General features: G+C 41.7%; 2 protein-coding genes and 1 pseudogene across 5 annotated transcripts in view; 2 read left to right on the forward strand and 1 right to left on the reverse strand.

Moving 5' to 3' along the window:
• Window positions 1-4,324: 4,324 nt before the first annotated feature.
• LOC142954381 (ribosyldihydronicotinamide dehydrogenase [quinone]-like) lies at window positions 4,325-12,501 on the forward strand (annotated as a pseudogene).
• A 1,770-nt stretch (window positions 12,502-14,271) lies between these two features.
• LOC142954350 (E3 ubiquitin-protein ligase Itchy-like) lies at window positions 14,272-39,360 on the reverse strand. 4 transcript variants are annotated; one of them, XM_076095299.1, is made up of 25 exons: window positions 39,214-39,360; window positions 36,364-36,455; window positions 35,322-35,463; window positions 33,483-33,607; window positions 31,968-32,102; window positions 31,715-31,760; window positions 31,445-31,617; window positions 31,131-31,316; window positions 30,913-31,045; window positions 28,220-28,315; window positions 25,740-25,914; window positions 25,254-25,323; window positions 24,405-24,489; window positions 24,139-24,267; window positions 22,452-22,524; window positions 21,844-21,915; window positions 21,099-21,187; window positions 20,582-20,741; window positions 20,331-20,464; window positions 19,360-19,500; window positions 19,063-19,183; window positions 18,801-18,905; window positions 17,976-18,072; window positions 17,563-17,635; window positions 14,272-17,216 (listed from the first exon to the last, which is right to left on the reverse strand). In XM_076095299.1, exons 2-25 carry the CDS (start codon window positions 36,431-36,433, stop codon window positions 17,117-17,119), a joined length of 2,730 nt encoding a protein of 909 aa, XP_075951414.1. In that variant the 5' UTR covers window positions 36,434-36,455; window positions 39,214-39,360; the 3' UTR covers window positions 14,272-17,116. The 4 variants fall into 4 exon arrangements, with proteins under 4 accessions (XP_075951414.1, XP_075951411.1, XP_075951412.1 ...); XM_076095296.1 differs by lacking the exon at window positions 30,913-31,045 and having other exon boundaries at window positions 31,046-31,316; XM_076095297.1 differs by lacking the exons at window positions 30,913-31,045; window positions 35,322-35,463; window positions 36,364-36,455; window positions 39,214-39,360 and adding an exon at window positions 32,273-32,471 and having other exon boundaries at window positions 31,046-31,316; window positions 33,483-33,605.
• Window positions 39,361-56,653: 17,293 nt separating this feature from the next.
• calcrl2 (calcitonin receptor-like 2) overlaps window positions 56,654-62,417 on the forward strand; it is a 10,796-nt gene continuing 5,032 nt past the window's right edge. Inside the window, exons 1-7 of the mRNA XM_076095461.1 lie at window positions 56,654-56,707; window positions 57,012-57,183; window positions 59,143-59,250; window positions 59,539-59,651; window positions 60,670-60,761; window positions 61,132-61,261; window positions 61,455-61,608. Of these exons, the coding sequence (XP_075951576.1) occupies window positions 56,654-56,707; window positions 57,012-57,183; window positions 59,143-59,250; window positions 59,539-59,651; window positions 60,670-60,761; window positions 61,132-61,261; window positions 61,455-61,608 (823 nt within the window). The remainder of the gene's footprint in view (window positions 56,708-57,011; window positions 57,184-59,142; window positions 59,251-59,538; window positions 59,652-60,669; window positions 60,762-61,131; window positions 61,262-61,454; window positions 61,609-62,417) is intronic.

A 62,417-nucleotide genomic window follows, 5' to 3' on the forward strand; every position in this document is an offset into this window, starting at 1 on the left:
ATTCAAGCCAGATTCAGGAAACCCTACTTGGCTGACAAAATATAGTAAGCGGCTTATTATCCCGATAAGGACAGAAGAGAAGAAAATTATAATTAAAATTATAATAATTTTTTGACTGTATAGTAGCTAGCATACCGTATATTAAAGGCCAAATGTTGCCCTTAAAAAAAAAAACTACAATGGCTGGGAGCATATAAAAAGACCAATTACTAAGAGGGCTCAGTCATGTCAATATGTGATTCTTTATTTTAAGTTTGCTTTTGGTGCAGAATAGGTGAATCTCATTATTTTAAGACCATCTGTTGCCAGGAAACTCACAGCCACAGGTGTCTGCTATAGCAGACCGTATGGCCCCATTATAACTGAACTGGGGAAATGTATTGGTCCTATAGAGATAGAGATATATATAGATAGAGATATATATAGCCAGGAATGCTATTAATAAAAAATAAGAATAATCCATCTTGAGATCTGTACGCTATGCCTGATGTTGCATAACTTGTTTTGTACAAGCAGGTTCAGATGTTTTCAATACATTAGGAACCAAAAAATAAAGAGGCCTCTTATTACTTTCTGTTCTCTTTAGTCAGAAGATGAAATAGTTCAAGGAGGATGAATCAGCCCACTTCTAATGTGATGTTAAAGCAATCTACAATTAAAAGTTGCAAATGATTAGATACATGCAGTGTTATTATGATCCATAAAAGTGACACACACTTGCTTGTGAGCACTTTTAGTCACCAGTTTCACATTTCACTGTCTCACACAAAACTTGAAACAAAATGTAGACGAAGTACAAATTACTCAAATTCAGTTTATCCGTGTAGTTAACCTCAACGTTTGTAACGTTACCGGACTTAAAGTGGTATTTCAGGTTCACAACCGGTCTACCTGAGCTCCTGTTGGTCTGTTTATGGACATAATATGAAGTATAAATCATCTGTAAAATCGTCACAATCTCAGTAAGATATTAGTCAACCTCTGAGGTTTGAAAGTGAAGGCATTCAAAGTTAGTTTCCAAGGCTAACTACGGTCGGATGCAGGCAGACGAGCTGCCGCTAACGTTAGCTAGCTTGTCAGCTAACGTTAGCGGTAGCTCTTAGCTAGCTTGTCAGCTAACGTTAGCGGTAGCTCTTAGCTAGCTTGTCAGCTACGACTACTATTAACAAACATGTGATGTTTAAGCTCCCGGTTACGTTAGCTAGCTTGTCAGCTACGAACGTCACGTAACCGATCATTTTTACAAACGTGATGTTATAATGTACTATATATATATAGAGTATATAGTACATATATATAGTTGTATTCATTCAAGGCACAAACATTTTTGATTTAATTTATTAAGGTGACAATTTCTATATTACACATCTTTCATGTACATCAGCAATTAAACAGGAAAAAGAAAATATAGCATTACCATAAACCTCTTAAACTTTTCTTTTAGAAAAGAAAAACTTGTTATTGACACCATTTACAAGTTGTTTTCATATACAGGTGAGTGACAGTGGTTTAGTTGCACATGGAGGATTCTGGGAAACAACATAAAAGCAGTGAATTATGATATTCACACGTTTGCCAACTTCTATATCCCTGGGATTTTAATTTGTGATCGACCCAGAACAAGATTAAAACAATACTCTGCAAAAATGTAAATAGGCAACTTCACCAATTAACTTTTAATCATGATACATTCGTTATATTTCACTGATTTTGTCTCAGTAGTTGTTAAGCTGAAGTCACAATTAGCCATCGAAAAAGGCCGTGTGTCATCAGCTCAAGTCTTTTAGCTTTTCCACGCCGGTGCAGTTTCTTCAAAAGAACCAAGAGCTGGCAGGACCTTGGCTATTAAACCTCCACTGTACCACACAGAGACCCATAAGGCAGACTACACTTACACACAAGAGTAAACTCATTCACACAGAAAGAGAAGGGACAAGAATTGGGAGAAGATTAAGCAGTTTCAGACAACACACAACAACAACTGGCTTTGTATCTCTGATCAGCGACATCTGGATGAAGCACAGACAGGAAACAATGATGCCTGAGTTATTTTGCAAGATGTTAATGAGTTGATGCAGTTTGGGATATTAGCATGTTTTCAATGCATAGTTTAGAAATATTTGAATCTATTTTTTAAAGTTTTTTTACAGTTATCAAACGGTTGCATGATTTTTTTGAACATGCCGACATGATATGAGATTTTAGCACGTTTCAATGCACGGATTAAAGGAACAGTGTGTCACATTTAGGGGGATTTATTGGCAAACTAAGACTCCTTGTGTTTTCATTAGCTTAGCTCATACTCATCAACTCAAAAGTTGACACTGTAAGGCCCATTCTCCATCCATTGTGTGCGGTCCCTTTAAGAATTAGGATTTGGGAGTGACTCGGATATGAAAGCTAGTTTATCCGTCTTTCCTTTACAAGCAGGACAATTATTTCTCTCTCTCTTTATTTGAGAAAAGTTCATATTTGTGTTGTCAAATTTCACTATGACCCTGAAATTCTGTCTCTTGTGTTATTATATACTGAATGCAAGCAAAACTACAGAGCAAAATCACACTCTTTCTGATTGAACCAATCTATGAACTGTCTGAAACAATGGATATCCAAGGCCGAAAAAAATTGCCCGCTATATATATATAATCTCTTTCTCCAGCAGAGACGGGTTGTGTAATGTTTACAACTCATAGCTGTACTGAATGGTAATAGAGCACTGAAAGATAAAATAAAAATAACTCTAGTATAATTCAAATTAAAATATATTATATTTAAGAGAAAATAATTCAAATTTCTCTCTTTCTGTCTCGACCAATCACACGCACGCACTCACGCACCCGCACGTCCCTAAATGCCATGGAAACGGACCGGCCTTAGCCTTTCAGAACTTCTGATCTTCACTCTGCACTTGGACTTGAACACGAGCGGAACACTTCTTGAGCGGAACACCTCATGAGCTGAACACCTCTTGGACATCCATACCGTGGAGAGCCGACTCTTTGAGTTTTTAAACTTCTGGAGAAAAGCTACTTGATACGAATCTTTTGGAGAACTAAACTACTGGATCACTACTATCGTGGACAACAGGGGAGCCGGGAAAAGACCCTCGGTCGCCTGCCGTTCGAGGAGGGTCGCCTGCCGAGGAGAGCACCTGCCGAGGAGAGCACCTGCCGAGGAGAGCGGGCTGTGACTTGGACGATAAGCGTGCAGGTAAGACAACTTTTAGATTTATTTTAGGATTTTTCAGTTTGATACATCCCCTTAAATCCTTAAAAGTGTTCTCAGTTTAGAAATCAGTGAAACCTTTTGAGTTTAAAGGTGAACAGTTCACACTACGTATATTATCAGGACTGTTGGGAAAAAATAAATACCGGCCGGCGTTAACGAAACACCGGCCGGCGTTAAAACAAGCTGTGCTGGAAGCAGAGCTGTGCAATGAAAAAATAAGATAAAGGGAAAAAATATATTAAATGATAAAATAGCTATAACTTTGTGATTCTGTTTACCACCACTGGTAAAATGATTATTTGAGTGGCAGAATGTCTTAAATGTGGCAGGATGTCTGTGAAATGTGTTCACAATGTGGTTTGAAGGCATGGAATCTTCCTATTCCAAAATAGAACTTTTTCATAAAATCCTAAATATAGGCTTAAGTTGTGCACGTGGGTTTGTTTTGATTGTTGAAACTTGAGTTATTGTAGAAAAAACATCTGCTCCTTTTACTTTATAATATTACATCAACTATTTCTTTAACATTGAGATGCGCTTTGCTCGTTGTTGTGGTATTTTGTTTACGAGGGACAAGCGAGCGATCTGTTAAGCAACTGTCCGAGACTGCATGTGCGCGTGCACCATCTCCTCCACGCGCTGTGACATGCAACTCATAAACTGGGAGAATAATGAGTTATAAACTAAAGAGGGTACTGTGGTCATGTTGGATTAATGTAGCCATGTTTCACTGTGCGTCATGACGCACGTAGCTCAATGCATATTAAACACGTTCACGGTGTTTACTGCAAACCATTGATCGTTTTGTCCACACAAACATTGAAGTCCTTACAATTGTTTGGTGCAGAATAACTAACTAATGTTAGTTATTATAACGAACTAATGTTCGAACTAACAGAGGCAGAGCTGCACTATGTTTGATATTATTGTTAAAATATTAAAAGGCACAGCCTCTTGTGTGTTGGTGACACGTGTAGTGCGCTCTTCATTTTTTCAAATTTAATCTTTGATTATTCAATGTAATCCAGAAATATTTCATGTTATGAGAAATCCTTACAGTTTTAATTTTTCCCTCTCAGCTGGTGTGAACTACATCATGGAACGTCCTGCACAAGAGGGCTACAGGATCCTCCCGTACTCCTCTGACGACGGAGCAGGTGAAGTATGTGTTGAATATGTTTATTATGTAAACGGTGAGTATGAGGTCAGGCTTGATGTTTTGGTCCCAGCTAAGGAGGAGGAAGAGGACGTGGAGGAAGACGTCGAGGACGAGGAGGAAGACGTCGAGGACGAGGAAGAAGAGGGGGAAGAAGAAGAAGAAGAGGAGGAAGAAGAAGATGATGAAGATGACCCTCTCACCCAGCGGTTACCACCTAGGAGTTTCTGGAAGGGGTTCTACCGCGTGCAGACTCCTCCTCCCTTTCCCGCTGGCCATCCGCTCTCCCTCCCTTTTGGTGTGGAACGTCCTGAAGAGGCTCCGCCCCTGGTCCCCCAGAGGTCAGAAGAGTCCACCAAGAGGAGCAGGGAAGAGGACCGCACGGAGCAGGTAAGTGTGAAGAGGCAGAGGACCGGTGACGTTTTGGTCCCAGCTGACCAGGAGGAGGAAGAGGACGAGGAGGAAGATGTCGGATCCGACTGGGAATACTTAGATTCCTGGTATGACTCCATGTTCGAGGATACAGAGGACGAAGAAGAGGAAGAGGAGGAGGAAGAAGAAGAGGGGGAAGAGGAGGAGGAGGAGGAGGAGGAAGAAGAGGAAGATGAAGATGACCCTCTCACCCAGCGGTTACCACCTAGGAGTTTCTGGGAGGGGTTCTACCGCGTGCCGACTCCTCCTCCCTTTCCCGCTGGCCATCCACTCTCCCTCCCTTTTGGTGTGGAACGTCCTGAAGAGGCTCCGCCCCTGGTCCCCCAGAGGTCAGAAGAGTCCACCAAGAGGAGCAGGGAAGAGGACCGCACGGAGCAGGTAAGTGTGAAGAGGCAGAGGACCGGTGAGGACGACCACGAGGACACAGCGTCCTCCACTTCAGGCCTCTGATCCTCCAAGAGGAGGACCAGAGGAGAGGACTACAGATGGTCTCCACCCTCCACTTCAGGCCTCAGCTTCCCCACACACACAGAGGATACTGGCAGTCGGCTGAAGACAGCGACTCGGACTGGTATAGGACTGATAAAGCACCAGACAGCCTTCCCTCGCGTCTGGCGGGGTTGACGATAGGTAGCATCCTACAGCAGAGCTTTTAAATATCGCTTCTTTATACATCAAGATTGCTCTGCGGACGGCTGCCTCGACGTGTTGGTGCGCATTGTTTTGTTTTTGTCGTTAATTCGGTTTTATGCTGCGATACCCAGAGCTCTTTCACCAGAGATGAGCTCATAAACATCAGGGGAACAACTCCAGCGGACTTACTTCCAACTTTTCAGTTAACTTCTGTGGAATTCCTGGACATTCTCGTCTAAGGTGCTCTCACCGTAACTCATGCAGTGAAGCGCCGTAGGAGAGGCCAACGGGCTGGCGCGCTCGTGCGTCTTCGCACACGTGGATTTCGCACACCGCTGCCGGGCATATTTCTCTCTAACATCCGCTCACTGAGCAACAAACTGGACGAACCTCAGCTACTGGTGGGGAAAGACAGATACTTCTTCATCCTCCGTTTTGTGCTTCACTGAGACCTGGCTCTGTGGAACGATACCGGACTCTGTGCGCCAGCTGACTGGCTTCCAGCTGTTCAGAGCGGATCGCGACACGGAGCTCTCCGGCAAATCGAAGGGTGGAGGAATCTGTTTCTACTCCAACAGTGGCTGGTGTAACGATGTGACAGTGGTTCTGCAGCACTGTTCTCCTGATCTGGAATCTTTTACTCCTTTTACTCCCCCCGTGAGTTCGCTTCATTCATACTGGTCGGTGTTTACATTCCACCGCAGGGCAACGTGCAGGAAGCACAGCGCGCGCTCGACGACCAGATACTGTGTGTGGAGTGGACCAACCCGGACTCTTTAGTTATTGTCCTTGGTGACTTTAACAAAGGAAACCTCAGCCACGAACTCCCCAAATACAGACAGTCTATTAAATGCCCTACCAGAGAGGAGAACATTCTGGACCACTGTTACACCACAATCAGCGGGGCCTAGCACCCCGTCCCTCGTGCTGCACTGGGACACTCTGACCACGTCACGGTCCATCTGATTCTTGCATACAGGCAGAAATTAAAGCCCTGTAAACCTGTGGTGAGGAAATTCAAGCAGTGGACCAGTTAAGCTATGGAGGATCTTCGGGCGTGACCCCCTTCCCCAGTGACGACTCTCTCTATTCTGGAGAATCATCCCCGTCCCCGTGGTACGCTGCAGCCAAGGACAAGGGCAGGTTGCAGCGCGTCATTCGCTCTGCCGAGAGGGTGATTGGCTACAATCTGCCGTCCCTCCAGGACTTGTTCGCTTCAAGGACCCTGAAGCAAGCAAGAAAGATTGTAGCCAGCCCCTCTCATCATCATCATTTCCCTTTTATGCCTCTTGGCATGTAGGGCAGCAACAAAAGTCTTCCACTCCTGTCTGTCCTGGGCGAGTCGCTGGATGGTGCCCCATGAGTGGTTTAGGCTCTGCATCTCCTTCTCCACAGTTCTTCTCCGTGTGTTTCTTGGTCGGCCTCTTTTTCTTTTCCCTTCTGGTGTCCAATGTAAGGCTGTTCTTGTAATATCAGCAAGATCTTTTCTCAACACATGTCCTATCCATCCCCATCTTCTTCTCATTAGGATGGTCTCCATGCATTTTTGTTGGCATTTGTCATACAGTTCTTTATTTGAAATGGTGTTTGGCCAGAAAATGTGCAGTATTCATCTTAAACTCTTGGTGTGGAAGGTTGATAGTCTGTTGAGGTCTTCTTGTGCCGGCCCCTCTCACCCTGGACAAAAACTGTTCGTGCCCTTTCCATCTGGCAGGAGGCTGCGGTCCATCAGGACCAAGACCTCACGACACATGAACAGGTTCTTCCCATCCGCAGTCGGGTTCATCAACAACACTTCTACACTACACTTACATCTCACTTGTTTATAGTCCTGTTATCTGTTCATTTGTGCACTTTATTTTATATTTCACTTTATTTTATATTTTTCTGTAAATCTTAATATGTTTCTACTCTGCACTGTGTTGATTGTATGCACCTCCCCTCATGTCAAATTCCTTGGCATGGCAATAAATGGTTCTGATTCTGACTCTGACTCTGATTTATGGATTTTCCTTTTGAGTAATAATTGATGCTAGCTGCTGAAACCAGAGTAAGTATCAGTGAATGGTTGTTTTTCTGTTGTGTATTTTTCTTTATAAAGTCTAGGTGTCTTTACCAGACAAAGGTAAACTAATAATTACTAATGTTAAGAAAAAGTCTCCAAGTCTCTTTTACTCAGGTATCGATGGCTGTAACACAGGAAGCAACATCCAGGATCTCCCAGACAACAGAGAGGATGTGTTCACTCTGGACCAGATGAGAAGGATGGAGGACTACAGGACCAGATGAGAAGGATGGAGGACCAGATGAGAAGGATGGAGGACCACAGGACCAGATGAGAAGGATGGAGGACCACAGGACCAGATGAGAAGGATGGAGGACTACAGGACCAGATGAAGAGCGGCAGTCTCCTTTCTTTCAGTGGGCTGAGTAAGTAATCCCTCACTAAGACTACAGAAGTATCAGTACTAAGATTCCATCATTGGAGGCCAGATTCAACACAACAATGTAAAGGTCGTATAGTTGAGTTTAAAGTATTCATCTCTTGTGTTTGTGTCTCACAGGGCAGGACTCCTCTGTGCTTTTGGCTCACTCGTGGGGCAGCTGAGAGTGGACGTCATCTAACCCTTCATCCCAGGAAGACCCAGACCCACCACAGACCACTGAACCACTCTCAGCACCCCAGAGAGTCAGAGACCCAGTGAGTACGGTGACGTCCTCCCCCGACACCACCCGCTCCACCCACCAGCCGAGAGGACGAGGAGCATCCCGTCCCCACCGGCACAGAAGACGTAGTTTGTCTCCGTCTGCTTCTTCTGTGTTGGTGGGTTTGGGAACACAGCATGTTCATGTAAACTGTATGTATACTGTTTATTTACAGAGTAGCGCAATAAAAATCAATGTATGACAAACTTTCTAAATATGTCTTTTTATCGAAACAATATCAAAATATTTCTGATAATCTGACTATGTATGACAATTAATATACAATAAATATTGTGCCAATTATAATTTAATATCTTTTTGATTTTCATTTGACTCAAAGGCATTACTGTTAAGTATCGATAATCATAATATTACATGTTGATATAAATAAAATGGGGAAAGCTTTAGATTACGGCCCCAAGGTGCAGCAAAATTCTTCCCAATTTCATTCAAACTAAATCATAAATAATTGAAATCTTTACTGATTGTTAACCAGTACAGAACGTAATGATACATACATGTAGGTGCAAGGGAACAAGATGTGACGTTAATGAATAATTAATTAATTATTATCATTATCATTTTTTTATAACACTGCTGTAGTTTATTTCAAAATGATCATATAGAACTTACCAACACTGGAGAGGCACAGATGATAAAATAAGGAACTACATAGAAAATAACTTCAAGGTACATTTGTGTTTTTACTTTGCAACAAACCAAAGTAGAGGTAGAAGAGTACTGTCAGGTATACTGTTGGCCTAAATAGGTCATTGAAAAATTTGAGTCATTGCACAATATCAAAATGAAATTATGATATGACGAGGTCATCTTGTCGTATCACAGTTACTGATAGGTCTGTCGTTCAAATGTTTAAGCAGCCAAAAGAACACATTCCCCATTGCTCAAATTCTGAGAGAGCTCAGTGACAAAATTGATAACCTGCAAGTTCAACGTCAATCGTTCTGCTGTCCTCGATGGAGCAATAACGGGGTTTCAGATGGCTCTCCTAGGACCCAAATAAAAAGATGTCCATAACATTTTCAGTCGAATTAAATATTCCTAATGAGGTTGTGGTGACTAGTCTTCAATGGGTTCCAATGAAATGATCTGCTCATGTATTTCTTTACTTCAAGGCGGTTTGGCCTCTGGGTGTGCACCAGGTCAATGACTGGATCAATCAACCTATCAATCAATTATCTTAACTACGTAATCCCTTGTAAAGTCATTTGTCACGGCTCATCATAAATTCAGGAGGAAGAGCAAAGGGAAGTCAAAGGAACACTGTTGTGCTATCAGGAACACAAATCAATCAAAGCATAGTTGTCAATATGTAAATGCCAATAACAGCATGTGTTGAGGCAATGACAAAGACTAAACTGCAAACAGTGGAGAGATGATCAATACGTGGAATTGGAATCTATTGCTGAAGCAGTGGTTGGGTCAAAGACTTATTGAGATATTTGGATCTGACTCCTTTGAAGTTAGACCCACAGGACCACAGAATTGGAGACACAAAACAATCTGTCCAGTCAGTGTTTTCTCCTCAGAATTAAATATGGCATCTCAGACATCACCAGTTGTTTGCGTGCTGCAAAATGCGACCAGACGCAGTACATCCTGGTATTTGTGGCAAACTGCATTTGATATACTATGTATTAGGACATACTAGATGTTTTTCTGCCATATTAATAGAATGGAGGTATGGTTATTGGAACACACATACATACACCTTCACTAAACCACTGAACTGATCAGTGTTTAGTAAAAGAAATGCAACACAAATGAGCTTTTATGTTGGTGGTTTGGGAGTTGACCAACAAATCCACTAAAAGAGGAGATGTTGGTTTCCACAACTCTGCACTACTACACACATGTGAGATAAAATAAACCCAAGTCAGTGTGCAACAAAGTAAAGCACATGATGACCCTCAAAATGCTGTGTGATAAATTACAGCGAGCATAACATCATTATGATCTACAATAGTAGCCAGTTTGGCTCTGTGTTCAATAGATCGTTCTGTTGTGAGACACTTTGCCCAACAACACACGTACCCATTTGAAAACATGACAACAATTGTACTGTATGACTGAGAATCACACATTTTTATTACACCTTCAAATTGAACAATACCGCACCTGCTACCATGCCAATGTCATGAGAAATGGTGATTTCCTGGCTGCAGGTGATACAACACGGCGCTTACTGGTGCATGCTGCTCTCTGGTGGACTAGTACATACTGTATAACCACTTTACTCAAGAAAGGTAATTTCATGGGAGTTCTTTAATTGTTATTCAATCTAAGTCACACACAATTTAACTAGTAATTATGAACTGTTGTTGAGAGGCAAGTAAAGGTTCTGAGTTTCAGGTGATATGTCTCGGCTTCAGGGCTGGTGTTAACATTGAAAATGGGGTCAAGGAGAGTGATATTTTCTTAAAGACATTGACAAACCTACGCTTCTCTTTCTGGGCAGGCTGAAATGGGGAAAACACACACTGCAATGAAGTAGAAGATGTAGGTCTAAGAGTATTATTGTAAGTTTATCCTAAAACAGGCAAAAGCCGGAGCTGGTTTCATTGATAAAAACCTCCATATTTCTTGGCTTTTAGTGATACATAAATTCCACTCCCCATTTAAAATGTCTGTCCAGGCTCAATAGAAGATATGATGAGAGTTCTGAGAGATGCCAGGTGATTGGTTGATGACCTTGATTGCTGATTGACAGCACCTGTGAGGAGGCTGTGTGTTGAGTCTTGTGGTGTATAAAACAGCATCTCGACTGTTGCTCTAGACTAACCTGCTCTCTTATTCAACACAGCAGCTATCTGTAAAGTTGCAGCTGACATCTGTGTCCAGAATGGGTGAGTTATCACCTATCTTGTATTTGCTGAGGCATTTATGTGTCATGTTCTGAGTAATGTTGCATCTCATGAACTGTAATGTTTCATTTGTGAGATTTCTGCCCTGATGTGTGCTCATTTCCAATCTTTAATCCTTGGTTGAGCCACAAAGAAAGTGTTGATCGTGTATGCCCACCAGAGCACTGGCTCGTTCAACGCTGCAGCCAAAGATGCTGCTGTGGAAGTTTTAGCAGGTCAGGGCTGCACAGTGGCAGTATCGGACCTGTACGCCATGAAGTTTAAAGCCACTACTACTGCTGAGGACATCACCGGTATATCAATATCTCCCTGGTATTAGAAGAAGTTTAGCTTTTTATTGAACTTCAGAATTAAATTAAATAATTTGTCTTGGCAGAAGAAGTCAAGAATGCCGATCACTTCCGTTATGCAGAGACCAAACTCGCATGGGAGGAAGGAAAACTGTATGCTGACATCACTGAGGAACAACGCAAACTCACTGAGGCGGACCTCATCATCTTTCAGGTGGAGGCTTGGTGACAGTAATGCTTGTTCGCTAAACTTCTCTTAGCTCAAAGCTAACACTTTGCCTTACTTCTCAGTTCCCCATGTACTGGTTCACTGTTCCTGCCATCATGAAGGGCTGGATCGACCGGGTGCTCGCACTGGGCTATGCCTACTCCTCAAGAAAAGGGATACAGCCAGGGAATCTTCAAGGTAAAGGCTCAAATCAAGTGGTTTGTATTACTAGTCTGAAACTGTTGCATCTATTTTTCTAACTTGCTTTTTTTTCTACACAGGACAAGAAAGCAATGCTGTCCTTCACCACTGGGTCTCATGAGTCCATGTTTAGTGCAGATGGTATTAATGGAGACATGAATGTCACACTGTGGCCACTACAGGTACTGAATCAGAATATTGCTTCAACTCGGCATTAAAGATCCAGAGTGTAGGATTTGGGAGTTTAATGGCATGGAATATATATTAAGCCTGATGTTTTATCACTCTATAAAACTAAATTGTTTTGGCTAGTGTCGAATGAGGACTTCATATCTAAAGAGGGAGTTGGGCCTTTGCTTGTTTCTACTGTAGCCCAGAAGGGACAAATCTAACACAGATTCTACAGGTTTCAAGCTGTAACCCCCAATTGGACAACGCTCATGCTTAACACTGTTTCTCTCTCTATCCAGACTGGCATCCTGCACTACTGTGGCTTCCAGGTTATGGCCCCTCAAATCTCCTGGACTCCGTCTCACATTCCCTCTGAGGAGCGCAGCACCATGCTGGCGTACCCGACTGCAAGGTGTCCTGGGCGAAAAACCACTTTCCTTCACTCCCATGGACTGCTTTGATGGGGAGAAGGGTTTCCAGCTGAAGCCTGAGGTCCATGAGAAAAATGCCACCAAGGAGTATGGACTGACGGTTGGGACCCACCTGGGAAAGGCACTACCACCCAACAACCAGATGAAAGCTGGGGTCTGAAGACATTGGGGCTTCTGTATTTCCTTGCATGACAGAAAAATAAAGGCTAACTTGAATTATATTGCCGTCTATTACATGAGTTTTTGATGCATATACAATGTCATGGTTCAAATATGAAGGGCAGATTTCTTGTACTGAGTTTTCTTTGCATGTACAAGTGGCAGAGTCAAGAAATGATGTAAAGGACTCTTGAGTGCCAGTTTTTCTGTCTTGCAAAGGTTCACTTTAAAAATCTGCTTTTTGTCATTAGGATTTCTGATAAAAGCAGATTTCTGTGTAAGATCACTGGGTTATGATCGATGCTTGGTATGTATTTCAAAAACTATTCAAGCCAGATTCAGGAAACCCTACTTGGCTGACAAAATATAGTAAGCGGCTTATTATCCTGATAAGGACAGAAGAGAAGAAAATTATAATTAAAATTATAATAATTGTTTGACTGTATAGTAGCTAGCATACCGTATATTAAAGGCCAAATGTTGCCCTTAAAAAAAAAAAACTACAATGGCTGGGAGCATATAAAAAGACCAATTACTAAGAGGGCTCAGTCATGTCAATATGTGATTCTTTATTTTAAGTTTGCTTTTGGTGCAGAATAGGTGAATCTCATTATTTTAAGACCATCTGTTGCCAGGAAACTCACAGCCACAGGTGTCTGCTATAGCAGACCGTATGGCCCCATTATAACTGAACTGGGGAAATGTATTGGTCCTATAGAGATAGAGATATATATAGATAGAGATATATATAGCCAGGAATGCTATTAATAAAAAATAAGAATAATCCATCTTGAGATCTTTACGCTATGCCTGATGTTGCATAACTTGTTTTGTACAAGCAGGTTCAGATGTTTTCAATACATTAGGAACCAAAAAATAAAGAGGCCTCTTATTACTTTCTGTTCTCTTTAGTCAGAAGATGAAATAGTTCAAGGAGGATGAATCAGCCCACTTCTAATGTGATGTTAAAGCAATCTACAATTAAAAGTTGCAAATGATTAGATACATGCAGTGTTATTATGATCCATAAAAGTGACACACACTTGCTTGTGAGCACTTTTAGTCACCAGTTTCACATTTCACTGTCTCACACAAAACTTGAAACAAAATGTAGACGAAGTACAAATTACTCAAATTCAGTTTATCCGTGTAGTTAACCTCAACGTTTGTAACGTTACCGGACTTAAAGTGGTATTTCAGGTTCACAACCGGTCTACCTGAGCTCCTGTTGGTCTGTTTATGGACATAATATGAAGTATAAATCATCTGTAAAATCGTCACAATCTCACTAAGATATTAGTCAACCTCTGAGGTTTGAAAGTGAAGGCATTCAAAGTTAGTTTCCAAGGCTAACTACGGTCGGATGCAGGCAGACGAGCTGCCGCTAACGTTAGCTAGCTTGTCAGCTAACGTTAGCGGTAGCTCTTAGCTAGCTTGTCAGCTAACGTTAGCGGTAGCTCTTAGCTAGCTTGTCAGCTAACGTTAGCGGTAGCTCTTAGCTAGCTTGTCAGCTAACGTTAGCGGTAGCTCTTAGCTAGCTTGTCAGCTAACGTTAGCGGTAGCTCTTAGCTAGCTTGTCAGCTACGACTACTATTAACAAACATGTGATGTTTAAGCTCCCGGTTACGTTAGCTAGCTTGTCAGCTACGAACGTCACGTAACCGATCATTTTTACAAACGTGATGTTATAATGTACTATATATATATATATATATATATATATATAGAGTATATAGTACATATATATAGTTGTATTCATTCAAGGCACAAACATTTTTGATTTAATTTATTAAGGTGACAATTTCTATATTACACATCTTTCATGTACATCAGCAATTAAACAGGAAAAAAGAAAATATAGCATTACCATAAACCTCTTAAACCTTTCTTTTAGAAAAGAAAAATTTGTTATTGACACCATTTACAAGTTGTTTTCATATACAGGTGAGTGACAGTGGTTTAGTTGCACATGGAGGATTCTGGGAAACATAAAAGCAGTGAATTATGATATTCACACGTTTGCCAACTTCTATATCCCTGGGATTTTAATTTGTGATCGACCCAGAACAAGATTAAAACAATACTCTGCAAAAATGTAAATAGGCAACTTCACCAATTAACTTTTAATCATGATACATTCGTTATATTTCACTGATTTTGTCTCAGTAGTTGTTAAGCTGAAGTCACAATTAGCCATCGAAAAAGGCCGTGTGTCATCAGCTCAAGTCTTTTAGCTTTTCCACGCCGGCGCAGTTTCTTCAAAAGAACTTATCAAACTCCTCTTGGTCTTACTTCTCCACAGCGGGGCCAAGAAGGACTGACCAGGACCAGAGTCCAGAGTATCAATGTGACCATAAAGCCCACATGGGCAATAATCTCTTGTGAGCATCAAGTTGGTAAAAAGGATACCCGCTGCCTGAAGGAGGAAATAAGGCAACCTGAGGGCTAATGACAAACATCTCACCACACATGTGGAAAACAAAGAGCCTAGAGTTAGGAACAACCAGGACTGGATACCCCACATGCTGAAGAAGAGAGAGTGGAGGGATATCTTTTTAAAGTGCTGTGCTTTGTCAGGTCAACAACTCCTGCATGTTCCTCAGTAACCACACCTGTCTGTCAGTGTGTAATTATCTAATTTAAAAGGATACTTTAAAATGAGCATGACATCAGAGGAAATTTGACTGTTATGAGGAGAAAATACTAAAAGGTACATCTTCCTTTTAAAAAGGTCCAGTGTGAAGGATTTAGGGGGATATATTGGTAGAAATGGAAAATTCATAATGGACTAAAATTCTTAGCTTAGAATGAGCCCCTTATATCTACAAAGAGTGGTGCAGCAATGAGTCCTACAACCAGGAAATGTGTTAGCACTTTTGGTTCCCTGTGTTTTTTTTTTTTTTGTTTTTTTGTTTTAAATGGGCTTTTGGTTAGTTTCCTGAAATAAAGTCTGTTGTAAACAAAAGCTTAAGATATTCTAACACCTCTCTCATGAATTTGTAAGCTTTAACTTGTCTAAAAAAGGCTGTTGCAAACAAGTGGCTAAATGAGACTCCTACGTTTATAGCCCAACATTAGCGTTTTTACTTTTGCCGATTGCATCGACGCTTCAGAAATCATAAAACTGTTTGTGAAGACTATCTTGTAGAACAAAACTTATAAGTATTACAAATTTGTTGCCACAGAGCTTGTTTTCAGCAGCAGTAATCTAAAATCCAATGGAAATATCCTGGCTTTTTGTTGAGGGAACCAGGGCAATGCTGACTTCCTGGTTGGCCTCGAAAAATACATCATCCCTGAACCACTCTATAGGTAGCGGGTCCCCTCACGGAGTCCACCATTTTAGACCGACACGTTTCTACAGTAGCCCGGAAGGGATAAACCACTGGCTCTAGAGAGGGCCTTACGTATTTTACGGTACCTGAAGGCCACCGTAGTTTTCTGACATGCTTGACAAGGGAGGGGTGAGTGGAGGGGTTTTCACAGTTGGTTGCAATCTGCTACCTCACCACTAGATGTTGCTAAATCCTAAACACTGCTCCTTTAAGTGTATAAAATAAAAAAGGGGGGGGGGGGGGGTTAACACCTGCATCTTTTTTTCCAGTAATTTCTATATTTCTTTATTTTTCTTAATGTATTGTGTTGACAGGGGCAACAAGAGTTAAAATGAGGTTATAACTAACACCTTCCTTCAAATGCTACATGTGTATGAGGAGCTACTTGCACTATATTTTAGAGTTCTGCAAGGTATGCATTCAAAATGTCATTAAAGATATTACCCAAACACAACTATTTTTTTTGGTTTGACTTGCATTTTGGTGTTTTTCACTTGTCAAGTACTCAATACACTGAAGTCATCTTAAAATACGTACTTCAACCCCATTGGATTTCCTCAGGATCTTGTTTTTCACAAGACCACCCTATGAAAGTGTGTTCGAAGCTTATATAAAGAGGAATAACTTTACTCCCAGAACACTCCCATTCCCCATCACAGTTTACAAACTGTCCCTATAAAACTAGGGTCAGTTTAAGTTCTGTTGAAGTCCTCCACATTTCCCACCACTAGAATTAATGGAGGCTACAATACTAATGAAAGGGCTTTTCTCGTTACGTATATATCGGGCATGTTGCCCAAATCTCTTTGCAGCACCAAGATTGTCTGTTATTTAAGCATTAATTTGGGGGGCACGCTGTAAATTCATTACGGTGTAGCTATCATTTACTATTGTCACATACATAAAACAAGATCCACTTTAGCCATGAGTAGAGAAGCAGATGAAAGTGGGCGAGATTCGAGGATAGGATGGAGAAAGACAATGATGTGGATGATGCTTAAAAAAAAAAAAGTGGATGAAAAAAACAATCTTAGAGCAACAAAGTTTGCTTTTTTTTGGTAAAAATAAACCCAGTTTTTTGAAAAAGCGCACCCTCTCAATCATGCCTTACATTTACCAGTTACTTTAATGCAGAGAAACTTAAAAAGAAGAAATCAGGAAGTCAAAGACACTTTGACGAGACACTACTGTTAGAACCCGTGACCCTTCCGGTTGAACACTGGTGGTCTTTTTATTCCTTCGCGCTCCTTCACCCGCTATTCGAACCTCTCCTGGTTTCCCTCACTCCTGTCCAAAGCCTTCCGTCTCCTCGATGGCAAACATCAGCTTCTCCTTCATTTGCTCGTAGCTCTTGTAGGGTGGCAAGTCCAGTCTGTTGAAGCTGGGAAGGTTGAAATTCATTTGTTCAGCTTGGCATTGGACTCATTCTCCTCTGGCGGTCAATCAAAGCACAACCCTCTTTAAGAAAGAGCTGAATGGAAATCATATGTGACTCTGATGTGGCCCATAAAGAACTACATTCTCCTTATACCCATAAACCCTTGTGGCTTGAGGTCTTTTCTTGTTGGGATTATGTCAAAGTAGACAAACCAAACTACAGCAGGAATCACTACGGCTTCCTACAATGAACCGCTACAAACAGGCTTGGTCGGACCAAAGCTTAGTCGAGTAGCAATGTCGACTTTAGGAGTGTGGTGTATGTTGTGGTAGAGTTTGCATGAACTCACCACGTGTGACTTCTGGGGAGCCAGTTTTCTTTTCCCACCTTCTCAATACAGAACTTCTGGGGACCGTTGCTTCCTGTAAAGTGGAGCACAGGTCAGTTGGAGCAAGAGTAACCAATCATGGACAGTTCAACGCACCATCGCTAGACAGCGACAAGAACCTGGGACAAAACCAATCTGACAAAACCAATCTGTTCCCACTGCTTTACAACCTCAGTGAGAAACTTCACTTGAAAAGAAGAAAATAAATAATAAAACAAGGTAATACACTGTAAGTACTGAATAAACAGAAGACACAAATGAAGAATAGGTTTACAAAAAGGCATAACCGAACACCTGGCTGTATATTCCTTGATGCATTATCCACACTCTGGTCTCGATGCATATAAATTGTTATAAATTGATGCAGTTATTACCCATAAGGTCGGTGAAGCCTCCTACAGGCAGGCGACAGGTACCGGTGACAAACTGCAGCAGCCTCATCCTCTTCTCATTGTCCATCTCCTTTATAAACTGCAGAACAAAGTGCCGTCATTCAACAGCGTCATCAATAAAAGGACTATGAGGAGGGAAAGATAGTTTAAGGGATTGTTTTCTTTTTTGATAGATATATATATATATATATATATATATATATATATATATATATATATATATATATATATATATATATATATATATATATATATATATATATATATATATATATATATATATATATATATATATATATATATATATATATATATATATATATATATATATATATATATAAATAATAAATAGACATTACATGTATACACAAAAAGGGACTGGTAGTTGCTTACAGAGTTCCATGCAAAAAGCAACAAAGGGTGACTTTTAGCACGGCCCCAAAAATATTTTGATTTATTTGCGCTGCAAAACACAATTCACACAATTTAAATCTCAATTGAACGGATTGGTTGGGTTACTTCTTGGACTTGTTGGGTACAGATTCATTAACCACCACAAACTGATTGACTTACCTTTATAATTGCAATGATTTGAAAACATCACACCACCCAAAAAATGAAACTGTCAATGTATAATTACATAAGCTGATAATAATGAGTCATCATCATAAAATAATGAGGCTCACAACACAGTCAATTACTTTGGACCGGTTAGGTCATTAAAAGTATATATATATCTAATGACCTTAATGTCTCTGTACGTTAAAGTAAATGTTTAAAAGGTGACGGCTTCAGATGCACACCGACCTGCCAGAACCACAAGATCTGTTTGCTGCTTCGAGCATAGTGTCTGTAGATGGTGTTTCTTTGCCAGTCTGCAAGGTCGATCTCCTGCATACCGCACAGCATCACCTGTAACGGGACACAAGTTGTTAACATCAAAAGATTAAGTTCATTTTTTATATATTTGATCAGATCTTTCTACAACACAAACTAAATGTACAGCACAGTATGTGCAGAGGTCTCTTTCCCATAACTCATCATGCATCCCATAAATGATAATCCATACCTCGAGCTCTTTGGCATCAAAGTACTGCAGGTACTGCTGAGGGAGGACCTCGTTGAAGCCTTCAAAGAAAGCCTGCGTCTGCTCCTCCACTCCTCTGGACATCCTCCACTCTGCTACTAGCCTGCAGGGGGAGACAGAGGCAAATAGTCACATGTTACACTCCACCTCATCAAACACAAAACGTTACAATTACAGTAACACTATGTGCTACATTATAGCCTGAGGTTTCACAGAGTAAAAACAACCTGACATTATTGTGTGCTGAATTAAAATGACAGAATCATATCAACAATCCACCTGATGTACTCCTCCTTGTTCTCCTCGGTGACCTGGAGGTCTCCTCCTCCTTCTTTCAGCTCATGGGTGGAGATTTCGCCCAGGATCTCTTTGTCAACGGAGAAGAACATCTCCAGGCCACACTCCTCGATGTTGTTGTCCCTAAAGAGCAGCACGGACAATTACAGCACGACTGCTACAACAACGTACATTATCAATTCATACACCATCCCCATGCTACAAACTGGGTGTTTGACAGACCTGAGAGACTTGCAGCATGTCAGTCAAAATTAAAACAAGTTGCAAGACTTTGAAGAGTTGTAGCACCGATCTCTGAGGACCTCGATGCTGTAACGAGATCTGCTATAACAGTGACTGGAGCTCTGGTCTAAAATAAGACTTTAACCACATTTGCAACTCATTTTTGTTGAGTTCAGATTGGACTCACTGACTGTGACTTGTGTCTGCGCGCAAAGCTAAATCTCTAATACTCTAACGCAGTGATTCTTAAAGTGAGACCCCTCGGGGCTCAGTGGCAAAATAATTTGATATGTATCATAAAATTATGCTGCATCAATAAAAAGTGCATATCTACAATAAAACAAGCACATTTCTACCGTTCCTAAACTATGGGCTTTATTTCAGGCGTGTTTCCATCTTCATCTGAAATTCCAGACTTGGTTGTAGAGTCTGAACGATATTGCAGACTTGACTCAAAAGGCTCAAAACTTGACCTGGATGAACCACGGATTTTGGGACCAACTGCGCCACAGTGAGACATCAAGAAATTACATCATCCACAAACACAACACACACAAGATTAAAAACTAGACCGGCATGTCAGATACCCAAGTTAACTCACAGAGAGGTACACAACATCGTGAACACATGTCCTATCTAATACCACCAGTTACTTAACCGCAGAATAAGAAAGCTCTATCTTGTTGAACTTGCCACAAAACACTGCTGTCCACATGGCTCTCTGTACTCACTTGATCCACATGAGGGAGTTGTAGAACTCCGGGTCTATTGACTCCAGGTCTTTGAGGGCCAACGGCTTGTTCAGCATGCGCTTGTAAAATGGCAGTGAGAAACCAGTGTCGATGAACTTGCCGTGGAAAAGAGCCTGAGGGGACAGAAACACACAGCGCTTACTTGTTGTACTCTGTAAAGCCCAAAACCCGCAACCTACTCTTAAGATGATCTTTCTTGCCATACTATGTGACATAAATAAACGACTAACCATGGCGATGAAGCGTCCTATGAACTTGAAATACTTAAGGTGGTCAGGGTTGATGTAGGAGGCAGGGTTGATCTGGAGACAGTAGTTATCTTTCCCGGCATATTCAAACAGGCAGTACATGGGGTTCAAAACTTCATGGGACAACAGGAAGAACCATTCCCTGTAAGACAGGACACCAGACATGAGGAAAGTACCACATAGCTAACAGCTGATTGCCTGCAACATACTAAACAGTAGGGAGAGTTCCCTTTAGTGCAGATTTACAGAAAAAGCAGGAACACATTTCAGAGAAACCGTGTTACAACATGCAGGAAACAACCCTCTCAGAAAAGTAAGGAGACGTTTCCTGTAGAGGTTTTGGTAAAGAGAAATAGCGCCAGTTAATTTAGTTGCAAAAACTCAAAAAACAAAATCACTGGCAAGACACGTTGCACAATAAGTTACAAAATATCCAAATTATTATTGATGAGGACCAACGCAACTACAATAAACAAAAGCTTTTTGTTTTTAAACTTACCTGGCAACGCCTCCGTAGTCGAGGCCTTCTTCTCCTGGGAAGATGATCCATAGCCTCCTCCGCAGATCTTGAGCGTTGAAGCTCATTATCTAAAATACAGACAATGTATTTGGTCGTTGGCCAGATAGAGTTTGGTTTCATCGCTTGAGCACATTTTCCTAAACTCGGTTGCGCTTCTCAAAAAAAAAACCTGATCGCAATCACCAACGCATTTTATGCTAACGAGCCGTCACTTACTCAAAACATTTAAACCTCATCATCGAGTCGATCACTGCCACCAAAATAACACTTTTTCCATCGCTTAAGTCAAGGCGGTCAAATGTCTCAGTAACTGTGACAGAAGACAGAACAAGTAGTGTTTCATTCTGGCGTTTCTCATTGAAACTTCAACACAGCAGCGCAATAATAAAGTCAAATATCCTCTCCAGCTGACTGCATAAACTCTGTCTCACTGCAGAGAGACTCACACTTTGACACGCTCCCGTCTATACGAGGGCTGTTTTACCTCTCAGAGTATGTAAATGAGTAAATGTCTCGTCCATATCCAGCAACTGTGGTACAGACGGAAATCTCATGCGTACAAATCTACATAAAAACTCTTTTTAGTTTTGTTCAACTTCAGAAAAACAAACTCAATTTGAAAGTATCTTACCACTGCTACATATATTTAACAAGGCAGCATCACTTTAGCTCGAGGTAGGGCAGGTAAATAACAGTGCTCAGTGAGCTCTGTGTGGTGGCGTACCTGTGTGAAGGAGTCCTCAAACAAGGTTTTTCTGGTTACGGTGATCTTGATGTGTTGAGGCAACGCCAGTTGCTGGAGAAAAGGGGAAAGTATCAGAGGCATTTAGTCATCGGATTTCAGCTGTGACATGACATGTGACATACTGTTACTGCACAGTGTACAGGCACCAGAATGGGACTGGATTGGGCAATTGTGTGCATCAATGTCAAGACTCAAAGTGACCTTCAATGTAACATCCAACAGTTTAAAAAAGCTCCTTCTAAATAAAGCAGTAAAGCTTTGTTTATACTCGTGCTTGGTGCCACGGCGTAGGCTGCGAGCATGAACGGATACCTGTGAACTCATATTCATGAGATGAGATGAGATGACTTTTTTCATTACAGTAAATTTATTTACTGAAATTTAGATTATTAAGACTTCTTTCTGAAAGCGTTTAAAAAACGAATTGGCCTTCTTCACTACGGCGAGTATGAACTAAGCGTAAATGAGCTACGGATGCTCGTGGTACTTTTCCCGATTGATAAAGCTGGAAGAGAAACATTCACTCAAGGAGATCTTTACTGAATTACAATTAACCAGTAATCCTGTCAAACTGTTCCAACTCTTACCTGGCACCAGAATCTGAAGTACTGTACTTTGGCTTTGAAGTCTCGAACGTAGGTGATCTGAGGTCCGTTTTCACTGTGAAGGCAAAGAAGCACAGGCGGACACGTAACGTGTTTTAATACATTAAAGCATGATAAATTGTGATCTTAACTTGTTTAACGCTCAACCCATGATTTTTATCCCCGGCAAAGGGCTAAAAAATATATGTGAAAAAACATAAAATAAAACATTTTACCTTCAAAAAGTATGCTAATAGAAGCCCTATTTCTCTCCACACTGGACAAAAAACTCCTTACTACTTATCGGATCTGCACAAATTACCTAGGAGACTAATTTTGGATTCAACGCAGTGAATTTTGCAAAAAGGTGACAAGCGTGCATGCCTGTTAAAGAGACTTAAACGGAGCCTTTCAGACAGAAGGTGAAAACAAATGTATTCAGGCACACAGTATGAGAAAAATAAAGTGACTTTTGAACATTAAAGCATGTAAGCATGTTCCAGTAGAAACCCATAATACAAGTATGAGCCTAAAAAAAAAGACCATAATAAGTCTCTTTTAAGCTCAGTTGATATCGTCACATTCACCAAACTGTTTTTTCCACTGCTGGAACCAAAGCAAAGTAACTACTCTCGAGTTATGCTCAACGGAGGTTTTACGTCCGTGAGAATGACAGACAGGTGACCCATCAGTCACAAGTTCTAAAAATAGAGAGAGTTCAGCGACAGTGACTCATTTAGAGACCTGAGTAAACAGAACTACCTCGTAGAATAGAGTTACCTGTTGCTGTATGTTCACTAATGTGTCAAATACAAGGGATGTACTTTAGGTTGAAAAAATGACATCCTAATTAGCATCAAGTAAATATTTTTGTCTTAACACCAAGTTTCATATTAGGCATCAACACGTTGGTTTTCTCTGACTGAAGCACACATCAGTCAATTATTTCTGGCATGCAGAAGTGCTGGAAAGACTATAGGCAGAGTGTTATTGACTGTCACCTCTGGCAAAATGTATCCAAGATATAATAGTTAAAAAGGAGCTACTAGTTTCCATGCTAGACTGTTGTTGTTTTTTTAAAATCACCCAAAAGTGAAAATTCCATCCATAATCCATCCCAGTTATCTAGCCACACCTCTGAACTTTCTTTATTTGTTTCAACTTCTTAGTGATTTCCTGACATTCCTTTCAGAATATCTGGAAACATTCGGTTGTACAAACATTATGGCGCGATGAGGAGTCCTGTGTTACGCAGGTTTGATGCCTAAAGGCCGTAATCTAGTTGTGTAGGAACCAGACGAATCTGCAAGCTCATATTTTATTTGCCTCGACAGATGGTTTCCCCTCCGATTTTGGACAGAATTCCAGCAACTTGAGATCTGACAGGCCAATCACAACCAAGATGGCTGCAGGTGATGAGGAACTGTTGAAGCTGCTGTTGCGCCAGTATTGAACGAACCGGACGGTATATGTTTTCTAAAGGAAGAACAATCGACTGCTCTTAAAGCTGTTCTTGATGCGTTTGCTGCACTTCTATTGGTTGTAGCTCTATCTAATTGGGTCAAGAGGCCTTTTGGTCCATGATCACAGATTACTTGATGCCTCTCTAGGCAACAAAGTAATACTGTTATGTGATTCTCAAGTCTCAAGCTTTTTGAGGAAGTAGAAAACAAAACGGTGGAGGACGTACAGTGAGGACTTTCCAGTGCGAGGGTCGATGTAGGTGGTCGTTCTCCTGTTGTGGTCTACAAAGTAGGGAATACCGTCTACGGTGAACCTCATCTCCCAGCCCTCTGGGAGAGGCTTGTCATTCAGCAAACTGAAGAAAAACAAAAAAAGAGATAAGATCAACATTTAGTGACGACTTGTTTCAGGAGAACCTCAAATGATACAGCGAACAAAGCTACGTCATATGAAAGTATCCGATAAGGACAACGGTGGAAGATGTAAACTGACCCCTCTGTTCGTGGGTCCTCCCACTGTGTTGCTCGCGTTTGGTGATGTACAAAATAAACTCTGCCATTTGAGTCCGTTCTCTTCTCTGAAAAGCCACAGAAACAAATTGATTATTTAACTTGTATGCACTCAAAAAACACACTTGTCACCAAAACCTTAAACTTCCTTTAAAAGTTCTTTAACTTATTAATTTGCAAGACATTGGGGGTTTGGATGGATATTATGATTTCCCCCAGGTCAACTGTGGTAGCCTTAATCAATGTACTCAAGCCTCCATACAAAATCAAGCTAGCAAGCAATCCCTGAGGTAGCTCGAGGTCCACTTTCAGTCGAAAGGTCCCAGCTGAGGATAATTAAATTGTGTAACAGTCAGATTAGTCGGCAGATCTGCAGACTTGTTGGTCGAGAAAAATAACAAACAATGGAGCGTTTTTTTGTTGACTTGTAGCTTGCCGTAGCTTGAGCACAAAGCCATGCAATTTCACATTAAAAGTACAGTATTAAAAGTGTTATGTCTAACCATCTTGTACATGAATCACACTCTGGTTTACGTGGGGATGTGTAGGATGTTTTCATAATTGCAGAACTTTGGTGAAGTAGGTCAACTTGTCTTAAAGGAAGTCAGCTACAACTGTGTTGGTATTGGAGCTCACAGTTGAAAACTACTAATCTTCAACAAACACCTTGATTAAGTTATTGAAAGGAAAAGTAATGGGGAGTACTTTGACACACACATTAGTACATTCACATAAAGTCAGTTAAAGTCTACACTATTAGAGGAATGGTTAATGTTTACCGTCACAGGTTAAATGAGGTCTCAGAAGCCTGTGAAAGCAGTAAAGCTCTTACCCCATCCATGCGGCAGAGGCCCGAGAGGATCAAACTCCTTATTCTGAGCGGCTGACACCGGGTCTTGTAGCTACACGGCAAAGAATCAGAATCATTTGTGTCGATCAAAAAGCACCCAACGGACAACTACAGTGTTGTGTGATGTGATGCACAAACAAACGAATGGAGTTACTTTGGTCATCGGAACAAATCATCAGATTTAAAGACAAATATCATATACATGTTGCTGCAGACAATGTCAATACTTTAACTCAATCATAACTTTGTTCTGCCTGTGAACACAAACTGGCTTTCAGTGTGCATTGAAACCAGTACATGTATTGAACCATCAGCATTATGCAAAGCTTTCTAACACTTAACCCCATGAAGGTGACACATTGCAGTTTCATGACAGGAGAACCAGAGGGCTGTTTTGCAGTGATAGCCACCATGTTCCAGTTTATGAACGCCCATTCCGCCACACAGTATCACATGAGGAAGTCTCACCCCGAATATGAACCTCTGGTTGAACTGCTGCATGGCTCCCTGTAGCTGGCTGCGCTGGTGCTGCCACTGCTCGTAGTTACGCACAGTCTCCATTGTGGGGCGCTGCCACGTGGTGGTTCGCGTCATGTGATCGACAAAGTAGACCCGACCCATCTGGTCGACGCGGCGCTCCCAGCTAAGGACACATGAAATGAGGGATGACAGTGGGAGGAAGTTAAGAGCGAGTATGACTTTTGAAATCAACAGTCTGCAGGGCTTGTACCTCAATCCCATGTAAACATCAATCGAGAAAAACTGCGTGTGAAAATAGGCAGTTAAAAAAGGTACCCACTAGCATTTTCATGTACACAAACCATTATGTTTGCATTCAGTGTTTTTCACCAAAATGCATTGTGGGTATCCTTGAAAAAAAAAAAAAAAATTGCATACTTTTTCTTTTTACGTTTTAGTACCTACAGCAGCTGCCCTTACATAGTACGTACTGTTGCATTCAATTAGGCAGTGGTGGGCCGTCAGGGCCAGCTAAGCCTTCTCTGCTGGCCTAAACAGAATCACAAAGTTATAGCTATTTTATAATTTAATAATAAAGATTCAGTCCCTATTGCTCTATGCTATGCTATGCTAACCCGCAAACGCCGGCTGGCGCCAGCTGGTTTTTGTTATTGTTCCGGTTCAAAAGGTCACACATCCCGTTATCTGTTACGTGAGCGCAGTCCACCGACAACATTATATTTCCCACAATTTAAGCTTCTGCATTTTCCAATTGCACTAGTATTATTCAAACGTATTGTTCGGTTCGTAAGCCTCGTACAGAACGGTTTAATACGAATTAAACATGGTATAATTACACCAATATAAACAAATAACCGTAGCTCAGTAGGACAGCACAGAAGGCCCAGGTATAAAGTGCACAGCCTGCCACTGCAATTAGGAGATAGTCCTTCATAACATGGCGCATTGAACTTTGACCCTCTTACTCATGTATCTGCTGCTCAAAGGATTGTGGGTCAGACTAGTCAGAGAAGCAGGCTGGCTTTTATACTGCAAAATGCGACCCTATGTAATAGAACGTCCCAGTATATTTATGGTAGTTTGTGTATTGGAAAGCACAGTTAGATACACATACTATTTAGTATGCCAGAAAAAGATTTAGTACGCCCCAATACATAGAATTTCAAATGTGGTATGCCAAAAATACCAGGATGCCCGATTGCATCCGCTCGCATTTTGCAGTTTGCAGGCCGACATGCTTTATCTGGCTATTCCGACCCACAATCCTCTGCGGAGCGGATACATGAGCAACAGGGTCAAAGTTCAAAGTGCCATGTTATGAAGTGGTATGTAGCAAATTAATGCATACCGAATGCAAGAGTGCGTACTTTGTAAGGGCAGCTGCAGTATGTACTAAAAGTATAAAAGTCAGCGATGTGGAACAGCTCACGTTCATTAACTAGCACTCTTCTTCCCTGGCTTTCACAGGCGCATCGCTACATGTGTTGCCGTATTGCTGCAACCAACTATAGCGTGTATCCATCATCATCCTTAGTTCGGATGATGACGAGGTTTGGCTAACAAAACAGCTCGTTAGATGAATTGTGTAGAAAATGTCCAAGTTGGTGGAATACAGGGACAGTGGACAGCAGCTACTGTAACCAACAGTGCATGTAAATAACATAACCAGTATCTAGTAACCCTGTATTTTAAGATGGAGAGAGCCTCTCATTTGACCTTGTGGGAGAAAAATATATTCGAAAATGTATCCATGTATATTCACATTCATACTGTGATATTGGCCTGTATCATTGTCATATGTTATTCACATCACTGAGACAGGGAGTCTAGTATAGCGGCCTTGGAGCCCGGGTGAAGATAGAGGGGGGATGACGTAGATAAACAAGTAGGGCAAGATTTCTAACGGAGAGAAAAGAAAAGAGCCGGTCGCTGTGACGGGCGGCCAGAGGTGGAATCAGGGGAAGGAGACTGTGGTTAATCAAACAACCCTCTGTTATGACTTGTCCGAGGTGCACAGTGTAACTTGTCTAGGTGAAAGTTCAGAGGAGGAGGAGGACATTGCCGAAGGGGGGGGGGGGGGGGGAGGACTTAGGGTAGAATGGAGGTATAAAGTAATGAACAATGCTGTTGTGAAATGAGTTGACTCCGGACAGCTCGGTTTCCTTGTATACTTTGTGATGCAAATGAATCTGAAGTGAACTGAAGAAAATCCAATCTCTGGTGTGTTCTGTGGGTGTTCGTTACCGAGTTCCTAACAGTGAGACCCTGTGGTGTCTCACCAAGAGTCAGATAGAGAACAGTTCCTGAGCCAGCCGTCAGGTAAAGTCAAAGAAGCGGCTCATGAACTCGAGGAAAAAAAAACACAACAACCTACAAAACAGATTCTATAAATAGAATGCAATAAACTTCAAATGAAAACCATCTGTGTTTAAGAAAAGACCAATCAAAAAGGGAAGGACTTTTTTTACCCAGGGGGCAGCGGTTCAGGGCGCTCCCACGACGTTCTCTTTTCCACGTGATCGACAAAATACAGCCTGCCGTTGTGATCCACCCTCTGCTCCCATCTAGGTGAAACAACGGCAATAACAGTGAGGACATTGGGTAATGGTGCACGGCGCCAGCCATTTAGGTGACATATGGATTCATAACAGCTTTCACAACATGAGTCACCCGACGACAGAGGCAGACAAATAGCCGGTGGAGGTCACGATGCGTCACAATGACGACAGTGAAAGAGCTCAAGTGGGTATTCAAGGAATTACAGTCTGAATGAAAACAACAAAGAGGGAGGCAAAAAGAAAGCGATGATGGCCGTGTGAGTTAGTCACAACCACATGATGTTCAGACACACCTGTGTGGTTTTCGACCGACAACAAGGTCACGAGTCACTCTTTCCGATTAATAATGATACGCTAGAAGCTGGAAAGGATTTCTCCACCATTACATGTGTCGCTTGTGCTTGCTCCACACACATGGTGTGTTGTTTTTCTTTTTTAGATCTCAGTGAAGGTTTGATGTGATATCTAAAACCAAACCAACCAGTAGTTCCACAATCCTCACCGTCGTACCATTACGTCATTTGTGGGAACCGTTTGTGTGCCGATTGGTGTGATGATTGTATCACTAGTGGCTGTGCAACAACCTGCCTTTCGGGGAAGATAAAGATTACTTTACTTTCATGTCTTCGCACTCGCACATCCTCGTGTTCTTAAAGCAGAGGGACGCCGTTTATTTTTGGCAGTATTTGGTAAAAATGTTATAATAACCTATCAGCATATTTTAGTTCAAGTGGGTACCCCAGGGTAGGCAGTTTTCTGGAAAAGGCAAAAAATAAAAACAAACATAATTTGAAAATCCTGCCGCTCTTCTCTCTCTGTCCTAAGCCCCTCCCACCAGACGAGCAAGGGCACGCGCTTCCTACAGTAAGAGTCCGTCACTTCAAACATCATTTCTATCGTGATTCTGATGTTATATTGCAACAATTCTCTGAGAATGACCTTGCTGTTTTCTTTACAAACGAAGAGTTTCAGAGATGGAGAGAACAATAGCCTCCTGCTAACCGCGAATCGCAGCAGTGAGCTCTGCAGAAGGCTAAACTGTTACAGCGATAGAGAGAAAATGACTAGCCCCCCGAGCTACTGCCGTAGCCGCAGCTGCGAGTAGAAGGCCTAACTAGTAGCAACATTGTCTCTCCATCTCTGAAACACTTCACTTTGTCGATACTGTCAGACTCTTTTTAGTTAAGTCTGTCTTCCTTTTTTGGGGTTGCTTTGCAGTGTTTTCCTGCAGGATATTTCGCCGTTGGATCAGAATTTCACAATCTAAAGCAGTGGTCCCCAAACTAAGGCCCGCGGGCCGGATACGGCCCGCCTCCACATTTGGCCCGGCCCCCTGAACAATACCAGAGACGCATTATGATTTTTTTTCTGTCTGGCCACGCAAATCCTAGACTAGCCCCTGTCAAATAGAACGGAATAATGGCGAAAAGGTTAGGTAAGAGAAAAATTGATTCAGAATGCAGGGTATTTAACCTGCAGTGGTCAAACGATTATTTTTTTGTTCAATGCAAAGAAAAGGCTGTTTGTCTCATCTGTCAAGAGGCGGTGGCGGTATTCAAAGAATACAATCTGCGCCGACACTATGAATCCCGTCACAAAGACAAGTATGATAACTTGCAAGGCCAAATGCGAGCAGACAAACTCTCAAAGCTAAAAAGTGGACTGTTAGCTCAGCAGAATACATTTGTACGCCAAGCTCAGCTGAACTTTTTTCTGTGAAGATCCCGGAAAGGGTTATTAATATTTGGTTATGTGTGGCTTTCTGGAAAACAATAAATGTTTACATTTAGGCACCCCTGCGATCGTCACACTTTTTCTGTTACAAACTGACCCCGGCCCCCATCAGAGAAGGGAAAAGTTATGTGGCCCTCACAGGAAAAAGTTTGGGGACCCCTGATCTAAAGGGAGGTGCACGCCCATCTTGATTTGTAGAACAGTCAATAGGAACACCCTCTCTCTGAAATGACCTGCGATTGGCCAAATTCTAGATTTTCTAATGGCTGAAACCCGAGCCAAGAGGAGGTGCAGAAGTCTAGTTTTCTCTCAGACCACTTGATTTTACAAAAGCGTTATTTTGGAATTGTTGCCCTATGATGCTAAAAACATACCGTCTGCCCCGCCTTTAATGTGCACACACTTCTATTTATCCAAACAGTTCCTCAGGATTTAACTTCGCCACGTTGCTGTATTATTGTTGGGGTGATGTAAATGTTATCCCAGAGTTTGATACACTACTTTGGGCTCGAGGATGACCCACTTTCTTTGCAACACACTAATCCTCCGCTGAGGGTTTGATTGATTTTTTTTCTTCTTGAAGTTTCTGTTGATGAAGTTGGCGTTTCTGTAACTTGCTCTCCCATCTTTGTTCCATTTCTTTGTCTCAATTCATTACACAACGCAGCAAAACACAATCAGTTGTTTGGATTGGGCACTATAACACTATTGCTTAGCAAGACATTGGGAGATGAGCTAATACTGCTAACTCTATCAAAATAATGACGCCTTAAACTTGCATAAGTGACAATTGGGTCAAAAAATTAATAAATATTGTTCTGATTATTCTCCAATAAAATCTTCTAGAAAGATTGCAAAAAAGAGCTAACCCAGGGGGCAACGGCCCGGCGTTGACGGCGGGGACCCTTGGGGTGACAGCAGGGGTGACAGCAGGAGGGGCACCAGGGGTGACAGCAGGAGGGGCACCAGGGGTGACAGCAGGGGTGACAGCAGGAGGGGCACCTGGGGTGACAGCGGGGGGGGCACCAGGGGTGACAGCGGGGGGGGGCACCAGGGGTGACAGCGGGGGGGACAGCGGGGGCGGCGCTGCTGGTCGGCCGTTTGGTTGCCGTGGCTCTAGAGCTGGAGGCCGGCGCCGAGTTCCTATCGGAGCCTGCCGACGGACTCGATTCTGGGGCTGTCGAGGGTCCTGAGGCCGGCGTTCGAACCGGCGTGTCAGAACCCGACTGGCCATCGCTGCCGTCAGCTGGTGCAGAGCCGTTGCTGGAAGGCGCTGAGGAAAGAATCAGACATGAGAGTTAAACCGTACGTCCTCAGACTAGGGGAGCAGAAACACCGGTAGATATAATGAAAGAAACATGTTTCTCCTTCGTTTTTAACCTCCTTCAGTAAATGTCTGACCTGGCGAAGAGGTGGGTCTGCGTGGGGTTGGAGGTGGAGGTCTGGAGGGCCTGGGTGGTCGGAGGGGCCTCGATGACACCGAGGGAGACCCCGAGTTGCTCACTGACCTTCGGCCACTGGGAGAAGACTTGTGCTCTACGCCGTCCACCGCTGGGGAGCTGTCTCGACTCCCCCTGTGAAGAAGAAGAAGGTTCGACGGGGATAAATAAAGCAGACACCAGAAATGTGACACTAGTGAAACCGGACTGAAGATGGAAACGGCTGCTGTACCTTACGGCATCATCCCCGTTGAGTTGCGAATTCCCATTCGATGTACCTGAAGTGAAAACACAGGACATTAATAAAGCAGAAAGCAGCTGTTCACACATAACAAAAAACAGACAAACAAAGTAAAACATTGAACGGAGGAAAAACATTCATAAATCTGTACAGTTTGCTTTTTTTTTTTTTTTTTTAGCTCAACAAGCCAAATAAACCTTAACATCTTAAACAGGCTTTTGATGTGAACTGTCCCGTGACTCACTGTGATGGTCGGCCTCGGCCGCGGCAAACGCCTCCGAGTCGACGGTCATGCCGTCCAGGCAGACGGACAGGTCTCCCACCACATCCGACTGGTCTCGGTCTGCACACAGCTGCAAGCTCTGCACCACCTCAGAGACTGCATTGAGACGACGACAACAGAAGACGGTCAACTGGAAATGTATCGTTCGATCGCTGCCGAGCTGCATTCTCTCTCCGAACTTCGTCAAAGTCAAACCAGCCATTCGCGTAGGCAGTTTACAAATAACAACTGTTAACATTATGTTGAATGCTGAATGTTGTTCTTACTCGTGTCATCGAGGGCTCATGTTCACATCTACAAGTAATGTTTGATTACAGATGTGGTGATCGGTGTGTATTTTCCTGCTCTGTCATGGAACACCAATCAGCTGTTTGGCATGGGATTTGTATCCAGAGTTCTCCGTCATTAGCGCTGCTGGACAGCGTCCATGCATAAAAGATGATCAGGCAGGGGACTGAATGGATTCTTTACGAGAAACAAAACTAAAGTTAAAAAACAAAAATGGACCAGGACAAAAACGGGATGAGACAAAAACAGCAGCATCTCTCAGGAATGTTAAGGGGAGTTCCTTGTTGACTGCTTTTTTTTTGCTCTGAAAAAGTCAGATACCACATCTGTAAATGCGTTGAAATAAGTTCTGTATCTTGAAAAAAAGAGGCCTCAAGCTTTCCATTACAATAAAAACATATTAGTTTCTTCTTCTTTGTCATCAACGCTTACCACAACAGACGCATACCAGATAGGTCTCCCCCAAAACGTCTGGTGTGCACAAAGTGATGTATTTTACATTTCTGGAAATAGTCATTTCAAACAGCCGTTTGAAATGACTAAAAAAAAAGAACCGGGTAAGTGGCAGAAATAGAGAGAACCACTGAACGAGCAACAGCTTCATTCACCCGAAAAACAAAGGAAACAACACAACACACTATGACACAAACCAAGACATAGCACCCAAGATGTCATATAAAAGCATGTCATGCCATTACACAAAAATGGCATGACATGGCACTCCAGCTCTGAATACTGATCTAGCGTTTCTGTTTTATGGTGTCATCCTCACAATGCCCCTCCCCCTGAGCTCTAACAGTGGCTGCTTGTAGTCTCGCTATACCCTGTGCCATTGATCTTAGTTTAGGTGGGGAAGAGCCAGTACAGGTTTGGTTGGTCTAAACAGCTGCACACACTGCTAGTTGAAACTGGGCCACGCTCATCCAGGAGGATTTGGAAAAAGAAGACAAGTCAGCAAATTTGGATGAAAATGTATTTCTAAAACAATGCTTGTATACAGATGACACAGACTCTTAAAAGAATAGTTGAAATAGTTTTTGAATGAATGTCATCTGTGATAACTCAGACCACTGTATGCCTCATTGCACATCTCGAAACATAACAATGAAAGGCCAGGAAGAGAAATAAGTAGAGTGTGTGTGTCTGTGTGTGTGTGTGTGTGTGTGAGAGAATGTGTCATACACCCACTTTTCATGTCATTGGACTTGAGCGTGTCACTGACGTCCAGCGTGGCCATGCCCAGCAACACGTCGGACTTCAGGGTCTGGTGGCTCCACACGCGAAACACCAGTTTGCTGAATGGAGTCACAATCCTGTTGAAACAAACGAGGCATTGATACTTTGGGATGACAGACGTCCACGGAGGATCTGATTTCAGAGGGCCCTCAACTTCGCCACCATTTCATCGATGTTTCAAAATGCGAACGGCGGCAGAATTCGTGTCACGGCTCCGACCACCCGATGTGTGCGTCCAATTTTACGAGCATTTCCTTTCAATTATGTTGTGAAACTAAGCGGTGATACTCGTAGCAAAAAGGATTCAAAGTTAACTTTAACTTCAGCAGGTTTTTCAGATGCATTAGTCCTTTCGGCAGGTGACACACCACTGTGTTGGCTATCCGTCAGCCACTGTGGCTGTGTGAGCAGCAACGGTCTTTATCTGGATGTGCAAGCAACCCACAGACAATGACGTTCAGAGGCTATTCAGGGACAACCAGTGTCCATGACCATCACTATGACAGTTGTTCAGCTAGCAACCGCAGGGGGAAAAAAAAACACACACACACCTGCGGGCACAGGTCCGATTACATCCCATAGTAAACACTTGTTACATAATAACTAGACCCCCCCATGAGTGCAAGAGAAACTGTAGAACTCTATATTAAGAAGGTCACTCAGCAGAAGATCCTTGACGAGCTAAAAGGAAGAGGACGCATGTGTGTGTGTGAGAGAATATGCTGGACTGCAGGGAGTCACACGGTGTGCTAAATGTACAGTATACGTTTAGAAACACGCTCCCTTGGAGATAGCATATCTTTATAGATCTTAAAACACACACACACACACACACACACACACACACACACACACACACACACACACACACACACACACACACACACACACACACACACACACACACACACACACACACACACACACACACACACACACACACACACACACACACACACACACACACTAGAGAGAAAATCCTTTCCGAAATCCAAGTCCTGGTGACTCATTCGAAAAAACAGAAGTGCTGCAGGCAAAACCTCTTGATTAGGGTCATATGTTACACCAGCAATCTTACGCAAGAATAATTATTTTGGTATGCTTTGGAGAACTTCCACAAGGTCCGGACAGTTTTCTTAGGAAATTTTGATTCGCTACGCCAAATGCTACAGTCAGCAGTATTTCTTCTCTTCCTCAAAGCCAACCACCCAAATAAATACACTGGTTCCGCTAATCGTTTAACTCAATGAGCTCTAGGTTTCCTTCACGAGCTTCTAAGAAAATGTGAAGCGCGACAGCATTCTTGATGAGCAGGTTAAAGTTGTTGTAAATGATAAAAACCACCACTACATTTCCTTAAAACAAACTTCAACACCTCTTGTACTGTGTCAATAAGGGCTAGTCACATAAAGGACAGTAGTTTTGTAATTTAAAAAGTGCAATATCAGGACTTAAACAAAAGAAATTAAGCATTTGTTTATAACAGTCAGGGTCTGAAATACCAGACTGGTGACATGAAACACACCAGGGTGAATTATAATGAGGGTAAGATGTCTATCAAAGCCGACTGAATTGCCTCCAGGATGTTTTCTGTGAACAATCAAACATTAGAATTCCCTCGGTGTGTCCCTATGTGGCATATCCCAGCATGCATCTGCATATTTTTTAACACTATTTGACAGGGGTCTGGCTGGAGTAAAACCTCTTTTGATGAGTCGCAACAGAATAATAAAAATTGTGATTATCATAAACGAGATTGCGTCAAACGGGGCCGGCAAGAGATTGACTCACACAGTGAGCGGCTGCTTCCATTTGGGGCTGTGGGTGTTGTTGCACTTCTCCGTTTTCTTGGACTGGCCGTCGACCGTCACCTCCACGTAAGGACTGGGACCGAACCAGTTCTTCCTGTTCTCTTTGAGTTTTGCCGATAGCACTGGAACAGGAAGCGGGAAAACGTGCCAGTGGACAAGTCATGTTGGTGCACAAAGAAAGAGGAAATGGAAAAACAATAAATCGGCAACACAGCACACAGAAAATGGGGAACGTGACTGCGATGAAGTCCGTTTAAGTTCTTGGAGTAGGCCTTCATCACGGCAGACATTTTGACTTGTGTTGGGAAAAACTTAAAGAACGTTCTGTTTTAGTCACTGAAAGCTAGGCAGCTGCTTCCACAAAGTTTGTGACCTCGTGTTGAACCTTTTCCACAAGAGCCATCTCAGCTGTTTTTCTTTAGCATCTTCTAGTGACCTTTCGTCAAGGGAGATAGTACATTTGTTGTGTACGTCTGTATTTACGCATTCTTACCGAGAGGCTATGGTGTTAAGGATCGGGTCCCATATTAAGATGAGATGACATTTGACAGAACAAATTATCAAAAGGACGGATTCAAACGAGGTCCAGACCTTGACTAAATCATTCTGCTTCAAAGCCTTTGTATGCGTTTCAACTCTGTTCCTTCTTGCAAGAATAAATGTCCTGATTAATGATTTTACACCCGCTGTCGAGTAATATTTGTTATGGTAGAAAAAGCACAGGGGTTACTACATAACGTTAACGACGGCTCCGTCCTATTCGGCCCCAGTAAGCCTTGATAGTGTGAAAGTGAGCCAGCACGCACAATAAGCACGACACTCAAATTGAAGCTGGTAAATAGAATTCAGCCATCATCATTTGTACGATTTACACGTGTGCTTTTCACAGTTTCATGTTAAAAGAAATACCTAATATTATCATCTTTTAAATGAAATAGCCTCATGTTGAATGTAAAACGAGAAAAAAAAAACACAAGTACATAGAAACGGAGGAAGCTATGTTCATTTTGGCGAAGACTTACCGATGATTTGTAGCTGTGCCTTCATAGGGTAACCGTTGGAAGTGCCCGTCTTGGTGACTCCACTTGCCATGACATAGGGCTGGGGTGAAGGCCTGCAGCGCAGACAACATGTCGTTAGGCTGGTGACTAATCACCTTCACACTGCTGCAGATGTGCAGCATACAGATGAGATCATTTCAATCGAGTACAGTTAGCCGGCAATATGAGAGACGAGAACTGAAAGGGCTACACCGAATAATTTTGAAGCTTCATTCATAACGTTTTGAATTCTAAATTAACATTCGAATGCTGTTTTTTTTTTTTTCTCCATCTCTATTCATTCTGTCTAAATGCGATGTTGCTGCACAGTTGCATAGAAAGATCAGGCTGCACTAGATTATTAACATGTAGAATACTTGTAAAAGTAGATCCCAGTGGTAGCTGCGTAGGATTTATTCTGACTTGTGTGATCCAAACACTTCCGATGATTCCACAGCGTTGTAAACTCAATTAGTCAAAATGTATTGAACAAAGTTGGACGTTATCATTTCCAAAAATCACAACATGTTTGTATCTAACTAAATACTACTAATACTGTATTTTTTTAGGATATCAAGCTCCTTTTCCTTTGGAGGCCAAACGCTATAGGTCGCAAAAGTGTCCGCCAAATAAATGTAATGTAATAACGCCCTCTCATCTGGAGCATCAAACTTAACAGATAGGAGAGGCTACATTTATAAATCGTCTACCTGGAATCTATCCCCAACACTAAAACAGTATTTACATCAACTGCTGACATTTGCATTCAGTATACCAAGATAAGAAGAACAGACTGCCTATGCACTGAAAATATAGAACAACTCGCATGAATTGAAACAAGCCTGTTAAGAGTTACCTTTCATGTGAAACACAGAAGACGTAGCATCATTATAGGCGGTAATAAAAGGTGACAAAGGTCAGGCCTGCAGACGGGGAAATACTGCCTGTATGAACCAGCCAGCACTGCATTTTCAACTTGAGAGTGACTCCAAAACACAGCCTGCTCTGTACCCGAGAGCCAAAATACACCTGATTAAACGACGGAATGCACAAAGGTTACACCTCTATGCTGTTCTGCATGCCATTAACATTTTAGGAACATTCTTTTAAACTGGTGGCTTTAGAGAAAAGCCTTTGAGCCTTAACAGGAATCAGGTCCTGTGATCCTTCCTCGGACCTGATCAGTGTGTCATTGAATGATGCCTGTTCCTCAATCAATCCAGTATACACATGGCAGAGCAGAAGAAAGTGAGGAGCTCCTGGGTAAACTTTCCCTCTGGCTACTGCTTTAGGCTCCGTCAATAATTCATTGCAAATGCTGACTTTGCAGCCCCGCGAGCCGGCCGACTGCGTTTTGAAGACAAGGGTATTCGCTGAATATTAAGCTCTACAATGGCCTCCCTTGACTTGGATTTTATTTTAACCAGCTAAATAACATCATCCACAGGCCAGTAAACTGTGTTCAGTGATTCTGTGGGGATTTGACATTGAATTTGAGCTCAAATGACACCGTTTCCTTGGCTGAGGAGCTCCGAGTGTCGTCTCCAAGAGGATGTTTTGCACTTGAACTGCGCACTTTGAACAATATCACCTGAACAATGGTGCATATCCCCGAAACAAACCTTCGCGATGACCGACTTTATCACAAGGGACAAACAGGTTATTGTATTATGCTCCTTCAAGGAAACAGCAGAGTCCCGTGTGATAATATTCCCCATCCATACATGAGTGCAATAACACGTTTTCAATTAAGGAAATTCATGGATTGACCTAAAGTACGCCACAACAACAGGCATTTTATGTCACTAAACACAAATTAGGTCTCAGATGAAAAAAAAGAAAAGAAAAAGAAGCAGGACACGAGATGTTGGGTATGTTTTCATGGATTATTAATAGTAAAAACAACCAACCAGCAGTCACTTATTCAGCCACTAGATGACTAAACCAGCGGCAGACGAGTACACAACAAACACAATGACCCTTGCCAAGTTGCTAACGCCTGATAATGACAATTAAACCTGTCTCTTCACCTTCTTTCCGTTTCGCTGTAAATTCAACCATTGTGCTTGTATCAACAAAAGATTTCTGACAGCTGGTTCCCTCAGCTCGCGCGAAGATGAGTTTCATCACTTATATGTAGTTTGTGTTAGTGCTTCGCAGCCGTATGTATATAATGGACTATATTGAGTAATGGCTGCTGTAGTTTCTTTCCAAGACTCGTTTTGTGTGCTTTGACAGTACGTAACGTTAATGTTACCGTAGAGCGCGACACCAGCAAACTATCGGATATTTAATGGAGTTAGGCGTGCTCTTCTCTCCGTATTACAACACGTAGCTCAGCGAGAAACAACTCCAATACATTTAATTCAGACTGAACGAGTAGCCAGTGTGTTTACTAGACATTGACGACAATTGACTATTTGTAATCATTAACGTTAACCCTCTAAACTTCCTTTTCGGTACGCTAAACTATCGAGTGTTAGTTCACATTACATAACGTTAACATAATCCAACTAGGAACGGATAAGGAGCTAACGCTAACTCAGTTAGCCGCACAGTGAGGAACAGTGTGTCCAGGTTAGCTCACTGCACTGACGCTAACCCCTGTGTTTATGTACACGGCGGCTGTGTGCTCACGGGAGCTGCCGAGTACATGTTGAATGTCAGCTGGTCACCAGTTGTGACAGTCTGCTGCCATCCCAGCCAGGCTAACTGCTAGCCTACTAGCTCGTGTCATCATCATGGCTGGCTGGAAATCCCAAAGTCTCACGGCTATGGAAAAACAACCCAAATACCACCGGTGAGAGATGTAGTCTTTTTGTAATCACTCACCCGAATCCGAGAGAAGGTTGTGAAACCAAACTGGAAACGCCGCAGTGAACTCCTCGCCCTGGGTCTGCGGTATGTTTAGGTTTCAGTCGGTGCTTCACTTCAAGGAAGAATAAACTTCCACCATCTTCGTAAACTCACGTCACGTGATCGAAACAAGGTGGGGCGCACGCTGCCACCCCTGTGCGCTGTGATTGGTCCGGAGTCGGGACAGGATGGACCAATGGACGGTCGGTAAACACGATGATGCATTCGGGGTCCCTGTTGAAGTGTTCTGAAAATCTGAATGGATTTTACGTCCGAGGTATTTTTTCAATCGCTATGGACGCACTTTTCGTTGTAGTCTTCAAGTGAACGAAATACAATGAAGAATTAGCGTCTAAATCAGACCCAAATAAATGTTTTCTATATCAGTGAGCATATCATTTGTAATTTATGGAGAAACAAATATTGCTGATCATAAGCTATGCATTGCATCCAGTTGAAAGATTTTGTTTAGTGTCACCTGGCCTATGATTCACCACTAGAAAAATGTACTTAATGCAACCTCACCAAACGAACTTTATATGCGCACGCTCAGTCCATTATCTTTAAATGTGCAACAAAATAAATTATTACCGACTTAAAACTTCTACCAGACTCCTCAAATTATTCTGTATTAAACTTGCTATAACACTGGCTAATGTGATTGACATCATACATTCCTGATCTTCTCTCCTGTTTTCTCATTGTATTGTTAGACACTGTGGTCCAACTGCCACCGACTTACAAACAGTAGATGGCAGTATAGTACTTCACAGCAAAATTACCATAGGTTGCTGCTGCAGACAATAACTCCATCATTATTTTCTCTTTAATGTGGACATTGACAGCTTCATTCAATCAATTGTTTACCTGTTGGACCCTAGCCCTATTTTTAGGCCTCTGCTCGGAAATTGCATAGCCATACGCAAAAGAGTCCTGAGCTCTAACTACAAGGTCTATTTTAATAATTTTGATGCTAGAATACTGGTAACACTTGTGAGATGTGTTGAATTGTGTACATATTGTGTATATGTTACTGGTTAATAACTGATACACTTATGGCACAGCTCAAATTGAAAAATTTCTAGATTCGCCTGGAAAAAAGCACTTGTATTGAACATTTTTTTATTTAAATAATGCAGCTGTAAGCCTAAAATCACACCACAGTCATAGAACAACACGTATTACATGTCCACACAACATATTTTACTTTGATTGAGTGAAGCAGGCCAGCATAAATGGTCATAAAAATCAAAATTTTGATTTTCGGAACCAGCTGTTGCATTGCTGTATACTCATTTTATATACTATATAACTACATATTAACTATATATTCACTTTTCTTATCACTAAGAGTGTTCAATAATCCTAATAAATCAGTTTGACACCATTTTGAATAATTTTGAGCAGTTATGATGTGTCATATCTGTCATTCATAACAATAAATGGCTCATAATGTGTGTCATGTGACCCTGATAAGGCCGATTTACTCGTGTGAGACATTTTTAGATGCGGGATAGTCCAACGGGAGCCATGCAGGGGTGTTTCATCGTATCCGGGTCTGTTTACTGACTAAAAATCGGAAAATGCTGGGCGAACCCCCCTCTCTACATGGATTGCTCCACCCCACAGAATCGTCTGCCATTTTGTCATTCATTCCGCCAGCGCATTGATCTCACTCACAGGCATGCAGCAGAACATGGCGGTCAGAGCTGTGCAGAAATCCGCTGGAATAAATCCGTTTTTCATCGCCAAAACCGTCAAAACATAAGTTTTTTTACCCAATTGTTTTTTCGTGACCTGCGGCTGATGTTTGCATGCATACCCATAACTTTTGAACGGTTTGAAAGAGAGTAATTTGGACGCCGCTGTGCGTTTCCGGGTCGAATCGTGCCCCTCCTGCATGTGTTCATCCGCCATGTGCGATCCTGCTCCGTGATTAGAGAGCCATAGAGTGAGCATAAGTCGTCGATTTTTGGTCAAAATTGTGGCAAATCTTCTAGATATCTTCCAGATATGATCTTAGTTCATGTATAACTGTGTTTGCAGTGTTTACAATGGCTGGTATGATGATGTTGCTCGGACTTTTCCCGTTAATTCGAGATTTAATATGTCTGGAGCAATAATCATATTTCTTTATGAAAAATGCTTTCTACGACACGCTGAATGCTGCACACTCTAAAACAGCCCCCCGTGGGGGGCTCTCGGGTAACCACACGACCGCGTTCGGTGGAATTTGGTTTCGGTACATCAGGGTGGGTAAGCTCATTGCAGAAGTCTCACAACATCAAAACAAAGACGTCAACATCACATTAGACACATGACTAACACAACAGTCATTTATACATAACCACAGGACGAAATTGCTTGCTTGAAACAATTGCTAAATTATCTCATCATTATATATTTTTCTTGTTTCATAACCGACAAAAATATGACATTACATTACAATGAACTGAAATCACCAGTGTTTTGCTGGAATGAAACCCAGGAAGTGATATCGCTTTGTTTTGCTTTTTTAACGGCTGCTTTTTCCTGTTTTTATAATCATAACTATTGTATTATTCCTACTTTTCTTATTATTGTTGTTGTTGTTGTTGTTGTTGTTGTTGTTGTTGTTGTTGTTATTATTATTATAGGTATTTGTATTATTATTATTGATCCTATGTAATGCTCTTACGTCCTATACTTTGCGGATACTGTGTGACCTCGATTATGATTTATTTTTTTCATTGTGGGGTAGAATAAAACAAATCCAGCACACATAAACGTCTAATGTCTCGAGCCTCTTGTTAATATAATGCCTGTACCAGCTGGTTTTTGAAACAACGACTAGCCTCAAGTGTCCAAATATTACACGACCGTTTTCTTGGTCAAACTAACGGAGACGACCAAGATGAGACCGGAAGTTAATCCTCTCCGTCAGAATAAAGGCTTCTAATTTGTCACTTCGGAAAAAATATGAAATAGAATTTAGTATATGCAGGTCATGTTATATTATTATTTCTTTAAATCATCAATAATGTTCTCTCTTGCCTTCAACCATGATTGTGAATCCAACCCATACTGGTGCGGTATCAAGTTTGCTAAGCCTCTTTTATTCTGGCTTCCTTACTGGCTGAACATGCTTCTGGTTAATTGTGAAGACTTTGAATTGGACAATATAATATATGTTTTTTTTAGATTTTTCTAAATGCATCTGCAGTGTCATAGGTATGATCTGACTAAAGTAGAACATATTTTTCTATTGGTCACTACCTGTGCTCCAAAAGCTGAATTTGTATGCTCATTAAATACATTATGCAGCAGCCTACTTTATTGGCGTGTTTTATTTTGAAAGTGATAACAGGAAAACATGCATTTGCCACTGTGCCCAGCTAGACAGCTGTGGCTGAGCAGTCGAGGTTGGTCAGTGTTGTCATATGGGCAGCATGAGACCCCTCTCTGCGCGGATCATGCGAGCATGGGAATATTTGGAGGAAAAAACAGTTTGACGGCGCCCTCAAAGAAAAGGTAAGCATCGAGTCTCTGCTTTCTCTCTGTAAAAAGAAAAATCAGGCTGCCAGAACAATCCAGGCGTCACTTATTGCAGTGGTTTTATGAGGCTTCTCTTGAATGTGGTCGCGTGAAATGTGTCCATGAGTTCAGGATGAAAGAGAACTACGCCTATGCAAGAGTCAACAATAATAATGGTACTATTAGAAAACATTTATACTTATATAAAACAACTTTTGTATAATGCTTCTAATAATGTTCATGAATAAAAGTCTTTATGGGGATTGTAAAGTGTATACGTATAGAACAAAACTACCATAAGAAGACTATAGAATAGTATATGACTGTGTTTATTATCACAAACCACATTATTAAGGTCTCCATAAAGCAACCATTGACTGCTACAGACACACTAAAAGTTCTCACAGTAATATTAAAGGAATATAACTTTTTTTTCTGCACAGGGTCACAAAGTATATCATTGAGGATGAATGCAGGTTGAGGGAAGGTCACACCCTGAGTTGGCTTGTTGCCTGCCTCTACAGTTGCAATTCTAAATATATGAATAGAAATAGAATAGAGTTGAATGGAGAGTGTCGCTGTGATTATCTCCACTAATGTGAAACACAGCAGATGGAAAACGAGTCCCATGGTCAGCATACAGGATGGAGGGGGGAAATGAATGAAGTGACAGAAAAGATGGGCAGTATTGCAGCGATTTGTGGTCGTTTACTGGAAGCTGGCAGTGTTTCCTGTCATGAGCGGAGAGCTCTTGGACTCAATCGAGCTTTAGTTAAGCAGCTTTTAAGACAGCAGCTTTTAAAAGGAGAAGTAACCTGCAGGTGCAGTATATCTGTACATACTAAATATAAATGACTGAGGGGTTTCAGCTCTCATTGATACCAGCAAAAATAAAGAAGAAAAAAAGCGAAAAAACATCTCTCTTACAGAATTATGCAGTTTGCAAACGAAACAGAACGGTAGAGTTGGATTTCCTCTGGCTGATATTCAGCCCGCATCCAAAGCACCAACACAGAGGGAAACAATGCAGGTATACCACAGCAGCATAGACACACAGGGCTACCTTTAACCTGCTCCCAGCAGCAGCAGGCCTCACAAGTGCTTTGTTATGTTCTCCCAGAATTTGCATTTCTCATGGATGATTTTCATTCACTTTTGAATGCACATTTGCAATCCCCATGTAAACCCTACAGACTTGCTGGAGGTGCTCCCTTGGATCCTCATCGAAAGCAGACTTATACTGTGTGTGTGTGTGTGTGTGTGTGTGTATATATATATATATATATATATATATATATATATATATATATATATATATATATATATATGCAATCCAATTGTCACTCTCTGTAATAAAGTGAAGCTCTCTAATATTATTGTCATACCATCCTCGGCCTCTGAAATTTGCCGGGCAGCTTTTATTTCACCAGCAGAGGCTATATTTCCCTGCTTGCTTTGCGTGGGTTTCTGTCTGCAATTGGTTCCATTTCGGCGAGGCGTCTTCAGGAACACGCTTTACCCCTCCCTGCCTATAAAGTGTGGCCAAGTTGTAACCCTCGCTCCCAGCACATCGATCTGAGACCAGCTCCTCTCTTAGCTTCTGAATTCCCGGACCCTTTACACAGTCTGACCCTCGCGTCTGTCCGTGGGAAACTTTCACCCCAGACCGGAGCCCCAGCGGGTCTTGGACTGGAACAGCCTGCTCTTGCCAGGCCGCTAATAGTGTATTAATAAGTGTTTTGGCAGCTACTTCGGTCCCCAACCCCCAACTCACTCTCCAGTCAACCCCCCTTCCATTTCATAACACAACCCCCCCCCCCATCCAAGTACCTGAAAAAACTTGTGCTTATTTTAGACTCGGGGGGGGGGGGGGGGGGGGGGGAAGATAACTGACACGTCAGGGTTGCACACAAATAATTGCAGGGTGGTTTGTAGTTAAGAGTGGCAAAGATTTTCCTATCATTTGATTTATGAACAATATCAACTCCCTCTATTGTGTTTGTTTTCATGCAATAAAGCTGTAGAAAACTTTAGTTGACGCTCCTTTGAGGGAATCAAGGCTGCTTCTACAATGAGAGCCACCTCATTAATGACAACAATTGAATTGTGTCTTCATTTTTACAGGGAGGAAATATGAGGGTGTCTTTTGTGACTAAGTGACGGAGCAAGACGGGGTTTAGGTAATTATTTTGGGAAAGACCTCTGTGAGATGAAATGAGAGACGGGATAAAAAAAAACAATGCGAGTAGATACTTTGGTGATGAACGTGGTGTCAGGCTGACCATATCTGAGAACTGTGTCAGGGTGTGCTGCCTCCCACACTGACTGATAGGTGGGGGGGGGGGGGGACTTTTGTATCTTGGTCTCTCTCACCATGGCCCACATGGCAGTCAGCTGTCTGGTGGGAGAGCTTTTGCTCTTGCTCGGATGGAGGACTTGAGGGGATGTCGCTGTGATCGTATCGTGGTTCGACCATCGTGTCGAGGGAGCAATGCCTCTATTCTCCGTTCTGTGCGGGCCCCTGCTGCTTTTGTAGCCCCCAGGGACAACAAATACACAAAGACACAGCCTGGCATAGCTCCCAAGCTGGAGGAGCTATATTTGGGTCCAGCTATGGGAAAACCACCAAGTCCGTAATCACTCAGACACGGACAGTTCGGTTTTATGTTGTAAATCCGGGTGCTTGCTGGTGTGCTGGCTCTCGAGGGGTGATACAGGACCAGGCAGGGTGAAGAGCACCACGTTCCACTGAAAGCACTGGACTTTAACAGATGGGGTTAAAAAGATGTGCAACAAAAACGTTACGCTATATGCAAATCAATTCATGTTCCAGATGGAACTCTTTAATCTTCAACCGCCTCCAAAACATGTCCCGTTAAACCTGTAATTGAACCTCCTTGTCGTCATCACAGGATTTTGTGTGTTAATTCATTTTTAGGTACACTGCATGTCAAAGTAGCTGCCCTTAAAGATGCATTATTTCATATTTTCAATATATATACAGTATATATATATATATATATATATATATATATATAAAACATTGACTCAGGAATGTGTATGATGTGAAATGTGTTGACCCCTAGTGAGGAACCGACAAAGAATTATTTGCTAACTAATGGTTCACAGTACTTTTGAACTCATTGCATTTAACATGAATTAATGTCTCTCATTCATCTCATTTCCAGCTAGTTTCAGTCTTTACATAACATAATATAATACTGTGGTAGACTGGTGTACAGGAGTGATAAAAGGATGAAACTGCAGCAAGTGACAGGTAGGACGTTTTTACAAACTATCGTCATCGGTGGAAATGAGCTCCGATCGTGAAGCGCTGTCGGAGCGTGATCATGTGACGTCGCTTGAATCCAGCTGCAAGATAAGGGCTGTTGGTCAGACTTAGAAAAGTTTGAGATGTCAACTTGTGAATTTCGAGTTTGTTGACATTTTATAGACCAAATGCTTAGTTGATTGATTGAGGACTCAAGAAAAGTGCACCCCCACAGCTAACTAGCTCTCCTACATGAATAGATGCACTCCGTTGTAGTCAGCACTCGGTTCAGTTTGTGATTTGCTGAGCAATAGTTATAAATAGGCTAAATACATACGATAGTGTTAGGCTTTCGAATCAAGAGAAGAACAAACAGTCGGTAAACAAGAGTCTAAACTGAAGCAGGGCTTGAGCACTGCGTCGTCCAACTGGGAAGAGACCCCGGGGAAGACCCAGAACACGCTGGAGAGATTACATCTCCCAGCTGGCCTGGGAACGCCTCGGGATCCCCCAGAATGAGCTGGAACATGTTGCCGGTGAGAGGGAAGTCTGGGTCAGCCTGCTTGGCCTGTTGCCACCGCGACCCGACCCCGGATAAGCGGAGGAAAATGGATGGATGGATGGCTTGAGCACTTGCGGCTCTTAACGGCCAGTTTATGAGTAGTGAGGTCAGCAGTCAGTGACAAAACAGTCAATAAAATATGTTGTCAATAAAACGATATAGTGTGAATCACCGCAACCACAAGAGGTCCTTGAGCATACAGTAAGAAATGAGCACGACAGATATCAGGCTGATGGACCCATCAGTATAAGAGATTAGCATGGGCAGACAGACACAGAGACGCACAAACGCAGAGCCAAATACATAATCTCCTGGCGGATATAACAATCGATTATGAAAATAATCATAAATTGTAGCCCTACTTCAGATAACTCTGTAATAGTAAATGTCCTCACGTTTCGATTGTCTAACAGAGACTTTGTGTGTTCATACTAAAAGGCTTTGTCATCTCACTACGAAAGTCCCTTTGTGTTCGTGTAACAATGGCTTATTTTTAACCTGTCGGGCTGTTTAGACATGCAGAGGGGGGAGAGAAGGGAGGAAGTGGTTGCAGGACGACAGAGGAAGATCCTCCTCAACCTTCATCCTTCCTCCACCTCCCCTGGCATACATACATACATTCATACATGCACACAAGGCTTGGGGTTTGTTGCTCTCTGGATCCCTGCTGGAATAAAAAAATAAATAGCAATATTGTGTGATGCGCACCAACAGACACACACATTTGTTCTCCCCAGATAGCTACTAGAGTAATTCACTGACAGTTCGACAGCAGCTTGTTAGAGGGAACTTGAGAAAGCTGAAGAGGGAATTCAGCCCTGAATTCATCATCCCTGAATCTGAACTAAATCCGTCTCACTGAGCAGATGAGGAGATGCAGCTTAAATGAGCTGCTGATTGTGTTTTTGAACACAGAGATGGAAGTGAACTGAAATAGCTGTTATGCATGGTGTCAGATTAAACCACATTTTGGAGCATCCCTAAGTGAGATTAATTCATAGTGGCGGAAACTAATTAGGCACATGTACCCTACTGAACATCAATGAACAGTTCCTCCAAAATCAAAAATACATATGTTTCCTCTTACCTGTAGTGCTATTTATCAGTCTAGATTGTTTTCGGTGGGAGTTGCAGAGTGTTAGAGATATCGTTAGAGATGTCTGCCTTCTCTCCTGTACTAAAAAAACATGTGATACCTTTATGAAATGAAGTTACGATGAATCAGTGTCTAGTCGGGGCCCCCTGTCATGATTAAGAGTTGTTAGCAGTTACATCAAAGAATGTTTGTCCCTCTAAACCTCTCAGACGATCTATAGAACAGTTTGAGGCCCAAAGAGGTAGAATTATTCAATAGTTCACAAAAAAGCAAAGACACACCAAAGCCCACAAAAATGATTCCACAACTTTGTAACAGAACTCTGTTTTTACTTCTTTGCCACCTCATTAATCATCTTACAACCCTTCAGATTTATCTTGTGATCCTTTTCAGGGGCCTGACCCCTGTGTTGGGAACCACCAGAGTAAACTATCTGTATGTAGAGTAAATAAACTATAGTGTGAAATAGAAGAATATAACAGTGGGACCATTCTTTTTTAGCAGAACCAGAATGTATACTTTTGATACTTTAAGAACATTTTGCTTATAATAATTCAATACTTTGAATTCAGGTCTTGTTATGGAGAAGGCCTATTTTTGCATTCTTGTAGGCTATTGGTACTGATAGTATACATTGTAATTTGAAGAGTTTGGTGGATGGAACACACGATATACAGAAAATTCATTAATTCTAATAATTGATCGTCAATTTTAGATGTTGGCAATTCTGTTGTGTTTTCAATTTCTATAATTCTGGTTCTATCTTCCCAAATGTAAATATGTGCTGGTTTTATTTAAAGAAATCCCCTTGGAATTAATACCAGCAATTAACAATTAAAATAATTGTCAATTGCAGCCCTAGTTCGTGGTTTGGGTTCTGCGGCGGGTTTAGACCATTGTTTCTCATTCTTGGTGAGCTCTGGAGTGATTGGCTGTGTCTTTTGCTCCCTTTGGTTCTCCCTGGTGTTGTCTTTCTGGTATTTTATCACATCTCTGCCAAACACACTCCCATCTGCAGCACAACGCTCAATTGTTCCTTTTAATTTGGACTTGTTTTTGTTTCCTTAAATAGTACGTAATTTGATAATGAAATGTTCTTTTCTCCTTGACAGCAGCAGAACAATTCCAGTCAGCTATTTGCTCTCAAGGCTCCTAAGTTATGTTTCATGGAAGTTTCTAGTCCAGGCTTTTGTTCTGTGCTCCCCTAAGCATATGTTACATCTGTGTGTCTGTATTTTCTCAAATTTACTTCGATACCTCGCCAAAAGCAACTGCATCCAATTACAGCATTTTTGAGGGAAATGTGCACGTCCCTGGAGCTGATATTGAAGTCCCTCTTCCCATAAAAAACATTACCTCTGGCAATAATGACCTCTGGGGTCGGGACAAACGTCACAGCAGCATCCGCGGTCTGTTTTACTGGGTGCAATGGCCAAAGGAGCTAAATCTGGTGTAACAAAACAGCAATGTTTGGATTTCCCATCAGCCCATGATCCCATGAGAGCGGAATGACTCTCACAGTGAGGTTTGAGGATGTGGAGTGACATAAATGTACACTGAGAGTCCTCATGGTTTTTTTTTCCCATTGTGGTGGATACTAACCAGACATAGAGGCATTAGATATTTTTAGCATCTACAGTGGAGTTTGATCAAATATGTTTCAACAGGTTTTTGTGTCAGCACGTCAGATTTGAAAAGGCAGTCATTTAGTCTGTGCAGAAATTCAACATTACACTGTAAGAAATCCACTGCAGAGGATGCAGAGTTCACTTATGCTTCTAAATGGAAAATTACCATTTGCTGGATGTTTTCCAAAGGGATACTGGGAAATGTAGGATGTCACTGATTGATTTAGAGGGGCGGGAACAGGTTGAGAGAAAGTGGGTCGACAAAAAATGACAGCAGTTCATCAGTAAGTATGAAATATTACAATAGGTAAACATTTGAAGGGGATGAAACAAAACAAAACTTGTTCTTTTAACAAAGCTCAAGAAAGCTTTTTCTAAATGAATGATATTGTCCTCCCACTTTGTTGTCTGTTGCTGGGAGTCTCTGGTCTGTGCCAGACTACGTCCCAGTGAGCCACATCCTAAGAGATAAAAAAAAATAGGGTTACAATAATACCGCTGACATTTACTTGTTCTATTATCGTGAGGCATAATATGGACTTTTGGCTGAGGAGAAGCACATTTAATTTCCTCAGTTGAGGTTAGTCTCCCTTGGAATGCTTCTCAATATAAAGATCCTGAGGCTCAGACACATTTCCTCATATAATTGTCTGGTGTCCCTCCTTGATCCAATCAAAACCTCATCTTTACATTCAATAGATATTTAATCCCTTGTTAATGTAGTCATAATTTCCACCTCTTTGCCTGAAACCCTTGTGACGTGGCAGTTTAGCCTCAAGTGACAGGAAGCTGTTTGAATGTTTGGTCACCTCTGGGTAGCATTTTTGATTCTGTTCAGTGTGCTTCCTGAAACGAATAGGACAGTGTCATCACTGTGATTGTTGTGTGCTTGTTGCCCGGAGCGTGATTTCTGCAGACAAAAGACGCATTCATTTGAGACATCACTCATCTTGAGCGCTCCGGTTGCCAAGAGACACCTCGGTCCTGAGCATTGGTTTCAGCATTGGGCAGCAGCGTTGACAGCAGATTGATGGCATTATATGGTCTGATGTGGATTTCTGAAGGCTGACACTTTTTTATATAGATTTTTTTATTTTGCTGTATGGCTCCTGATGTGATATTATGAGTTTAAGTTTCCCCACACATGGTATACTTGTGGCTCAGCAGTGTTTCCGCAGCTGTTACCAGACAAGCATTCCAGTTCGACAATGACTCAGACCATCCAAACATCACACTGGAGGAAGAAATCAAGACTCCTTTAAAGGAATGCGGTGAGATCAGGAGATGAATCTACCAACAGAGACACCAACAGTTATTAGGGATCTACTTTTATATCATCGGCCGTGGTGCTATTTACACAGCAGCAGACACTCCAGCAAGACGAAATTGTATATTTATTGGGGACTATATTCAGTCCCAGTTTTAGTGCATTTCTGAGTGCTTACGGCAGCAGGACTCAAGATAAACGACAGGATCCATGTTCATTGTAGGGAAGTAGCATGTCACCCAGTGTAACTTGTGCTCCAGTTGTGAGTTTTTAACAGTTTTTGGACAATCATGGAGCTATAGTGCACAGAGGAATAAGCTATGTTAGGCTTTGCATACACAGGCAATACTTGTCAATCAATTCATAGCTGGTTTTGGTTATCATGGGGTTTTATTGATAGTAAGAAAAATATTGAATATCTCTAGACGTATCCTTTAAATTAAACCTGGCTACAAAGACAGAAACAGCATTTGTAAAAGAGAACTCCACCAACATTTTAATAATATTGTTTGACTCACGATGGAGAGTGTAAAAGTTTTTATCTCAACTATTGCATCAGAATCTGACTTCATGCAGCTCGCCACGGAAGGCTTTACACAACTGTTGTCATATCTGTAGTACAAGACCTGAAAACAGACTTTGATGTGTAAAATCGGCATAGCTCCCCTTTAAAGGGTCATTGGGGGATTTTTGCGTTAATGTCCTGAATCACTTTGCAGGATCGAGCTGACCAACAGGACGTGAAATTAAGTGAAATCCAGAGGGGCTGAGCAGAGTCAGGGACACACACAGACCCAAACGCGAGACAGAGCGACCGAGATAAACGCTGACAGACGACCGTGTAGGAGAGAAAAGACAGAGGAGAAAGGGGCGGGTTGAGAGGAAAGACTGTCCAAGAACAGCAACGAGAAAGAGAGGAGAAAGAACAATAGAGTGGTAGGGTAGATGTGTGTGTGTGTGTGTGTGTGCGTGTGTGTGTGTGTGACCCGAGTTTAAACTCCTCTTTTCCGCATGTCCCCCTATGGGGAAGAATGTCTGAACACAAAAAATAAGTTGTTTATCCAGACAATGAAAATAAGTTTAGACACAAATCTTTATTTGTTCAAATATATAGTTCAAACCTTTTGCAAGACATGTTTCCATTTCCCTGTGATTTTTGCGTCTCTGCACCTTCCTCAGCTTATATTGTCAGAGTGCTCGTTGTTTTATTACTAAGTATTTCCTCTGTATCTGACCTTTCAGCTTGTATTGTTCCCAGAAAACAAAAAAAGAACCAAACTACTTGGCTGCTGTTCACATGATATAATTTGCGCTGTGTTCGTTGGTTCCAATGGCACACAGCGAGCACTGCCAAGGTATTTCAGTGTGTGTGAGTGTGTGTGTGTGTGTGTGTGTGTGTCCTTGGATTTACAGTTCACTTAGAAGTCCGGATGGGGAACAATACATCGCCAGAGGCAACTTTGTACATAACAGATAGAAGGGCATTCGTTGATCAGTTGTTATTGAAGGGTGTTTTAATTCAAAATGAATCTCTGTTTTCGTCACAGTCCGGCTCATGTCCTCTGACTTTTTAAGTTTAGCCTGGACCATCATGCATCTTTTTATTTTTATTTTTTACTTTCCCGCTTTTATTCTGAAGTTAGCTCCTCTTGTTTTACTTCCTTCCTTTGTTTAATTCCCGCCCTTTTGATTGTCTGCCTCGCCCTCATTAGTTTCACCTGTCTCTCCTCAGCCCTGTAGTCACCCGTGCTCCTGCTCACCTTTTCCCACCAGTACTCAGTCCCTATTTATATAGCCTGGCTCCTCTGTTCTTTGTCGGTTTGTCTTCAGTTATGTTTGGAGTTTTGGACCTGTACTTGCCCGTGTACTTGCTTGCTGTTTCCTGTCTGTTTCTGCTGCCTCCTCCTGGTCTTTGTCTGCGTTTGGGTCCATCCCCCGTTGCCTGCTCTCCAACCTTGACAGTTTTGTCGGTGTTCAGCACCAAAGATGGGGGCAGATTTGTAGGAAAATGACATCTCTTACTTTAGGTGTTACTGCATTAGCAATGGTCTTGATACTTTTTGATATTTCTGCTTGCTGTCACATTTTCAAATTACAAATTCCGAGGTCCGACAGACAACGTATCCTCACGGTTCGTATGATATCCTACGGAAAGTGACTCCTTACTTTTTTTTTGCGCTTTCCTACGAAAGCCATCAACGCGTGTCAAATTCTGCTTGCTACATGCAACTGGTATTTTCAAAGTTCCATCTTCACAGGAATCTCAGTTAGGTTTAGGCAACAAAACCACTTGGTTAGGTTTAGGAATAGACGTAGTTTGCTGAAGTACGCAAGTTACGAGACAAAAACATCAACGTTGGCTGAACGATTGCTGTTTGTTGGACCCATTCACCTCCCCTCGAGCCCGTTATGTGTTTTAGCGGTCTTTATACTTCCTCGTTCAAGATTACGTGGATAACATCCGAAAACATTTCGTGGGATATTTACAAATTACGGAGCATTGTTTTTCATAGGTATTGCTACGTATGCTGGATGAGAGTAGCCTGAGGGCTGAGGTTGGATCAAATACAGGTCTGTCAGCCAGGAAACTGGTGTCTTTGTCCAACTAAAAGTGTTACGTTTTTAAATTGCGTAGCCTACGTATGAAGTACGTAGTAAGTAGTTTCTTTCCTTAACCCAACCAAGTAGTCCTTAAACTTAAAATTGTTTACCACGGTAGCAGCGCGTCAGTTTACACATTATGCACCACCACTGTTGTTAAGCGGCCGAGGTCATTTCCCAATATTACTGTGAAATCACGTTGGATGTGTTGTCTTTTATTAGAAGGAAACAATTTAAAGAGAATGATTTAGGTGCTGGTGTGCATTGTTGTTGTCAGATGACAGACATTACAAACTGCTCTGTAAGTAGTTGAGGAGGTATAGGTATAGAGCATTGTTTGCTTTGTGTGTGTGAGAGACAGAGAGAAAGCAGGAGAGACACAGAGGTGAAATCTGTAATGTCTACTCGTGACACTCCTTGTAATAAAGGTTTTCTCATGCCAAGGGGTATTAAGTAATGTTTCACATCTACCAAGAAGAGTAACAACAACTTGACGGGTCTCTTTATTACTTCTGTCAGGTACAGAGTTTATACAACATAAATAAATGGTTACGTGAGACTTGGCGGAGAAGGCTGTGCTCTCGAGGAATCTAAACTAAACACTAAAACTGTTACAGAAATCAGAGATAGCTATGCGGTACAAACACGAACATTAGATCTTAGCAGAGTCAACAATACCAAAACCTTTTTTAGGGTTGGTGCAGGAAGCAGCAGCACCAAGCAGTGTTAAAGGAACAGTTTGGCATTTTGGGAAATACGCTTATTCGCTTTTTCTTTTGCTAGAGAGTTAGATGTGATACCACTCTCATGTCTGACCTTTAAATATGAAGCTTCAGCCAGCAGCTAGTTAGCTTAGCTTTGCACACAAAGACTGGAAATAGGAGGAAACATCTGTTCTGGCTCAGTCCAAAGATAACAAATACGCACCAAACAGCACCTGCTAAGCTAACGTTAAGCTAAGCACATCAGGAGCTACAGCCTCTGGTACAGAAATGAAATACTTCTCAAAAAGCAGTACCTGTCTGGTAATGATATAATTGGCTAATTTATCTAAACTGTTCAAAAAGTATGACAAATAATTATTTGTATATAAGAAGGGGACGTGAGGTGACTCATTGGTTTGTAGACTGTGGTTATGAAGCCGGCATTTTGGGCGTCGCCATATTAGTTTTTGGCCGACACAATCTTAATTTTTTTGCTATCAGAAGTGCCAGGAGAGGGTTGAGCTAAGTACAACCGAACACTGAGTACACACAACATTTTTAGGAAAACCAAAATATTACTATTAACTTCCATGAACTGAAAGGGTAACAGTTGTAAGATGAAAACACAGACAACTCCCAGACCGGACAACGCCGTGATGGTGGCCTGTCAATCACAAGGTAGCCACAACTCAAAGCATAACCTGTTTTATTATCTATTTTATTTTAAATGAGACCATAATTGACTAAATGAACATCGTGCTGTATTGAAGAAAACTTGAAACTAGAGATTGGGACCATAAACTCATGTTTACAATGTTTACTGAGGTAATAAATCAAGAGAGAAGTAGTCATTTTCCCATAGACTTCTATACAATCTGACTTATTTTGCAACCAGAGGCGTGGCCCCCTGCCGGCCATTAGAAAGCATGCAATATTAGATTGTGTTTTGTGGAGGGACCTATTTTCTCTGTAATTTGTGCAACATCCTGTTCCTTTTACAGTCTCAAAACATGAGTCAGACAGTTACTGAGAGGTTATACATTTAAAATTCTTGAACGCTGAGAACTTACGTACTGCAGATGTTTTAATGATTACCTTTGCATCTTGGGTTGACTCAAAACAGCTTACTTCTGTACAACCTTTGCACATCACTCCCTCTGGATACGAGTCATTGCACAAAATCACTGAGAATGTAATGAATTCTGCTTTGAATGCTCCTTTGAACATAATTTATTAAGATGCTTCAGTTGAATCTGGGCTATGTCTTTTTTTTTTCTTCCCCTCAGACACGCATCTCTTGCGCTATGTAAGCAAGTAGATGGAAAGAAAAAAGGAAAATCCAAATAAAGATTGGATGATTATTTTTGTACTATTCAGAGCACTGGTTCCCGAAACCCTCACACTTCTGACGCAGAGAAGTTTCTCTCTACTTTATTTCTCCGTCTCTTTCCCGTGCTCTCAACTGTCAAAATGTTTTTGTTACTGTACCCTGAAAGAGGAGCTTTTTGGCATGAATTTCTGGCGCATCTCTGGCACATTCAAACTGGCGCTTTTTCTCTTGAACCGTTATGTTTCCAATATTCCATTTAAATGTCTGTCACTGTTATTGCGCTAAAACATTTTGACCTGCAAGTTTGACAATATCAAACCACTTAAATATTCAAACCCATGAATGATTTTTATTGTGTGACAATTCTCAATGTGCGTCATTTGATACATTTGTCTGTAATTCACTTGATATGTTTGGTATCTTTCAATAGATTTTACGGTTCTCTTTAAAAACTAAACTTCTGCTCTTAAAAAACTATGAAGATTGTTGTTTGGCTTGAATATTGAACATGTCATCTGCACAGCAGAAATATGATATCATGGGGGAAAGAAATGTACGGGGATGACAGTAGTTCACGTATTTACCGCTGTGGAGACAAATTCACCTTTTCAGAGTAGTGCTCGAGAGAAGGCCGGGTTTTAATAAGCGTGAAGCTGATTGGCTCCTTTGTCTTCAACTCCAAAGGCGGCACATGCGGCACAATTCTGCACTCCAGCATTTTATTGCATTTACAACTAAATGAAAGGACACAGCTGAAGTTATTATGTGGTGTCATGCTGACCTTGAGGTGTAGTTTCCTCCCTCGTAGATAGATAAAGCCCATCATGTTTCCTCACCAAAGAGACACTTTATGTATCATGTGTTGTTTTTCAGAGACTGCCTCTGTCACCTCTCTCTCTTATGACTTCTTATGCCTAGTACTCATCTCACCCTTGTTTGGCTCATTAGAGGGGAACTTGCTGCCCTTTTCACCTCGAAATAATAACAAACACACATCTGTTTTCTCTGACCCTGAGTGGCGAGCATGAACTTCCTGTCTTGATAGATGAGAAAATATACACACCGTGAACGAACATACATACGCACACTTGTGAGACCACAAGCTCACACAAACCATTTGAATTTAAATCACAACAGGCCTTTTGTTTTGTTTTTCATTTCAGGGACTCTCAGTCAAAAAAGCTACCATTAGGTTTACGGAGTTTTGTTTAATTATAATACATACCCTAAACTAAGATTAAGACTCAGCATGTTTTTACTGTTGTTGTGTTAGCATACTGACATTAGCACTTAGCTCAAAGCTCAGCTGTGCAGAAGTTGTACCTTGTTTGTGTTATGCTGCATATACTTGAAGAACCACAGTTCTGGAACAGATAGCGCCTTCTGGTGTGAAAAAATGTCGAATAATTGCCTTGTCCTTGTTCTCGTTTCATCTTTTAGAAACATGTGGAAGACCCTGACACTCTCACTGATAGTTGCACTGGCATTGTGCACAGAGGTGAGTGCAATCATGTGTGCGTGTCTGCGTACATGTAGATGCCTTTGACACAATAAATGTGTACACCATGCGGGTTTTTACACACAGTATCATTTCTTTCCGGTACCTTCCCACCATTACGTTACATTTTAGCCAGGCATTTTCACCCAATATATCTAAGTGTTTATCGGTAACATGTGTTCCTAAAAACCCACTAGCTCTGTTCCTCAGTCAACCTTTTTCTTTCTTTTCATTTTCCCATCACAACTTGTGCAATAATCACATTACGTCAGGAGGAAAAGGTGACTTTTTTTTTTTTACCCAGGTGTCCCAGTGTGAGGATGTGGGGTCCATGGCGACTCTGGAGAAGGCAGTTGACGAGCAGCAGGAGAACTTCAGCAACATATCCGGACTAACAAAGTCCCGACCTGAGATCCTGGCCGCTCAGTTCCAGTGCTACCTGAAGATCATCCATGATCCACCGCGTACAGATGAAGGTGAGAAGACTGCCTCAATGTTCTTCAACAGCTGTCCTGGTATCACATTTTATTTCTGCCGAATGGCAGGTAAATGTTAATGACAACATTTCGCACCTGATTTGCTGAAGCACTTTTAATGAAATCACTCTCTGCAAATTGAATCACTTATATCAGTACAAGTGAAGTATATCAGTAAAACATTTAAAGACAGGATATATTTTAAAACTACTCCGTTTTCATTGTGCTTAGATTGCCTTGCCATTAATCCCATGGGTTCCAGACTAAAATATCTCAATAACTATAGGATGGATTGCCTTTTTAATTTTAGACAGACATTCATGGTCCCCAGAGGATGAATCCTACTGACTTTGGTGATCCCCTGACTTTAATTCTATTGGTGGATTGCCATGAAATGTGGTACAGCGATGTCCCCCTCAAGAGCCACGGGGCGGCCGTGGCTCATTTAGTAGAGAGGGTCGTCCGGCAACCGCAAGGTCGCCGGTTCTACGAGTCTTGTGCCGAAGTGTCCCTGAGCAAGACACTAAACCCCTAAACGCTCCCCGGGCGCTTCTCAGCAGCCCACTGCTCCCAATGAGCTAGGGATGGGTTAAATGCAGAAGTTACATTTCATATATATGTACCTAATATACATGAAGCCAATTCAATTTCAATTTCAAAATTTCAATTTCAAAATTTCAATTTCAGAATTTCAATTTCAAGATGAATTGTAATTGCTTCATTTCAAAATACGTTCACACACATTTATTTAAAATAGTATCTTCGGTACATTTACTAACAAAGAGGAGATTTAGATAAATGCATTACTGGCTGTCCTACCTATTAGTAGTTTAGAATGTGTGCACACACTAAGATAGAGAGAGAGAAGAGAGAGAGGAAGTGAGTCTGAAAGAAAGGAAACTTGCCCTTTGTTTCTTTCCCAGCGCCTGTTGCTCCCGCTCAGTACTTCACTGCCTTTGAAATGCTATTTTGTGATCCCTTTCCCTTTCCCAGCATGCCACAGTACAACCTGGTACCGTCAGGTTTCCGTCGATTGTTGGCCAGCTTTGTGCGGGCGAGCTGACAGCACAGACTCATTACACAGCTGTTGTAGTTAATATGTTAAGTGGTAATTATCTCTGAAATACTGTAGTTAAATCTTTGGTACTTTAGTATTCTTAAAGGTTTACTAAGACAAGCTGAAATTCAGTCTGGATGAATATGTTTGAGTCCTTGTTTATAATAAAAGAGCAGAGAAAGAAGTTGAATAGTAAAAAGAATATGAATGTGGGATGGTCAAAAACAGCAAATGTTCTTCCAATGTTCTTACTGTACAGTTTCAATGTGGATCTTTATATCTATTACCGTTAACTTATTGTTTTACAAGGCTGTCCTATACAGAGCATCCTGTTCTTTGGCCTGGTTCGTTAACAGGCACAACCCAGACCGTGATAGGTTGCAGCGCGTGATCAGATGTCGGCTGCTCAGTAGCGTAACGTTAAAGTTGATGTAGCCTCTATGTTAGTGTGTGTGCGTTTGTGTGTGTGTATGTCAGCATATGCTAGAGCGTGGATGTTTGGAAAGGCTCTCCCTGTGGGATGGAAGTGGGGTTACTGCATATTGTATATTTGTACAGTATTTATATCTGTTTTTCATGACTGTTTTGTGTACTTTTTAAAACATACAACGTATAATGCAATTTATGGGATCGGCATTTAGCGGCAGGGATGGAGACACTGTTCAATAAACACAGTATTTAGAGCTAAGGCGGTCTTTTGGAAACATTTGGTGCCTCACTTGTGCATACATCACTTTGAAACTAGAGGTGGGAGAAGGTTACACAGCGCTCGCTCTCATCTCAATGTTATCCAGCATGCGGTGTTGTATTTAGGACTCATTTGAAAAGCTAATGCATACACATGCATGTTTAATGTCTGCTGTCCGCAAGCTCTGCCAGTTCGAATGTCATGTCCTCTGCAGGTCATTTCTGTAACCGTACGTGGGACGGCTGGCTGTGCTGGGGGGACACAGCTCCAGGGACTGTCATGCAGATGTGTCCGGAATATTTTTTCGACTTTGACGCTGCTGGTGAGGCGTTAAGGCACACGCACATTGCAAGCACAGCTATTCATTTTGTGTGTCTTATATGATATACTTTTACTTTCCGAGGTTTGCTTTAATTCATGGTCGTCCACTGTGTAAACGTAAAGTGTCTTGACAACTTGTCACGTACATTTTTTGTTTTTTTGCTTTCTGTTTATTTGCAAAAATAATTGACGGTCTCTCATGAAAACGTCAGCTTTTTATTGTCTGTTTGGCACCTCAATCAAACCATAAACAATGTTACCATTTGTGTAAATTATAATGTTTCAACAGAGAAGGTGACCAAAGTGTGTAATCCTGGTGGACAGTGGTTCCACCACCCAGAGAGCAACAGAGTCTGGACTAACTACACCCAGTGTCAGGCCTACACTAAAGACAAACTCAAGGTAAAACACCATGTGTATGGGAGGATCAGCAGAGGTTTACCGGTGTTTGGAAAAGTTCTAAACTTTTGACCAAATTAGGTGAAAGTCACCAAAAAACCAGGTTTGCAGCCCTCTTTCAAAGTGGACTGATGCACATAACCATGTGCCTTTAAATAATGTGTTCAAGCATATTTATTTGTAACAGGGACAATGCACAAATAACATTTCCCTGCAGGGAGGTAGAATATTAAAATAGTAAGAAAAAGTGAGACATCAAAAAGGAAATTATACATTAAAAGAGTTCAAAATACTAAACTAAAATAAAAGTGCACAAAGACATTCACAATTGTGAATAATCTTAAAGATTAAGCTAAGATTTGAGTGCACAATTGAATTTTCAAAAATGTAACCTATAATATTTAGAGAGTATACAACAGTGGTGATATTGAAAAGCTGTATTTTTTTATCTTGAAGTTTTAGGTGCAGCACAATTTGTTTAATGTTCCTGGACTACTTTGACAACATTGTTTGACTTGCCCTAAAACCCTACAGAGTGAACCGTTAGAGGACCAAATGCAACATTGCACCTATTTTCTTTTTGCATGGTGTTGTAAATGTAATCTGAACACACCACAGGAAACAACACCAGACGGCTTTATGACAGACGTTGACATCTGATAGTCAGAAGTTATTTCCCGCTTGGACAGCTGAGCAGAACAGCGTGAACCGAGGGCGAACTGCAGTCTCGACTTTGCTGACTTGTGTGTTCTGAACTGGAGGCTGTAAACCAGTTTGACGATCTCCAAACTGTCAAAAATCTCTGTAGGATCAAAGCTCCTCACCTGCCCTGATACGCCATTTCCTCTCCCCACTTCACATCCTTAGAAAAGAAACTCAACATCTGACATGCAGAGTTGTCTCTGTGCTATTGAGAACAAAACAAACTATTTACTATGCTAGTTCACTTCTCAAATTTAGAATAAAGCCATTCTTAATAAGTGAATTTATATCACTAATAAACCACTTTTCCTCCCTGCAGTTTGCCATCAGTCTCTACTACATGGCCATGGTGGGTAACGGCCTGTCTATCGTCTCCCTGGTCATCTGTCTGATCATCTTCTCCTACTTCAAGTGAGTCAGGACTTTCCTCGTGTCTCGTCTGACTCTCAACACCTCGACAGTCGTCAGATACCTCTCTTGCTTTTACTTTTCCTATTTCAGTGTCCAGGTTTGTGTGTGATTGCTTAGAAACCGCTATGAGCTGCTTGTATGTAGACCAATAAAATGAGACAAAATAGGTGAACTGGTACGTCAATCTAACGAACTGGTTTAGTGTCAATCTAACGAATGTAACGGTGGAGATAAAGTAAATAATTTAAATTGTGGGGATAGTTTGGCAAGAAAATGCTTATAATAATAGAATTTCAGTCCAACAATGTTTATAAGAGCCTTTAAAAATCTAAAGGCGAGTACACTTTCTCCGTCTGTGTCTCTCTTTCAGGAGTCTCAGCTGCCAGAGAATCTCCCTCCACAAGAACATGTTTCTCTCCTTCATCTTGAACTCCATCGTTACGATAGTGTGGCTCTCGCTCACTGTGGCCAACACCCAAGCCATAAACGCCAGCAACCCTGTGAGTCCCCTAATGTCTCTTTCACCATAACACCAATGGATTTCAGTTCGCTTGCCTAATTTCTCCCCCATGTTAAAAAAAATAAAAAATAAAAAGTCCCACTCTTAACTTAACGGCATGCTCATTAGGAATTCTAGTCCATAATTTGAGTGCGTCACTCAAAACTGTGGGCTTGGTTTCCTGTCCCTGTCAGGTGAGCTGTAAGGTCCTGGCTGTGCTTAATATGTACACGTCCACCTCCAACTACTTCTGGATGCTGTGTGAGGGCATCTACCTCCACACGCTCATCATCGTGGCCGTCTTTGTCGGGGAACAGCAGCTCTTCTGGTACTACGTCCTGGGATGGGGTGAGTTTCCCCAACTATTTCCTTTTGAGTTTCAGTGCTTCCATCTTCTGGTTGTATGCATATGAAACAACAACTGCACTGTATACATTTACAGTGGGGGCGGAGGACCTGGAAGATTCAAGGTCTACAGAGACAGCATTTAAGCATCACACTGCATGAGGATGTGCTGCCAGCAGATTGCAAGACAAATATGAAGGAATTGCATGAATGCAATACATTACAGTTGCAATTTGTGGGCGATTATGGCTATCATTCACGAGCAAGATGCTAATTATGCTACCTCATTGTACCTTAGGAGCAACTTCAACTGAAGAGTTACTGCTACCGACAGTTTCAAGGTTAACAGTACTGTTAGCTCCTCCAAATTCAAGTGCCAAAACATGCATTTACTCACCAGAATATAATGAGAGCTTCTGCAATTTGCGGCTCTGAAATTAGTTGTGAATTCTTCTGTTGCACTTAAAAAACATCATATTTACAGCATAATTCAATACATAAATGTAACCTTGAAGGCTGGATGTGCCTGCGCTTAGATAAGTGGGCTTTTTATTTCAGCTCTCATGCAGGCATCCAGCTCTTATGTGTTAGTAATGGATTCTTTTATGTCTCTCAGAGTTTATATCCGTACGGTATAGGGTGCCTGTAACGAGCATGTCCTCCGCGTCACCTTTACTTTGAACTCGCTGTTGTCGGTGCAGGAGCTGAAAGCTTTCTGACTTCAGCTTTCTTTCTAGGGCCAGTGTCATTTAGCGGGAAATGGAATATTAATAAGTATGTTTTCTTTAGTGTATAATCACCTGAAAATAAGA

Source organism: Anarhichas minor, unplaced genomic scaffold (genome assembly GCF_050575085.1).
Source record: "Anarhichas minor isolate MPS153535 unplaced genomic scaffold, ASM5057508v1 ptg000020l, whole genome shotgun sequence".
NCBI classification, from domain to species: Eukaryota; Metazoa; Chordata; class Actinopteri; order Perciformes; family Anarhichadidae; genus Anarhichas; species Anarhichas minor.

What these genes read in the sequence shown, in the direction of transcription:
- LOC142954350 (XM_076095299.1), bottom strand. Translation starts at nt 36,433, where the DNA reads ATGGCAAGTGGAGTCACCAAGACGGGCACTTCCAACGGTTACCCTATG. An exon ending in GCCGGGCCGTTGCCCCCTGG is followed by an intron (nt 28,316 to 30,912) that starts GTTAGCTCTTTT and finishes TGTTTCACCTAG; the next exon opens with ATGGGAGCAGAGGGTGGATC. An exon ending in GAGGACCCACGAACAGAGGG is followed by an intron (nt 24,268 to 24,404) that starts GTCAGTTTACAT and finishes GTTTTTCTTCAG; the next exon opens with TTTGCTGAATGACAAGCCTC.